The sequence below is a fragment of the Castor canadensis genome, chromosome 4, assembly GCF_047511655.1.
Source record: "Castor canadensis chromosome 4, mCasCan1.hap1v2, whole genome shotgun sequence".
Lineage (NCBI taxonomy): Eukaryota > Metazoa > Chordata > Mammalia > Rodentia > Castoridae > Castor > Castor canadensis.
This window is the reverse complement of record NC_133389.1, coordinates 17830171-17893844: the sequence shown is the minus strand read 5'-3', so window position 1 is coordinate 17893844 and position 63674 is coordinate 17830171. Positions and strand designations below refer to the sequence as shown.

Below are 63674 nucleotides of genomic sequence, written 5' to 3'. Positions count from 1 at the left end.
CTGTCCTTATGAGTCTTCCTGAGGTTGTCACCCCTGGGCATAAACACCAGCGTATGAAAGCAAAGTGAAGTACGGGGGAAGAGGGGAGAGAGTGAACAGCTAATGGTGAGTTGTTGGGCTCATTTGTAAATCAGGGAGCTTACAATTGCAGGAGGAAATAATAAAGTTGTTAGTCTTTTCACATGACAACTAATCAAGTGGTTTGTTTCAGTGATAGACTAATAAGGTAATTTTTAGTGGTATAGAATTCAAAATAACTTTGTTTTTCAGTAAGACTAAGAAGTTGCTCACAATTAAGTTTTTTTGCACTCAAATTCCTTCTAATTCTATTTATGTGATCAAAGTTTTCTGCTACACAAGAAAGTGAAACTAGAAATCAAATTGATATTAAAGTAGTCTGTTTGTCATTCACAGATGTATTAAATTATTTCAAAAGTAAACCACTGAGCAAAATAGTCTCATTTATCATAAATCAACTTCGTTCCCAACATTTTCCTTCGAACTTTATGATTTTCACTTTATAGTTAACTTTTATGTAATGACTTACAATATGTAATATTTTGGTGCTTTGATCAATTGTTCACTGATAACAATGGTAATGATAATTCAGTTCAGAATCTCGCTTCCCCTCACCAATGCTGGGAATCTAACCCAGGGCCTTGTGTATTCCAGGAAAGTGCTCTACCACTGAGTTACATCCCTAGCCTCTAGGGAAAACAATTCTTTTTAGATACAGAGTTTTATGGTCAAAGGAAATAATTTCTTTCTTTCCATTTCAGCTTGCACTCCTTTTTTTGTTGTAAAAATATGAGCAAGTCAATAAAAGCTTTTGGGTATAAAAATACTCTACATTAGGATCTAACTCTGTGGGGTAGATGGAAAGGTAGAAAGCCCAAGGCATGTGTGACTACGTGTGTGTGTGTGTGTGTGTGTGTGTGTGTGTGTGTGTGTGTGTGTCTGAGACTTCCTTCACAGTCATTCCAGCCCACAGCTGAGAGAGGCTCTGATTCTCTAACCGGCCTTTTTGTCTGTGCAGGCCTCTGCATCCCCCATTGCAGCTCGGAGAAGACATAGAAGAGCATCTGTGGGGGGTTTGGCCAAGTGAGGTCCAGAAGAAGAGGAATGTCACTTCTGCTCACATGCCATAAGTAGAACTTGTCAGTCTGGCCACAGTGTACAGTAGGGGACTGAGAATGGAGCTTTGCTGGGTATTCCAGAAAAGGATGGTGGCTGGCTACTTAGCTAGCTGTCTGTTCCTGCTCTGCTGAGGTAAAAGGTGCTAGAAAAACAGGCACTGGATCAGCTGACTGGGAAAAGATCAAGATCAAGGTACAATCTATAAGGGGTGGGGTTACCCCAGCAGCCTGCAATGTCAATAAGGTGGATACTTGGTGAAATATAGGTTGGCAATTTAATTTTTTTTTTATGGTGACACTAGGGTTTGAACTTAGGCCCTCATGCTTGCTAGGCAAGAGCTTTTACCATTTGAGCCACTCTGCCAGCCTTAGGTTGGAGATTTTAAAATCAGATGCAAAAGATGTTTCTCTATGTTGACTTCACCTTTGTTTATTTATTTTGGCAGTACTGAGTTTGAACTCAAGGCCTCGCACTTGCTAGGCAAGTACTCTATCACTTGAGTTACACCGCCAGCCAGTCCATTTTATTTTGATTATTTTTGAGATAGGATCTTGCTTTATGCTTGGAGCTGTCTGGACAACCATCCTTCTATTTATGCTCACCCATATAGGTGGGATGGCAGACATGCACCACTGTGTTCAGTCATTGATTGAGATGGGAATCTCACAAACTTTTTGCCAGGGCTAATCTCAAACCCTGATCCTCCCAATCTCTACCTCCCAAAGTAGCTAGAATTACAGGCTTGAGACACCAGCCCAGCTCTCTACATTAACTTTAAATAGTCAATTGTCATTTAAGCCACAAATAGAATGTAAGAAATTGACTGTTGAAAGTGTAGTGCTGTCACTATGAGATGTGTTACTTTGCTTTCTCAATCCTTCCCAGTATGTAATTGCTAGTCTTCAGTGAGAATTTGGAGCTGACCTAATCAAGATTCCCTTTCCATGACCTGAGTAAGGTGAGAATGTGGAGGATTGGGTGTGATTTATAATCTTCTCTTCTAGTTTTGGATGTGCATAAAATTAATGTCAAAATTAAGAAACTCACAAAATTTCCCATTTCATAGTAAATAATTTTTTTCCCTCAAGTCCAAATCCCCAATTCAAGTCATTCCAAAAAACCCCTGAAGAATGGATTTTTTTCTTCTCCTCTTATAAGCATCAGTGTCAATTCAATCTCTGAGCATAAGATGTCTGAGACATCCTTTCTCCTTATATAAAATCTTATAATAGAGTTCTTCAAATTTGTATTTTAATCACATGCTTTTTGTCTTAAAGTAATGAAGACTATCACGTGTTTTCTTCAGTATTTTTTGTTAACTAGAGCCCCCAACTATTGTGAGCTTGTTCATGGTGGGATAGAGGAGTACAAGGAAAAAATGAAATCCATTTTGTAACAAAAAATTTGGGTATAAAATGAGAGCTCCTGAGAAGAAGGAGAAGGTCATGTTTCAAAAAGATGGTGAGTGCTGCAATCTGTATCACTGTACCTGGAGCAAGAGAAGTTTTCTGACGGCTAGTCTGAACTTCAGTCATTTGAGGGTCAGGAAACATTTTTGTTGTTGTTCTTGGTATTGGAGTTTGAACTCAGGGCCTTGTATTTGCCCGACAGTGGCTCCACCACTTGAGCCATGCCACTAGCCCCAAGAAAATTTTTTAAAAATTTAATGGAATTTTAATTTTTTTTAGCAAATAAGCAATTCATGAGCTGGGCAACAGTCAGACTGAAAATGATGCAGTGCTCCCAAGAAACAAAGGATAATTCGGAATACTTGTATTTGGACTGCAAATACAGCCTATTTGTTTAGAATTGTGGATTGAGAAGACATTTCTCAATGATACTTTTATCATTGGTTAGTACAGTGAGTTGAATAGTGCCCTCAAATTCATGTCCACCTGGAACCTCAAAAAGGGACCTTATTTGGAAATGGAGTCATTGTAGATGTGCAATCAAGTTAAGATGAGATCATACCAGATTAAGGTGGGCCCTCCATCCAGTGACTAGTGTCATTCTAAGAAGGCCTTAGGAAGACACAGAGACACACTGAGAGAATGGCCAAAGGATGCTGGCCACTGCTAAAAGCTAGATGAGAGGCAATAAGGAGTGTCCTCTCAAGCCTTCAGCTGGAGCATGGGCCAGCCAGCACCTTGTTCCCAGTTGTGTGCTGTCCAGAAGAGCAAGAAGAACAGATTTCTGTCAATTTAAGCCATCAAGTTTATTACAGCAACTCTAGAGTTAGGTTGAGTAAACAATGGGGATCAAAGCACTGTAAGAGTTGACATTTCTATAAGTGTTATTGTGACAAGCCTGTAGTGGAGCCTGAATGAACCAAAGAGCTTCCCTCCCCCACCAAAACCCCATAAATAACACTGAGCTGGATGTGTGGCTCAAGTGGCAGAGGGACCCTGAGTTCAAGTGCAAACTCCAGTGCCATCAAAAAAAAAAATATATATATGGCTATGACCCCTTCTAATTTTTGTAGGCAAAGATAATATTTCTATATTTCAGTAACTATAATCAAAGTATAGAGATAATGATCTGTCATGTTAGAAATGTGAACAGAAACTTAATTCAGTATTTTACTAATGGTGAATTCGCCAGCCACAGTCATCAGCTTCCACTGCCCGGTTTGCCGTTATAAATGTAGTGTGCTGTTGAAGATACACTCTTCTGAGCATTAGTATCACAGGAAGTTGCTATGGCACCATTTGCACTCAGACCCAGCGTGGTAAGGATTGCTCAGGACTAATTTCCTGTCAGTGTGTAGGCTTTCTAGGTGGATTAATGTCCACTTTCCTCCTTTTCTCAGTTCAAATCTCACCTTTTGCACTTTCAATTTCCTTTTATATAAAGAATGAATTCCTTGTTCATACATGTATGCCTGAAATGGGAAGCTGACATTCCCTTTGAAATGGGTCCCCTTGAAGCCAACAGAGGGAAGTAAAACAGAATGGAAAGCGAGAAGGCCCTTGATTGACACTGCTTTGCAGCTACAGTTGAAACTGAAAACCACTGGCTTAGTGTGGCCATCAAGCTATGTAATCGTTAATACTAGGCATTTGTCCTTTGGTGGTATTTACCATGAAGCACGGTGAAGTGGTGAAGTTGAGTCTAACACCTGGCTTAATGTTTTGAGTTTTTTTGCTCCTATGGTGTGAACTTCAAAGAATAGGGTTGGTGTTTGTTTACCTGGATGACCACAAGATTTCAGAAAGCCTTTGACAGGAGAGGGAATTGTGTGAACTATGCTGTTGAGTTAGATGATCTGAAACTTTGCTGGCCTATGGAGTGAATGTCTGTGGTTGTCATGGTAGAGGAGGTGTGGATAGTTTCCATGCTGAAAAATTAAATATAGCATTTAAATTTACTGGCCAGCTAACACAGGACATGTATTAGATTTTATAAGCCAGGATTTTAGAATATGAAAGATTTAGGGTATCATGTACAAACTTTTGTTAATGACAGCTCCAACTGGTAGCTGTTAAAGATTATAAATCCAGGGAAAACAAGGAGGAAGAGAGCTGAGTTTTGAGTTTTGGAAGTGACGACTATGAATAGTGGCTTTAACCACTGGGGGACATGCTAGCGATTGTCTTGAGAAGAAGATGGTCTGTTAGGTCACCAACTCTATAGACAGTATGAAGGAGAACAGAGTGAATAGTTAAAATAAAGGTATGAAGAAGTGAAACAAACAACAGGACTGCAGAACTCTGGCTTATAAAATGTCACCCCACATTTCATTGGAACAGTTGTCACCTTTTCTCTACAAAGCACCTAGTTACATCTGTTGGAATTGTATGTTTTTCTTTCTTAACCGCTAACAAATTGCTTTTGTTAGAATTGGGAGGTGATATTTATGATTATAAGCCCTAAAGTTCTTAGACTTTTATGTCTCTTTATATAAGGTTAGACTTGTTTGCCATTGTGGTTTCAAAACATAAAAAATAAAAAAAGGTCCTGCAAAAAGTTGTAAGTAGGACGCCAAAACATGTATTTGTATCCCAATTTGTCATCTCATTGTGGGGAGGGGCATGTGAAGGAAATTTCTCATTGCCTGCCTAGGGGAAACACATTGCAGTCCAACTCAGAACAAATCTGAATAAAAACATTACTTCACCTCAGGTCTTTCTGTCATTTCAGGATCTCACTGAGTTGGCACATGTCACTGTGTTACAAAACTAAGAAGGAAATTGAATCAAAGGGACTATTTACTGCTAAAAATTACAAGACTGGTGTGTGGTCCATGCCTGTTTTCCCAGCACTTGGGAAGCTAAGATAAGAGGATTCTGACTTTGAGACTTTGAGGCTAGTCTGGGCTGCATAGTTAAGTCCCTGTCTCCAAAAACCAAGCAAGCAAGCAAAGAAGTAAGCAAGCAAGTAAGCAAACAAACAAAAGCCTAACACCACCCCCCCTAAAAAAACCCCAAAACCAAAACCCAAAACCCCAAAACAGCCAAAAGAAATATGAGAAATAGTGCTTTATTTTATGATTTCTAGGCTTTTTGAAAACTTTATATAGTCGTAACAGCAAGAATTTCATCTTCCCTTTCTTTGTGTTAGCTTTTTGGGCAGCCTCCACTGTGACTAACTATATACAACGGCTTAATAAGAAGAGAGATACCTAGACATTCACAGTATCTACCAAGGACTGTGAGTAGGCCATTCTTCACTATAGAACATAGTTTATTGTTATTTTTGTAGATTTGACCTAGAGATGTATCATTATTATTATTGTTATTTTTCTAGGTAGAGTCTTGCTATGCAGCCCAGGCTGGCCTGGAACTCAACATCCTCCTGCTTCTGCCTCCAGAGTTCTGGGATTGCAGGCATGTGCTACCACAGTTGGCTAAAATTGAGCTATATTGCTAAAAAAGCTATGTAGTTTTTTAAAGTTATATGCTGAATTTTGGGAGTTGATTATTAAATTTATAATTATTATTAAAATTTAAATAATTGAACTTTAAGTACAAAAATGTGATGAGTAAGCAAGTATCCCAGGGGAGTAAAGGTCAACAGCTACCCTAAGGCAGATTTATATACAGCTCTGTTAGATACTCACGTATGTGCACATAGGTGCATGCAGGTATGTGTGGGTGAATTTGCTACAGATGGGGTGTTTTAGCCAAAGAAATGTGTTTTCTCACAGTTCTGGAGGTAAGAAGTCAGATTAAGGTTTTGGAAGAGTTGGTTTCTTCTGGGGCCATTTTTCTTGTCCATATCTGGTCATTTTCTCCCAGTGTGTTTACTTGGTCATTTCTTTGTATCTATCTGTGTTCAAATCTTCTATAAGGATCCCAGTCATACTGGATTGGGGCCCACCCTAATGGCCTCATTGTAATACCATCCCCTCCTTAAACTCCAAATACACCGTCATATTCTGAGGCATTGGGGTTAGGACTTCAACATAAGTGAATTTGTGGTGGACCCAATTCCGCTTATACCTGTGGGCATTTGGCTCTAACACTTTTATTAATAAATAACATGTGAGCTATAAATCTTACCCATCTTAGGTTTGTTGAGTTTTAGTAATTTTATGTAGCTCTGCCATTGTCACCACAGTTCCATGTTCTCAAAGAACAAGGTGATGCAACCAGAGTTTTATATGCCAACTCAATTATTATATTCTCAAATTACTTACTGAAATCCATATTTTAATAATGAGTTAAATGATTGCTTATTAGCCTGAAAGTTTTCATAATCATTTATACATTTTTCGTATCAGTTGGTGTTAACATGCTTTATAGTGAGCAATCTTTTTGTCTATTTTATTTGGCCTTCGGCCTATTTTATTTTGTAAGAGTGAAGACACAGGTCCTAAACCAGCATCTTAGACAGGAAGAAGTTTTGTAAGCTTTCATATGAAGGGTTTTAGCTAACTTTGAGAATCAGTTTGATAGAATGGGAAGGTCACTGGACTAGGAGTTGGAAGACCTGGGTTTAGTCCTAGCTCTGTGCTTTCTAATCTGAGCCCAAGTCTCAACAAAACAAGACCCAGCTCACAATGCAAGATTGTTATGAGTCACATGAGGTTGTGTAGTATATAGGGCAAAATTCTTAAAAACTACAAATTGTAATGTAAGTGTAAGGTGGTATTACTTTTTGGAGAGAAATAAAATGTGGCCCCTGATTGGGTAATTAAAATTGCCTGTTCTGAGTTATTAACAGTTGACTCAGTTGACTCTGAATCATAGCTTTCTTGACAGAACCTCACACTTTAAATGGATTTATGATCTTATTACTAATGTACCAGATAAGGGAGGCCAAGGAAATTGGCTCAAACGAATTAGAGTTTATGCCAACTGTCACAAAATCAAATTTCATACTTTATAACTTTTACATACATCTCGTTAGACTGCACTTAAATACTTCAGGAACTCAGTTTTCCATTGGAACCTTCCTTTGCTTTGCTCACAGGGTCCTTCCCAGAAGTGTTATGCATTAGTTGAAAAATAGGATATGAAAAAGAAAAAAGAAAAAGTCACTCTCACCACTGGACCTGGAAGTCACTTACACCTGGATTCAGATCATCCTGACTGCAATCAAAACATTCCAACACTAAGATCAAATTTTGGCCTTAATTGAAATATATGTATATACTGCTGTAGTGCATGATTTTTCATTACATAAGTCCTCAACTTATGTAACTTTACATTAAAACTGAGGCGGGGATATGAATGTATAGAGTGGGTGTGAGTGTGTGAGCAGCCCTCAGGCAGATATTTCAGGAGTTGCTATTACTCCCACGAAACTCTCTATGTTTACTTACCTCTTTCTTGTGCAGTAGTTCCTTGAGGGCCATACATGTGAACCCCCATTTGTGGACCAATGGGGTAACATTTGCAACTTCAAGTAAGCTAAATACCAGTTAAGTATATTTGAAACTTATGATTGGCAATTCTTAGATTGAATCATTCAGGCTTCTAAAGAACTGAGTCATTTTTAACCGCGTTAGGTTTTCACATTGTTTTGTAGAACTTCTTTCTAAGTGAATTTGCATTTGTTCCAATGGAAATCATTAGCATGTGAAAAGAAGTCAGATAATCGAACATTTTGTTAGTTTTCCTCAGGATGTTGATTTTAAATACTCTTCTTGTAAACAGGTCCATCTCAGCATGCTTGCTTTTCCTTCACTGAAACTGAAGTCTAGCCTGACAGTAGTTTTTAATGTCTCCACACACACATATCTCTTTCAGGAAAGCCATGAAAAACAGCTGGGGTGAAAGAAGACTCCGGAGCCCAAGGTCACGGCTAAAATGCAAAAGCCAGGCAAGTGTCCAGCTGCAGGTTCCGCACTAGATGGCTATCTCAAAGGAGCAAAATGCCTCTCCTCCTGAACCCCACATTGTACTTTGCTCTGTAGGCAAAGCGGGAGGAAAGGGACCTTAGAATTGTCTGAGATGCAACCTTGAGAGCTTTGTGAGATTATACTCGTTAAAAACAACCTCGGTTGGAACTTCAGACACAGAAGATGCCAAGGGAGATTGTGGCCTTCTGGTTTCTAAGTTAATTACAAAATCTGGCACTAGAACTTGTCCAAGACATGGGATTGGTGAAACTGACGCAGGGTTCTAATCAGACACTCTCTTCCCCTTATTCCTCATGGTCTTTTAAAGTAGTTGTGAATAAAAACCTAATCGAGTCATTAGTTTTTCAGGCCTAAACTTCTGTTTCATCAAATGTTTTCAGGATAGTTATCTCTAAACCACTCTCTGATTTGTGAGATGGGGAAAATCAGAAAGTCGCCTGCTTCTAAGGAGATCTGGAATTATGTCAAGGGATCGTTTTAAACCCAGGTAGTGCAACATGAGCTTCCGGGTTTGTTAATTATTACTCTGAGTAGTGTTTCTGGTGGACACTGGCAACAGAACTTTGTTTGTTTTCTCTGACTGTAGGGACACCAGAGTGGTACATTCTTGTACTGTAAGAAGCTGCCCTATTTCTCCAGGTTTGAAGTGGTGTCACGATTCCATTCTCATTCTGAGGGCATCAGTCTTTCCCTTGTGCAAGATGGTTCCTGTTTAGCAGAGGACTGGGCCCATTTTCTCCTTCATAGATGACAAAATTTGTGCCATTGCTGCTGGTAGAAGGCTTTAAGGACATCTCTGTGAGTGCATTGGGCCACTGTAGAGAGAATGACACCTCCTTGGAGAATGGCCCTTGAGGAAGACCTTAGAGACCAGGAAAAAGGTAAGGAAACTCAAATCCACAGATGACCTTCAGCAGTAATGATAGGGGGGAGGGAAGAGGGAAAAATTATAAATCAATTCTAAATGAAATACATTGAAGGTCAAGTTTTTCAGATCAGCTTGGTGCTCAGTTTGTGCATGGCAATAACTTTTTTTTTTGCGGCACTGGGGCTTGAACTCAGGGCCTCTACTTTGTACTCCACAGCCCTTTTTTGTGAAGGGTTTTTTTTCGAGATCAGGTCTTGTGAACTATTTGCCCAGTATGGCTTTGAACTGTGCTCCTGATTTCTGCCTCCTGAGTAGCAAGGATTATAGGCATGAGCCACTGGCGCCCGCCTGGCAATAACTCTTGTATACTAAAGAGGGGGATGGATTTCTCATTACTACTTGCCAATGTCAATATATTTCATTCAGTAAATATTCATTATTGTCAAATGTATCCCAGGACCCTGTTGAATTTTAGTCTTGTTTTTTTCCAAGATAAGACTTAAATAAATAAAGGAAATTTTGGTAATTTCAAAAAAAGTGTTCTTGCCAGGTACCTGTGGCTCACGCCTGTAATCCTAGCTACTCAGGAGGCAGAGATCAGATCGTGGTTCGAAGCCAACCCAGGCAAATAGTTGGTGAGACCCTATCTCGAAAAATCCCTTTACAAAAAAGGGCTGGTAGAGTGTCTCAAGGTCTGTAGGTGCTGAGTTCAAACCCCAATACAGAAGGAAAAAAAAAAGTGTTCTCTTGGTTTTAAATAACCTCATAATAAGACATTAAGACAACTCCCCTACATATTTGGATTGCTGTTCAAGGTAATAATATTTATTTGTTACTCTACAGTACTATGATACTAGCTATGTATTAAATGAGCTCAGTTATATCAGTGAAGAGATCATATGTTTTCTATTTTATTTTATTTATTTATTTTTTTATTAATCATATGTGCATACAAGGTTTGGGTCATTTCTCCCCCCTGCCCCCACCCCCTCCCTTACCACCCACTCCACCCCCTTCCTCTCCCCCCCACCCCCTCACTACCCAGCAGAAACTATTTTGCCCTTATCTCTAATTTTGTTGTAGAGAGAATATAAGCAATAATAGGAAGGAACAAGGGTTTTTGCTGGTTGAGATAAGGATAGCTATACAGGGCATTGACTCACATTGATTTCCTGTGCGTGGGTGTTACCTTCTAGGTTAATTCTTTTTGTTCTAACCTTTTCTCTAGTTCCTGGTCCCCTTTTCCTATTGGCCTCAGTTGTTTTTAAGGTATCTGCTTTAGTTTTAGTTTTAGTTTTCTATTTTAATGGTAGCTGAAAAAAGCCTTATTATGACTCCTTGATTTGTGCTGGATGTATGAAAATGAACACTCAATTAAATATTAAGGCTTTTTGAGGAGAAAATCACTGAGAGAACTCTTTCATAGTACTTGGCTTCCACTCTGTGTCTCTCCTGTCTGTTTCGATGAATGCCACACACAAATATGCTTTGTAAATATTTACTTTCTCAAATAAAAGAGAAATAAAAAAATGACTCATTCTTGTACTAAGAACAAGGAAGTGCATCAACACAAATCATTTGGTAGCACCAACAATGGCAGACTGCAACTTTTGACATCAATCCTGAATGTTCCTGTTGTCCTGAGTGGCCACAGAAACACCACTGAGCCCTGAGTCCACCACCTAACAACCCCATGGCATTGCACAGTAGACTGAGTGTTCTGCTCTTTCGATGTCGAACCTGAGCCCAGGGGAGGGAAGGCCATCTTTACTGCTTTAGGGTGAGGACCAGTCCACAGAAATGACTAGAATTCTTGACTCTGTTCTGGCCCCTAGCTCTGGTTTTCCCCTAAATTAGATCATAGAACATAATTTTGGCTCAGAGAGAAATCTTATTCATTAATTTTAAAGTTTAGTCTCCACCCCTCAAATGCACAGTCAGTTTCTACAATATCAAAATACCACATGCCAAGGGAAGAAAATGCTTTTACATTTTCTCTAAATACTAAAATTATTGGACTTAAGGTACAGTGCAACAACTACCCATAGAGCTAAACATGTTGGATTTAAAAGTAAAATTTAATTTTTATTAGTTTCTGTTCAGTCTGAAAAACCTCTTAATGGTAATTTAAAATATGTTATAGAAGACTATACCAAGTCTCAAACTTTAATCCAGTCACTTGTTAGAGTAGACATTTTATAAATAAAAAGTATTTGTTCACTTCTGCTGAATGAGGCTCTCTGGAAACACACACTTGTTCATTTTTTGTGAGTAAGGCCAACGTTGACAAGTTTCCAAAGTATTTTACGAAGGATTATTTCAGAGTGTTTTCACTCTGAAAAAACAATTGGTGATGACACTTGTCTCCTGCTCTGGGGACAGGAAATGTAGATGCTGCACCAAAAATAACTACACCAGCACTATAAGCTTGCATTTCCTTTATTGTTTTAAGAAACACAGCGTGAACGTGTAATTCAGAGCGAAGGTATTTGATATTATAATTAGCCATAGAAAACTTTTACCCTGAAAATTGCTGCTGTCTAAAAATGTGTGTTCAGTTGTGCATGGTGGTAATCCCAGCACTCTGGAGGCTGAGGCAGGAGGATGGAGAGTTCCAGGCCTGTCTGGGCTACATAGCAAGACCCTATTTCAAAAAACAATAAAACCAACCAAACAAAAATGTGTATCCAGCTTTTAACTCATTGTATTCTGATGTTTCTGATTTTGTCTGTACTAAAACTACTTTCACATTTCTTGGGAGTAGAAATGCTTACCTGCTAGGTAAATTCAGTGGAGTCCAGAGGTGCAGGGGTCCAGAGACACTTGGCCATGGAAAAAGAGGGACAGACCTATTTCTGAAAGGATGTAGTAACATACAGATAACTTCTAGGAGGTGTAGCTTGGGTGTTGGAATATTGACACTTCTGAAACATTTAAATGGTTTATGGGAATAACAAGGCAGAATCTTTTATTTCAAATATTTTGGGCATTTAAATTCTGTTTGTATGTTCAAATATTTAATATTTAAAATATCAAAATATTTCAAAAATACAGAGAAAGAATGCATTCACTCATTTAATAAACATCTATTGAGAGTCCGAATGATCTCTAGGTTTAGGATATATTGGAGAATCTTATAGCAGAAATCTGTGGCTTTATGGAGAAAATATTCTAGCAGAAAAGTCAGGTGATGAAGAATTACTGTAGACAGTCTTGAGTAGGTGACAGATTAAGGCACCTTGTGCACAAACAATGGATTGGATTTCGATAGCCCCTCTATGGAAGTGGGCAGTGTCTGTATGTGGTAGAGACACTGGTGAGTGGGTGGATGGGGTGAGGTGAGGTGGGGGAATTCTGATGACATTGGTGTTCTCTGGGGATAAGAAGCAAGGTCCTCCTGGTAAGTGAGGATGGGGGAGGAGTGTTAGAGGGTTGAGGAAAGAACTAAAGGTGTGAAAATCTTAGTATGGAAAATGATATAACACTCACAAACAACCACTGAGATTAAGTGGGTAACATTTTGCCATATTTTGTTCAGATTTTTAAAAAAATGGTTACAGAAATCATCAAAGTAACCCTCTAGTAATGATTCAGTCTGCTGAAATTGGCGAGCACTCTCCTGAAGCGGGTGTGGCTTGTTTCTCTGAGAAACTGAATTTAGCAGGCCTTGCCACTCCCAACCCTCAGTGCTTTGACTGCTTTGCTTTTTCAGTGAGATAAAATATGCCTAGTACTGCCCCCGTCGTTTTACCCTCTGCAATTGTGTGACTACATCACGTGCTTTCCCGTAATGTTGTGTAGTCATCATCACTAGCTATATCCAGAACTCGTTTCTCTCATTTGGCAAATAAACCGTGTACTCAGTAGACCATGACTCCAGTGACTCCCCCACTCCACTCTCCTGTAATCTCCATTCCATTTTCTGTCTCTGTGAATTTTCGTATTCTACGTGTGTCCCATAACTAAAATCATGCAATATTTGTTCTTCTTATCCTGCTTATTTCACTTCGCATTATGTTTGCAAGGTCTGTGTTGATGCATATATAGAAATTTCATTCCTTTTTATGCCTTATTTGTCACAGGCTTACTAGCAGCCTGGAGACTTACTGCAACACCCATAGCTAAGGATTAAAAACACATGGTGATGTCGTCTGTCTTCCTCTTCGGTGTCTTCCATCATCCTTTCTACAACATCATTTGTCATGAGTTCTTTTTGAGCTATTTCATTAACATCATGTGTAAACCATGCTGAATGTCATTTGCTAAGGCAGGACCTTGTTCTCCATCAAGATATCGAGGCCTGGAAGGTTGCCCAGCTCCCAGCTCTGGGCCATACTTGCTGCCCATAGTCTCTGAGGGGCTGAGAGTGGCAGGTGTTGAGGAAAAGGCAACTGGATATCCCCAGCAGCTGCTGTTTGCTGACCGGAAATAGGACGAGCCCAATCTGGGGGCTGACAAGAAACATTTTGGGTAATGGGTTCCATAATTTCTCTCCTAGAGAAGAAATAGCCTTTGAAATGGCAGAGCCACATAAGAGAAAACACGATTACAGTGGTTGTACTTTGTATAGTTTTGTATTCTGCTGCATAATAGGATGACTTTTCGAAGTTTGAAAGACTTGAATTCCCTAATACCGAAACTTAAATTCGTTCGAACATTTACCTGAAATCAGTGACAATTAATGTTTTAGAAGAGATACTACTTCACTTTTTGGATTTCTGTCATCAGAAGAACTAACGCTTGAAAACATTTTCTGGAATTTTTCTAATGCAGAGTTTTCCTTCTGTTCTTATTCTTATAAATTATAGTTTTATGGGCTTCCTATATTACAGCCTGTCCTATTTCTTCTGCAGTGTCACTAATGTCACCAAAAGAAGGAAAACCTTTTTTGTGGGGAAGGCTTGGTGCATGCCCACATAAGCATTTTTATATACACTTTTGCTTAATATCTGCAACTGTTCTGTAAAGTGATTGGCATTGCCTTCATCATTCTCATTTTCTAGAAAGGGAAGCCGAGGGTTATCATAGGTGACAACATAAACAGCAAAGTCACGACTCAAGCCAGCATTGCCAAATGCCAGTCACCTTAGTCATAGCCACTGCACACATCAGATTATCAGGCAGGGTTCAACACAGATTGGCAAGTAAGTAGAAGAAGTCAGCTTGTTAAGCAATTGTCTTAAGAATCAGGAGCCCAAGGCCAGAACTGCTCTCAGGGCTGCTCTGAGCTCAGCGCTGCTCACTCAAGATTGAGCATGGCTTTTTGCAAATGGCTTCATATCCGACGGTTTCAAAAGAAAACTCTTATAGTGAGATCCCGCCTCAGCAAAACAAAACAAAAAACGGAAGAACATTTGTCAAAAAGGGGTTCCCATACTTGCTACTTGATAACCATGAAGACCCTGTGATATGTGAAATAAACCAGACACCTAAGGGAGAAAAAAATTAAACAAGTGGAGTTGGAAGGTGATATAGGCATGATTTCTAGAAAGTGAGAGAAAGGCATGATATTTCAGGGTGTTTGTTCATTGTGCAACCACATTCAGTCAGAAGGTCTTTCTTCTGCATTCCATCCTGTATGACTTTTCTCCCCATCTCGCCTCTCTTTTCTAGCTTTGAGGTTTCCCGTTAATAGTGAAAGATCCCATCCCAAAGGCAGTACTTGGCTTTGGATCATGGTGCTATCAATTAAAAAACTCCAAATGTTCATTATATCTGCTAGAAATAAATCGAAGTGAAATCCAAAGCCAGGAGCCCATGTTGGCAATAATCCTTGCTTGGGTGGCTGCTGTTTGAGCACTAAGACTGGTCCCCAGGTAACATTTATTTGTTCCATATTTAGTGTTACTGTCCAGTGCATTTTTCATTTATTTTTAGTCTCCATTTGCTTTTGTTGTTTTCTATGGCAGCCATCAGTTTATTTGCTGCTGTATTTTCGGGCCTTGGGGGTGGAGGGAATGGAACAGTAAGCATGTCCTTAGGTCTGATTCAGCTCATACGCTTCTGGCCAAGCACTCCTGTGAATTCACTGGTATACTCAAGAGTCCCATTTCTGCTAAGGAAACACGGAAGCTAAGCATCAGATGCTGGGGTGGCCGAGGCTGCTGTTGAAAACTAACAACATAAGCCCCTCCACCTCCCCTCAAAGCTGGGCCCTTTATGTCTTAGGAGAGAGTGCCTAGAACCAGACAAGATCTTGCAACTCACGAACCAAAAGGCCAAGGACTTCAGGACGCAGCAAGGGGTGCAGTGCTGTACAGAACCCACCTGGGAACTGGCTGTAGTGGTCGTTTCATCTGCAGAGCATAAACCTTACATAGCAAAACCTCAGCTTACAGGAAGTCACGACATGCAACGTTCTCATCAGCCAGTGATGCCTGCCACTTATCAGGCTTTGCAAACAATCGTACTTAATGTTCTTGCTGCTAAAAAACCCCACGGCTCAATTTTCAGAAAGTACATGGTGATTGGTGCATGGCTGTAATCCCAGCACTTGGTAGGCTGAGGCAGGAAGATTGAGAATTTGAGGCTAGGTTACATAGTGAGTCTGTATCCCCAAAAAGAGAAAACAAAAACAAAAAAGGGTATCACTTGGTATGCATTTCTATGTAGTACTCACATGTAGTACTTTTGACCTTTTTTGTTATTACTATACCTTTGTCTTAATCACATTCTCTATTTTTATCTTGTAGCATTTGTACTGTGCATTTTTACAAATGGCTTCAAATGCCTTTTTTTTTTTTCCCCAGTATTGAGATTTGAACTCAGGGTCTCATGCTTGCTAGGCAGGCACTCTACCATTTGAGCCATTCTGCCAGTCCTTTCTTTATGTTGAGTGCTTTTGAAATAGGGTCTGTGACCTATTTGCCTGGGCTGGCTTCAAACCATAACCCTCCTGATCTCTGCCTCCAGAATAGTTAGCATTTACAGTCATGAACCACTGGTGCCCAGCCAAATTCTTTTCTTTTTTTTAACAACAAAAAAAGTAAGGTAATTTAAAGTATACATTTCTGCAAAATATGGCCTCCTTAAATGGTTCAAAGAGGTGATTTCTTTTTCTGTGTGTGTATATCTGTGTAGGGCTGGAGACTGAACCCAGGGCCTGATGCATGCTAGGCAAGTGCTCTACCACTGAGCCACATCCCAGGCAGGTGGCAATTTCTGATAGCTGCTGGTCTCCATGGGCCACTGCAACTTCCCATAATTTTGTACAACAATACCACTGTCTTGTCCTGACATGTCTGAAACCTAGCTCTTTATCTGCAAGTGTATATCCTGTTTTCCTTTATTCCTATTTGCTATCTCAGCCTCATGGAGCTGTTGCCTTTGGGTCGAGGGCTTGAGGAATGTCCTCGCTGGTTTTATTTTATCTCAGATCTTCTAAATGCACCTTCTTGTAAATGATCTTGCAAATGCATCTGGGAAGTATTTCCAAAGCCAACCTTGTTCATTTATTTCCTTGGGTGCTGATTTTGTTCAGTTATGCTTTACCTCTCTGTCCATTGAAGGAAATAAGTCCTTTCCTTTATATTTTAAAGGGTACAGTTCTAAGTGGCTTTTAGTGTATTCACAAAATTGTGCTATCGTCACCACTGTCTAACTGCAGAGCATTACCCTCACCCATCAAGAAAACTCATTTTTATCAAGGGTTGCTCCTTGTTTTGTTTCCCCAGTCCTGCCAACCATCAATCTACTTCTCGCTAATATAGATTTGCTTATTCTAGTCCTAAAAACCGAATAATTGCTCACAATCTTTTGTGGTGAGCTTCTTTCACATAGCATGTTTTCCACATATATTCATGTTGTAAATGCATCCATTCTCCATTACTTTTTTTTTTTGGGGGGGGGCTTGACTCAAATTTATCATGTAGTCCATGCTAGCCTAGAATTTACAATCCTTCTGCCTTAGCCTCCCAAGTGTTGGGATTACGGTCATGTGCCACCATACCTGGTGTCATTCTTCATTACTTTTTATGGCCAAATAATATTCTATGTCTGGATGTACTGCAGCTGTTTATCCATTCATCAGTTAGAAAACTGGGAATTGTTTCTTTATTAATAAAATCTACTGCCCTCTTGACTTTCTTTCTTTTTTTTTTTTAAAACAGAACAAATCTAGTTTTAATATTTCCTAGTTGTTAGTGATTACACTTACTTTTGAAGTACCATTGGTAGCAATCAAATTAAAGACAATGTTACATTGCCTTACTTGGAGTTTGAACTTTTTAAAATTTGAGTGCTTTAATTAAAATCGAAGTGTTTCTCTTTTTTTTTAATTATGAAAAACTAATTCTATATTAGGAGACATTCCATTCATACTTAGTGCTAATTTCCCTCAATTGTGAAGATGTGGGTTAGGTAAATTTTTAAAACATGCACTATCTTTAAAAATCTAGCTCTGGATTATTTGTACGTGAAATTTACTGTGGAAAAAAATGTTTTCAATCCTAACCTTTTTTTTTAAATTTTATTATTCATATGTGCATACAAGGCTTGGTTCATTTCTCCCCCCTGCCCCCACCCCCTCCCTTACCACCCACTCCGCCCCCTCCCTCTCCCCCTTACCCTCTCAATACCCAGCAGAAACTATTTTGCCCTTATCTCTAATTTTGTTGTAGAGAGAGTATAAGCAATAATAGGAAGGAACAAGGGTTTTTGCTGGTTGAGATAAGGATAGCTATACAGGGCATTGACTCACATTGATTTCCTGTGCGTGGGTGTTACCTTCTAGGTTAATTCTTTTTGATCTAACCTTTTCTGTAGTCCCTGGTCCCCTTTTCCTATTGGCCTCAGTTGCTTTTAAGGTATCTGCTTTAGTTTCTCTGTGTTAAGGACAACAAATGCTAGCTAGTTTTTTAGGTGTCTTACCTATCCCCACCCCTCCCTTGTGTGCTTTCGCTTTTATCATGTGCTCAAAGTCCAATCCTATTGTGTTTGCCCTTGATCTAATGTCCACATATGAGGGAGAACATACGATTTTTGGTCTTTTGGGCCAGGCTAACCTCACTCAGAATGATGTTCTCCACTTCCATCCATTTACCAGCGAATGATAACATTTCGTTCTTCTTCATGGCTGCATAAAATTCCATTGTGTATAGATACCACATTTTCTTAATCCATTCGTCAGTGGTGGGGCATCTTGGCTGTTTCCATAACTTGGCTATTGTGAATAGTGCCACAATAAACATGGGTGTGCAAGTGCCTCTGGAGTAACCTGTGTCAGTCTTTTGGGTATATCCCCACCTCTTGACTTTCTTGTTCGAAGGAATAATCTGTTCATGTCCAGAATTTTCTTAAAGGTTGTTGACTTCAGCTGGGTTCCGGTGGCTTGTACTTATAAATCCTAGCTACTCAGGAGGCAGAGATCAGGAGGATCAAGGTACAAAGTCAACCTGGGAAAATAGTTTGAGAGACCCTATCTCAAAAAATACTCAACACGAAAAAGGGCTGGTGGAGTGGCTCAAGTGGTAGAGTGCCTGCCTAGCAAGTGTGAGGCCCTGAATTCAAACTCCAATACTATTAAAAAAAAAATTGCTGATTTCAACAACCTGTGAAGGTTCCTAGCAGCCCTGTTACAGAATGGGTTTTCTCTCTGGCTCCCATTTCAGGTTCACGATCTGTTCCACAAAAGAGGCCATGTGTGGACATGTGTGACATGCTCCTTCCCTGACCTGGGTCTCTGCTCTGATGAGGACATCCTTCTTCTTCCTCAAAAGTTGAATCCCTCTAGTATCCTCTTGGGAGCTTTCCCCAAGGACCACTGAAAGAAAACGATGCTTCTTCACTTCTACATTTTCCTTAGTTAAAATGCCATTGGTAGCTCACACCTGTAATCCTAACTTCTCAGGAAGCAGAGAGATGAGGAATACTGTGATTCAAAGCCAGCCTGAGAAATAGTTCATGAGACCCTATTTCAAAACCAAAACCAAAACCAAAACCAAAACAAAAACCCCATTACAAAAAAAGAACTGTGGAGTGGCTCAAGCAGTAAGAGCACCTACCTAGCAAGTGTGTAAGCCTTGAGTTCAAACCCCAGTGCCGCCAAAAAAACAAAACAAAGAAAAAAAAATACACTTCTGAGTTTGTATGGTAATTATTCAACCCTCAAATTGTAACTCTTTCATAGAGGGTGAATGTTGCTTACTTACCTTTCATTTCTCTGTCTTTTCTGTGACTGATTCCAAGAAGCTGCACAATCAGTGATTATTTAAAGAACACTCATACCTTAGCTTAGCCTTTACTTTGAACTTTCATGGAGTAATTCAAAGTTCCAGGCACTGAAATTTTCTGCTGGGAAGTGAAGCCAGCGACTTTGAGATTGGATCTTACCTCTCCCAGGAAAGCAAGCAAATGTGACTTAGTACTTGCTGTGACTGCTGCCTCTCCACCCATCCTTCAGACGATCGATGGTTCACATGTTTACACACTGTCCCTTTGGTTTAGCTATTGTTGTCTTCCTTTGAAAATAATTTGAAAGTGAGACCTGGGAACTTCAATGGCTTGCCCATTTAAGGTGATGTTCCCAGGTGGAATGACAGACTATACTCCTGCTTCATCCTGTCTCTCCTAAGCCACTTTGGTAAAGAAGGGAAAGACTTGATGGGGGTGGAGGAAGCAGAATCTCTGCCTTTGCTACATGACCGCCTGAGCATAAGTGGTACTGACCAAAACATTGTCTGTGTAAGTGTGTTTTCATCAAGGAGAGATCTTTTCCCCCACCCGTTTCTCCCTACAAAATGCACATTGATAGATAATTCTGGGGAGAAAGACCAGACAGTGTGCTTGGGCATTTTGAACTTGCTTACTGACTTTCCTGCAGAGGAAGCTTTGGCTTCTGGGCTTAAAAGCATGAAGGTTTGCGAGGCAGAGCTTATCAGGGAGTCAGAGTAAGGTCCAGTGCATCATGTACTGGACCCAGTGCAAAATGGCAACACAGTCTCCTTGTTCGCAAAGTCTGCAGCATTTCAAGGCAGTGACAGCAGAGCATTAAACCAAGCAGGTACCCTTCTGAGATGGGGATGGAGGTCCTTCCTGTACAGGTTACAAACCCACCAGGCTGGCCCTGGTCAGAGTTATATATCCAGATACACATCTGTTCTCAGGATGGTGAAGATGACAGCAGTAACAACCATCATGACCCCAACATATATTCTTTTCAGGAATGTGGGCTCCAAACCATTCCTTTTTCTCCTCTGAGGTAGCTTGTATAATGATTACACTTTCTATATGCCCAGCACGAACATAAATGCTTTACAAATACTCATATTTATTTTCTTGAAAAGGATAGGTAGATCCTGTTATTATAATGTCCATTTTATAGATAAAGAGACTGAGGCATGGGAGTTCAAATAAATTGAGTCAAAGTTTGCATCAGCCATGAGGATGAAAGACTGTGCCTCTGGAATAAACTCCAGACCTATTCACTCCTCTATACCACTCTGCTACCAATGTGTTTTGGAAGATGACAGTTTTGAAGTGTATCTTTTTTTTTTTTAATCCTAAAAGAGAGGGGATTTTAACTAATTGCAAATATCTGTCTAGAATTGCAGAGGGCATGAGGGTTCCTGTAATCCAGTCTGTCTGTGTCTGATCTTAGCCTCAGTGTCACACTATCTTCCTTTTCTTTGGCTGTTTTATTACTTCACAACTACTGAAAATCACATCTGAAAAACAACTGAATACACAAAAATTCATCTGTAAATAAACACCAATGACTCCTACTAGCCCTGCTTCTGTTTAGATACCAAAGTAGCTTTCAAGAAAAGCTGATAAGATCATAAGCAAATAGACAGTGTTTCACGTGAAACTACCTCTACCCTCACTGCTCAGGGAAACAGACATTTCTCTTTTGTAGTTAATTAATTAATTTTAACATCTTATTTGCATATATTAGTTGTACAGTGGGGTCTCATTGTGATATTTCTATATATGCTTACAATGTACCTTGGTGAGTTTCACCCTCACCATCATTCATCTCGTGCCCTTCCCCTACTTAAAAGGATTTCAATGGGTTTCATTGTTCTGTTTCATACAAGAATATAAACTATGTTGACTATATTCATCCTCCTTTGCCTTCTCCATTTACTCTCCTCTCACTAGTACCGATCTGCTCACAGGACCTGTTTTACATTCCTGTCCTTCATTTTTTTAAGTGTATATTAGCTGTTCAAAGCGATTTCACCATGGTTTTTCACCCATGAATATGTTATGCTTTAATCAGATTGAGTCTCCCTTCCTCTTTCTTCCTCCCCCTATTATTCAACAGCTTTCAATTGCCTTTCCTCGTGTCTTCTTCTTACACAGATGCGATGTATTTTGGTATTACTCACCATCATTCTCTTTTCCTTTCCTTTCCCTCCCCTCATTCCTCTCGAACAGTCCCACCATTACAAACATATCCTCTTTCTATATATATATATAGGATCATGTTTGTATTTATGTATATGTTTATCTTTTGGATCTATCTTCAAGGTATGAGAGAAAACATGTGACCTTTGTCTTTCTGAGCCTGGTTTGCTTCACTTAGCATGATGTCTTCCAGTTCCATCCATTTACCTGCAAATGACATAATTTCATTCTTTATGTCTGAATACTACTTCAGTGTGTACATATACCACATTTCATTTAATCCATTTTTCAGTTGTAAGGCATCTGGGCTGTTTTCACAGCTTGGCTATTACAAATTCTGCTGCAAAAGAAAAAAAAGAAAAAAACCCATGGGTGGGCAAGCGTCTATATTGTATCTTGACTTATGTTCCTTTGGATCTATATACAGAGTGGCACTGCTATATTGTCTGGTAGGTCTTTTTTAGTTTTTTTGTGGAACCTCCATATTGCTTTCCATAGTGGTTATCCTAATCTACATTCCCGCCAACAGTGTAAAGGGTCCCTCCATTCTGACTGGAGTTAGATGAAATCTCGGTGTGGCTTGGATTTGCATTTCCTTTATGTCTATGGATATCCAGCACTTCGTCATGTATTTATTGCCATGTGAACTTCTTCCTTTGAAAATTGTTCACTTCACGTGACCATTTCTTCATTGGATTGTTGATTCTTTGGGAGTTTAGTTTTTTGAGCACCCTGTAAATCCTGGTTATTAATCCCTTGTCAGATGTACGACTGACAAATATTTTTCTTCCATGCTGTAGGCTGTTTATTCAGTCTAGTGACTGTTTCCTTTGCTGTGCAGAAGCTTTGTAGTTTGATGCAGTCCCATTTGTCAGACCTTTCTCTTGTTTGCTGAGCTACTGGAGCTCTATTCAGGAAGTTATCACTCATGTCTATATGTTCCTATGTTTCCCTATTCTTTCCTGTAGTAGTTTCAAAGGGAAACAAGCATTTCTGAATGTGAAGAGTGGAAAAGGTTAAATCAGATCTTGTGCTATATGAGAGCAAAGCATAAAGGAATTGTAAAAGCATTTTATTCAAAATGTTGAAAATGAACCCAGATGGTATATCTGGATTAACTTTAATTATAGGGAAGCTTCATATACTCCTCCCCAGTTACCTTTTGTGAGAAGTTAGGTGAATGTATTGTTTCTGTCTTTTACTTTCATCTGTGAACACTTTAGCTTCCTGAATCAGAGATAGGGTTGTGGATTTCTGTACTTCATTCCTCTTGCATAGGACAAACCTGCTACCATAAGAATAGTTCCCTATTCATCTGTCACTGTCAACTTCTGGTTTGTAAATGACTTCCTAGTTTCCCAACACTGGTTTTCCGTGACTGTCTCATCCTTCCCCACCTCTCTCCAATGTGTGATGCCATTATCCATGTAATCTCATCAGAACTGCATTTTACAGAAGACTTTTTTCTAATAACAGGTGCAAAAAGAAAGAAACTCTCCCATGGACCAACTCCTAATCAGAATATCCATTCTGGTTTCTTATGACTTCACAAGTTTGAGACTCACAAACCAAAGATTGCCTCCTCTTCAGGTACTGGAGTTTGAACTCGGGGCCCTGTGCTTGCTGGGCAGGCGCTCTGCCACTTGAATCATGCCCCCCACAGGCTGCCTCAACTTGAATGTGTTCTGTCTTCTTTCCTTGGCTCAACAGACTTGATTGCAGGAAAGTCCAATGAGCCTTGGGAGTAATATCTATCTATCTTTTCTTTGAATTGTAAAGTTAAAAGAAAGGAAAATAATTCAACAAGCATTAGCACTCACAGAAAAATAAACTTTTGTCATTTTATTATAAAGTTAACAAATATTATTGATGCTGTTGAAGTCCCCTTGTTCTCCACTCTAGCCCCATTTCCCTTAATTCTTCCCCGGAGGCCGCCCCCATGAGAATTTGGGCGTGTTATGTCATTCCATACTTTTTGTTTTGCTACAAACACTTGCTTTTAAAAAATTTTATTGTTGTGCTGGATGGGGGCACACTGTGGCATTTATGTTCTTACAATATGTCAAGTACGACATACTTAAATTCACTCCCTCCACCATTCTCCTTCATCCTCCCTCCCTCTGTTCGAGAAATAGTTTCAACACGTATCTTTTTTCCATTTGCATTCATGTGTACACAGTATTTGCACCATATTCAGCTTCCTACACCCTTTCTCCTCTTCCTTCCCCCTCCCACTGGTATCAGCCACTCCAGGATGGACCTGTTCTGTCCTCTTGTTCTCCAATTTTGCAAAAGAAATGATGTTTTTGCTTGTTTAAGATAGTTACATAGGGGTTTTCTTGTGTCGCTTCCAAGTATGTATTCATTTTCTGTATTTTTTTTCTTTCTATTTTAGTCCCTTTCTTATGGTTATTTAACCAGTTTAACATTCTTTATTCATTCTTGTATAGAGAGTACACCAACCTTCTTCACCTTAACTTCCTTCTTTTATCCTCCCCCTCTTGTGTGTGACCTCCCCTTAGCATGTATCTGTTTTTTATAATATTGCTACATTTGTAATAGGTCTGTATTCCACATGTGAGGGAGAACATGCAGCTTTTGGCCTTCTGAACATGGCTAACTTCACTTAAGATAAAGTTCTCTAGTTTCATCCATTTACCTGCAGACAACAAAATTTCATTCTTCCTTGTGGCTGAATAGAATTCCATTGTATATAAGTACCACATTTTTTAATCCATTCGTCATACAAGTACCTACTTTTTATGAGTGGTATATGAGTATTGCTTGGGTGTGGCATTGTCTCTTGTCATGATCAGAGTGAACCAGTTTTACCTCTGGGAATGAGAGAGGATGGAATTTCCTTAAACGACAGTCCTGTTTTAGAAGCTGTTCCTTAAGCAAGTTTTAATCTCTGGAGTGATCAGAGCAGCAAATCTCCACTGCTGAGAAAAATTCTGGAGAGCAGTCCTTTTTGCCTTGGTGACTTTCAAAGATTGTGCTGATTGGGTGCTAGTGGTTCACACCTGTAATCCTAGGTACCTGGGAGGCTGAGATCAGGAGGATCACAGTTCATGGCCAGCAAAAAATTAGTGAGACCCCCATCTCAACCAATAGCGGGCTGCAGTAATGCATGTCACTATCATCCTAAGCTATGGGAGGCTGAAATCCAGAGGATCATGGTTCCAGGCCAGACCCTATCTCTAAAATAGCAAGAGCACAAAATGCTGGAGACGTGCCTCAAGCGGTAGAGCACCTGCCTATCAAGTGCAAAGCCCTGAGTTCAAACTCCAGTAATTCTGCTCCCCGACCCCCGCAAAAGAAGTTTTGCTAGAAAAAGACAGTGGCTTATGATTATCTCTTATCTAAGATTTGTAAAACTTGGGGAAACCTTGCTTTCTGAATGTTCACTTAATCTTTTTTTCTACATGAAAAATATTGTCAAAAGTACACGTGAGAAATGAAAATTCTTCAAAGATATGTACTATATGTCAGTCTTAAAGAAGACCAATGGTACTACGAAAAACAGGTGATTCAACAAAATCAGAGAAGAGGGCAGAACAGGTTCTGCCTGAAATTGGAGGGAGCGGGGAGGGGAGTGGGTGGGAGGTGGCACAATGTATACACATGCAAGTAAATGTAGAAACAATAAAATAAAAGGAGAAAGGAAAAAAAATACCGTGCTGATTTGAAAAGCTGTTAACTAAATTGAAAATAAAGCAATGACACTGAAAAAAAAAAAAAAAAGAAAAGAAAAACAAGTGACTACCCAAATAATTAGAAAGTAATGTCTCTTGACATTAAGGTGATTTTAAAAAACATTGTTTGATACATCTGGTAGTCTAGTGCCACCTAGTGACTGAAACACTCAACTACGTGATGTTAGAGTTCAGTGTAAAAACTTTATTTCTTGAAATGTGTAATCATTCAGTTTCCACTGTTTATTGTAATTGAATTGAGATGTCTACTCCTGGAATGATAAGATGTCCCAGTTTTCCTGGGACCGAGGGACCAACCAGGACAGGACACAGTCGTGGTCAAACAAGTATCTGTTGGTCACCTTACTGCCAGGAAAAAGCACTGGGGAGGCACTCAGGACACAGGATGAGTAAGTAGGTTAGATGGGGCACAGATCTCCTGGAGGGCATGCTACTGTGGGGCGGGAGGAGACGGGCCAGGTGTAAGCAATCATGTAGAATATCAGACAGCTGTAGATTACCGAGGGAACTAAAATAGGTTAATGTCATAGGAAGTGACTTGGTAGCTATTTCAGTTAGAATACTTGGTTATGTGGGAGGTGACATTTATGTGGAGAGAGGACTGGCATGTGAGGGCTGGGACAAGGAGGTAAAATGAAAATTATTTCATGCTGAAAATGTAGCTCTAAGCTCATATGAATGCATACATAGATTTATTTTTCTTTTCTAGGCAAATAAGTGGTCTCATGTTTAGACTTCCAGGTTAGGCCGAGGTCACAGAAACTCGGTTAAAAAAAATAACCTTTGTGATTAAAGGAGAGGCAAGCTTTTTTGTTATTGTTTATTTTACTTTTCGGTTTAGGTGGGTTAGAAAGGCCAGGAAATCCACAGGGCCTAGTCCACATGTCCTCTCTTACATTCCAGTCCATATTATTTCCCCAATCTCTCTCTCCTGCTGCTGTCCTTTTCTGGGCTGACCTCGGGGCTGTACGTAAGTGTGAGAATCAGCAGTCTCTTCAGAAGCCAATGCCCAAAGACATAACATGCCTTTTCTTTTCCATTCCCTCCAGAATGTGAGTCAACCACACAAGAGCATCAAGGAGATAAAAGCTTGGGGTCTTTCTTCTAGTGTGGAATCATTGCATAACATGGTGCCAATGAGCAGCTGTCTTTGGGCAACATTAGATGTTTTATTTTAAACAAAAGATTTTAATCAGTTTATTTTATCATTTACAAAGAGCAGAATTTTTTGCCACTACATGGATTCTGACAAATCTGTACAGAAGTGTAACCACTACCAAAAACATGACGTAGACCATGCCATTGTCCACCCCACTCAAAAAAATTCTGCCATGTTGTCTTTTTGTATATTGGATCTAAAGTAGATTGTATTTGTGTTTAATCTTGGCACTTGATCTATATCAAGTAGGTGAATCTGAAGGAAAATTAATTGGCCACTCTCTGTAATGCTAGTGGAAGAAATCCTTTTCACTCTGGGTCCACCAGTACCACAGCAGCCCCCTATAAAGTGACCACGGATGTTTTCTGTGCCCAGAAGGGATAGGGTTGCTCTTTTATTTAAGACCTTGCTGATATTCATGGGACTTCAGTTCTCTTTATGTTTCTTCTGTTCTTTGTCATAAAACGGTTTTTGGTTTCATCACTATTTTTACTTCTTTTTAAATGGGGTAAACAACTCTGGAAGTATGGAATCCACAATGACAACAAGATCACAGGAGTCAGTACTGTGTGCTGTGAGCTTAACACGCACACTTTCTTCCTCTTAGATTCTGTCTAAAACTGCAGTAACCTTTTCTTTTTTCACCCTCCCTTTTCTTTCTCCCCCCCATCCTTTTCCTCCTTTTTCTTTTTAACTCAATGCCTCATGTATGCTAAGCACCTGATTTGCACTGAGCTACATCCCAGCCCAGCCTTTTTTTTTTGTTTTGCTTTGTTTTTCAGATAGTCTCACCATGTAGCCCAAACTGGCCTTGAACTTGAGATCCTCCTGCCTCAGACTTTAAGTGCTGGAATTACAGATGTCCATCATCACCCTTGGCTTAGCCATTTTTTTTTATTAGTCATAATTTACTGTTTATTGACAATGAATACACTGGTTAATTAAACAAAATAAAAACATTTAACTCATGACTGCTAACTCATTAGTCCTTATTCTGTACCTGTGGCAGAGTATTTTTGAATCCAAATAAAGACTTTTAAATTTACCCTTATAATGATTTCAGAGTAAATCTGGCCTAGGTCCATTGTGTTAAGATAAATCTAGATTCTAGTTCTGTGACATCGTGTGTGTGCCTTCCTTGCTCGACTTTCCAGTGAGGATGGAAAGGAGACTAGCATTTCTTGCTCACTGACTTGTCTGCCTCTGTTTAATCAGGATTTTTCACCATTTTGTTATTTGCTCCTGTCTCTTCAAAAGTGGAAGGGACCACAGTGGAGTCACCTAAAAATGTAAACACAAAGGGGATCCATCCAAGGGGTACTGCAGGACCTGCAACTCTGTGAACAGAAGTGTTGGTAAAAAACCAGTTGTCTCACAGTTGAGACTATTGACTTCTCAAGATATATTAGGTATTTATAGAAGGAACAGGGCCTGGCCCAAAGGATAAAAGGTATAATCTCAGTACCAGCTACTAGTGATATTTCATCAGCACATACTTAGCGCCATTTAAAGGGGGACAGGCAGATTGGATTCAATCATAAGGAAACTTACACATATGCCACTCTTCCATGTGTGCTTTACTAAGAAAGCAGTGAACAATATTTTTTCCTTTTGTAGGCCCTGTTTCTAGGACATTCTTTAATTCTTTGCTATGACTCCTTTAACATCACCCCATTTTCCTCACTTCGTAGTGCCTGGCAAGCACCATTCTGCACTCTGTTTTGATGAGTTTGACTTTTTAGATTCCAAATGTAAGTGAGGTCATGCATTGTTTGTCTTTCAGTGTCTGTCTTATTTCACATAGCATACCAGCAGGCTGTCCTCCAGATTCTTCCATGAGATAGCAAATGGCTGGATTGCTATCTTGTGCTTTCATTTGCATTTCCCTAATGGTTAGTGATACTAAGCATTTTCATATTCACATTGGCCATTTGTATGTCCTTCTTTTGAGAAATGATCTATTCAGGTCTTTTGCCCATTTCAAATAAAATTAAGTCATTTGTTTTCTTGCTATTAAGTTGTTTGAGTTTCTTATCTACTTTGAATAAACCATCCCTTATCAGATGTTTGGTTTGCAAATATTTTTCTTCCATTCCATAGGTTGTCTCTTCACTATGTGGATTATTTCCTTTGCTGTGCAGAAGCTTTTTAGTTTGGTGCAATCTCATTTGTGTATTTTTGCTTTTGCTGCCTGTATTTTTAGGGTCAGATAAAAAAAAAATCATTGCCCAGGTCAATGTCATAAATCATTCCATTCTTTCAGTTTCAGGTCTTATATTGAAATCTTTAATCAATTTCAAGTTGATTTGTGTACACTGAATGAGATAAGGCTCCAGTTATGTTTTTTTGTAGGTTGAATTTCCTGGGCTGCACTGCCAGTAATACGTTTAGTAGGAATGGACATCCATGCTTTATTCCCAATATTACTTAGGAGAAAAATATTCAATTTTCACCATCAATTTTTATATAATTGTGGGTTTTTCATGTATCAGTTTTTCCCTTATCAGTTTGAGGCAGTTTTCTTCAATTCCTTCCTTGTTTGCTGAGACTTTGTATGAACATGTATTGAATTTTGCCAAATAAATGAATGTTTTACATTTATAGAAGTAATTATGTTTTTCTTTTATTTTTTCTCTTCCTCTTATTTTTGAAAATAGTGATTTTTTTTCTCTTTTGGTTTTAGATTGAATTTTGGATATTAAGCCAACCTTGAGCTTGTGGGATACATCTCAATTGGTTATGATATGTTATCTTTTTAATATATTTCTGGAATAAATTTGCTAGTATTTGGTTCAGGTTTGTGAGCCTATGTTCATGAAAGACGTTGGTCTTTAGTTTTCTTTTCTTACAATGTTTTGTTGGTTTTGTTATCAGAGTGATTACTTACCTCATAAAAGAGTTGGGAAGTTGTCCCTCTTCTAATTCTCTGTAGGTGTTTGTGTAGGATTAATGTACTTCCACATTTGATAGGATTCCCTGCTTACCTGAGTGAAGTAGTTTTATTGTGGGATGGTTTTAAATTTTCAGTTCATTTTTTGTAGATATAAGGTTCAAGAATATTTATTTCTTTTTTGTTTTATATTTTCAAGGAACACAAGATTTCATTTAACTAGTTGAATGTATTGTTTTAACATTATTTCTAATTCTATTTTTATGCTTTTCATGTAAGTAAACCTGTAATCATGTCTCTTCTTTTCAATCTTGATATGGCGATTTATACCTCCTCTCTCTCTCTGTCTCTCTTCTCTCTATGGCTTATCACTTTTACTGATATTTTCAAAGTACCTTATTTGTGTTACTGATATTCTCTGTTGTTTTTTTCTGTCTTAACATTACTGATTTTTGCTCTAATCTGTGGTATTTTCTTCTGTCTTACATTAGGCTTAATGTGTTCTTCATTTTCTAGTTTAAGTTGAAAGCATAGTTCATTAATTGGAAATATTACTTTATTGGCCGCATAAGCTTTTAATGCGATAATTTTCCTTGGTAATTTTGATAAATTACATTTAAATTTCATCCATTTACATTGCTTTATAATTTTTCTCAGGTTTATTTTTTGATACAGTGGTTATTCAGAAGAAAGTGTGTTGATAAAGCGAGAGCACATAAGGGAGGTATGAGGATAGGTAAGACACCCAAAAAACTAGATAGCATTTGTTGCCCTCAACGCAGAGAAACTAAAGCAGATACTTTAAAGTCTTCAATAGGAGAAGGGGACCAGGAACTAGAGAAAAAGTTAGTTCAAGAAGAATTAATTTAGAAGGTAACACACATGCACAGGAAATCAATGCGAGTCAACTCCCTGTATAGCTATCCTTATCTCAACCAGCAAAAACCCTTGGTCCTTCCTATTATTGCTTATACTCTTTCTTCAACAAAATTAGAGACAAGGGCAAAATAGTTTCTGCCTGATAGTGAGGGGGTAAGGGAGAAAGGGAGGGGGTGAGGGGGTGGGGAGGGAATGGGGGAGAAATGTCCCAAACATTGTATGCATATATGAATAAAAGAAAAAAAAAGAAAAAAGTGTGTTATTTGTCAAATATTTAGGCACGTTCTTGGTATCTATTATGGATTTCTAACTTAATTCCATTGTGCTGAGAGAATGTATTTTGTGCGAATTCAGTTCTTTAAATGTGTTAGGCTTGTTTTATGTCTCAGTATGCAGTGAGTTTCAGAAATGCACCTGGAAAGAATGTGCCTATTATTGTTGATGAGAGAGCATTTTTATCAGTGTAATTATATCAGGCTGATTGACAGTTTTATTTAAGTCTTCTGTATCCTAATATTCTGTCTACTTACTTATGTACATATTTTGTTGCTGCAGATTGAACCCAGGGCCTCACATATGCTCTACCTTGAGCAACACAACTAGCCCCTGTGTTGTTGTTGTGTTCACTAAGAGAGAAATATTGACCATTTTTTGCTAACATTGAAGATTTATCTATTTCTTATTTCAGTTCTAATTCTGCTTCATGTATTGTGAAGTTCTTTCATGCTTTCCCACATACTTGATTTTGCTGGTGTTATTTAGCCCATAGGTAGATCCAATTTCCACCTGGAATCATTTTCATTTTGCCTGAAGAGTTTTATCTTTTCTTGAAGTGGAGGTGATTTATCTCAGCACTTTTTTTCTAAAATAAGTCTTTATTTCTACTTCTTTTTTGCATTTTATTTTATTATTAGTGTATATTAATTGTCTAAAATAATGGGTTGCATTATGACATTTTCATAAGTTTATGTAATGTACTTTTATCATATTCACTCTTTCATTATCCTCTCTTAATCCCTGCCATCCACTTCCTCTTCCTTAATAGTCCCCATTTCACATTTTTAGATAATACATGTCAGAGAGAATATATAATTCTTGTCTTTCTGAGTCTGTTCATTTCACGTAACATGATGATCTCTAGTGCTATCCATTTTCCTTTCAAACGACATAAATTCCTTCTTCTTTATGACTGAATTGGACCCATGGTGTGTATACACCACATTTTCTTTATTCATTCGTCAGTCGATGGGCACCTAGGCTGATTCCATTGCTTGGATATTGTGAATAGTGCTGAGGTAAACATGGGTGTGCAGGTGTCTCTATTATATGTTGACTTTGATTTCTTTCTGATTTCTTCATCTGCATTTTGTTATTGAAATAGAAACCTACAGATTTTTATATGTTGAGTTCGTATCCTGCTACTTTGCTGAAAATGTTTATCAGATCTAAGAGTTTTTTTGTGCAGTCTTTATGGTCTTTTAATTTAGAATCATATTGTCTCCTTAATTTTAAAGGGTACCTTTGCTGGATATAGTAATCTTGGTTGGCAATTGTTTTATTTCAGGGCTTGAAAAACATCAGTCATATTCTTGGCCTTTAGGGTTTCTGCTGAATGTCTGCTGCTATTCTGACAGGTTTGTTTTGAAGGTAACTTGGTGCTTCTCTCTTGTAGCTTTCAGTATTTGTTTTTCATACTCAGGGCTGACAAAATGGCTCAAGCAGTATAGCACCTGCCTAGCAAGTGTGAAGCCCCAAGTTCAAACCCCAATACTTCCAAAAAAAAAGACCAAGGTGTTTTTCATACTCTCAGCATTTGAACTATGATATTTGGAGAAGTTCTTTTCTGGTCATGTCTATTTGAAGTTGGATGTCCCTTGCTTTCCCCAGATTGGGGAAATTTTTTGCTATTACTTCACTGATACTGCTATTACTTCATAATACCATAATACTGTATAATTAAATAATACTATCACCTTGAATATAAATAAAATTCTACATTTAACAAATTCATTTATTAGGTGATGGTTATTTGGGTTGTTTCTACCTCCTGGCTGTCATGACTCATGCTACAATGAACATTAGTTACAAGTTTTTGTTTGAATATTAAAAAAAAATCTTTTGGGTATAGAAGTCTTGGCTGACAAAGATTTCTTCATTGTTTTCTGGCTTAACTGATTTCTCATGAGAATTTTGTTGTTATATGTTTTCTTTTTGCTGCATTTAAAATTTTTCTTAATCACTGCTTTTGTTCAGTTTTATTCTGATAGATTATAATGTACCTTTAACAGTAAGACTTTATTGAGACAGGGTTTTCCTATGTAGCACAGGCTGACCTTGAACTTGTGATCATCCTACCTCAGCCTTTTGAGTGCTTGGATTACAGGTGCCATGGTGGGCATGGTTGGCTCCCTATAATGGCCTTTTAAAAAATAAATCTTTCTGGACCCCAGCAGCTCAGGCTTGTAATCCTAACTACTTGGGAGGCTAAAATAAGGAGGATCACAGTTCAAGGCTAGCCTAGGCAAATAGTTTGTGAGACCTCATATCCAAAATAACCAGAGAAAAATGGACTGGAGGTTTTGCTAAAGCAATAGAGCTCCTACTTTGTAAGTGCAAAGCCCTGAGTTCAAACCCCAATCCCACCAAAGGAAAAAAAAATCTTTACTCTGTGGTTCATTGAACTGCTTGGATCTATGGACATAACAGTTTTCTCTTCAAGGTGTAAAGATCATAGTATTAATCAAAGAAATTAACCTTACCCCTTCATTAAAATTAACCTTCACACTCCAGTATCACACGTGCTTGACTATTTAATGTCTCACAGGTCACCTAGGCTCTGTTCATTTTTCAGTCATTTTTGGTTCTTTCTGGGTTTTGTTTTGAGTTTCTATTGCCTGTCTGCAAGTTCTCTGATCTTTCTTCTGCTGCTGATCTCAACCAGTTTCTTCTTCACTTCAGATTCTGTATTTTGCATCTCTAGAAGTTCTATTTGGGTCTTTTGTACATCCTTCTCCCCCTCACTACATTCATGTTTTTGTTTTCCTTCTTAAACACATGAAGGATATTAAGATCATTCTTATAATATCCTTGCTTGCTTCTTCCATCACCTCTGTTACTTTTGGGTTTATTTCTAGTTTTGATTTTTCTTTTGGTTATGGTCATATTTTTTGGTTTATTTGTATGTCTAATGAATTTTATTTTTATTTTGGACATAATTCATATTATGTTGCTGAGGGTTAGGTGTTTGTTCAGGTCTTTGTGGCAGGCAGTTGAGTTACTAGGATGATGCTTTTGAGACCATTTCTAGCATGATACTTTATTCTAGAGCTATTTTCGTTCCACTTTTGAGGTATGGCCTTTCTGAGGTTTTCTGCGGAATGCCTGTGTATGCAAGAAGGTCCCCTGACTATGGGAGGTGGGAGAGGTAAAGAAAACGTTAGAGAATGAAAAATATTGAAACAACCCATCTATATATGAATCTAATGTAATGCAGTGTGCCATAATCTGTTGAATATTAGGGGAGCATGTGGTAGACAGTAGGTAGTGGAAGGGTTTAATTTTATTAAAACATGATATATACAGGCCTGAAGTACCAAGGCAAAACCCCCTTGGACTATCAATATACACTTAAAAATGAAGGGCAGGAGGGAAAAATTGTTCTTTTCTGGAGGTGGGTACTAATGGGAGATGGGTAGGCACAAGGAAAGGGGGCATGAGGGTGAATATGGATGTGCTTTGTATCCATATATGAAAATAGAAGAATGAAACCTGTTGAAATTGTTCTAAGGAGGGGGTGGGGAACAGGTAGAACTATGGAGGGGGTAAATCTAACTAAGATACATTGTAAGCACATATGTAAATACCACAATGTATACCCTGTACAACTATTATATGCTAATAAAATAAAAAGAATTCAAGAAAAAGAAGGTCCCCTTGCCCCAAACTCTGCCTGGGGGTAGCCAATTCCTGTCAGTCTATGGGCTTTGGAAATTGTTCATCTTTCAGTTCCCTGTTTTTCTTTCTTTTTTTCCTCCCTCCTTTCCTTTCATGGTGCTGGGCACAGCCTTATGCATCCTAGGCAAGCACTCCACCAGTGAACTACATGCTCGACACTCGCAACTGTGGTTTTCCTTGGTAGTTGTTCCCTGACCTTGTGATGTTTCACCTCATATAGGTGCAGATCGGGTTTCAGTTAAGGACTAAGGACATCATTGCTTCATGGTCTGATAGCAGAACTCTCTTCCTTGCAGGGCTCCCTGTCTAGTTAGCATGTCTGCAGGGACACTGGTGTGCAGATCTGACAGAGGCAGGTGAAGCAGCAGCTTGTTCTTTTCATGCTCACAAGGAGCTGTTGCGTCATGCATGTGCCTCGCTCCAGCTACTGCAGCTCCAATGCGAGGAGTGGTTAGACTGTGCTGAGGGCAGCCAGCTTCGCCCAGGTCACCTTCTCACTGAAGGTGGGAGAGGTGAGGTACTGGTGCAGGCTTTCGCCTGATCATATCTGTCTGCCTCATGCTAACCGTTTCTAGTTTTTCCTTGCTATTTCCCACTTAGCTCACCTGTCCTCCCTGTGCACCACTGCAGGTCCAGTACAGAAACAAAAGCTTACACAAATAGCGTGGTCAGTTCCAGTCCCTCAGGTCAAGTTACTTTGAATATAGGGTCCTCCTGCTTCGGCCTCTTAATGCTGGGATTAAAGGTGTGCACCACTAAGTCTGGGTATAGGTTTTGATTTATGTTATACTAGATATTCAGTTTTACAATACACAGCAGAAGAAAAAAAAATAGGTGCTTAATTATGGGCTGTCAGATAACTTTAGTCACTATCACAAGATTCATAGAAATCTGCAATGCCCCACTGCCTTGTGGGGAGTGACCACAACGATTTATATCCAGCCCTGGAGCTATTCAATTTTCCTGACTTTCAGGTTGTGTTTCTTGTGTTCTGTGAATAATTACAATCAGCATCTTTTCTTAAAAATTATAAAGTACAAAGCATCATTCTGCGCAGAGCAATTGTTTTTACATCTGAAAATTACTTTCTAGTTCTTTTCACGTAAGCATGTCTTTGTTAGGGAAATTAAATGATAATTTACATAGTAGCTGAAAAAGATATCGGGACAAGTTACTGTCGCTGCTCGGTAGATGGCGCCAGACACCAGTTACAATTAGCCCATCTTCACACTTAGAAATCGCTGAGTGAAGTTTGTTAAGTTTGATAATGTCTTATTCATTACTTTTAGGAACAGAAAATTGCCTTAGATTTCATTTTTCTTTTTGGCTTCTTATTTAAAAAGGTTTATTTTTTAAAGTTTTTTTTTTATTAAAAAAACACTTCACACTTAAAAAGTGCTGTCTATTTTAGGGGGCATTAAAAATTATTTAATTAGCATATCATAGTTGTACAGTGGGATAGATTGTGATGTTTGCATATGTGCTTACAATATATCTTAATTAGATTTACCCCTCCATTGTTCTCCCTCCTGCCCTCCCTTCTTCTTAGAACAATTTCAATAGGTTTCATTCCTCTATTTTTATATTTGAATACAAAATACATTCATCCTATTTACTCTCATTCCCCTTTCCTTGTGCTCTCCACCCAAGTAGTACCTCCCCCAGAAAAGATTTTTCACTCCTGACCTTCATTCTTTTAAAAAAATTAAGCATATATTGACAGTGCAAGGGGTTTTGCCTTGGTACTTCAGGATTGTATATATCTTGTTTTAATAAAATTAAACCCCTGGGGCTTTTTTTTTTTTTCCCCGGTACCGGGGTTTGAATTCAGGGCCTACACCTTGAGCCACTCCACCAGCCCTTTTTTGTGATGGGTTTTTTTGAGGTAGGGTCTCATGAGCTATTTTCTGGCTTTGAACCTCAATCTTCCTGATCTCTGCCTCCTGGTAGTTAGGATTACAGGCGTGAGTCGCCAGCGCCTGACTTGGGGGGCATTTTTTTCAAAAAAGTTTTTATCATACTATACTTGTGGAAATTCTACAAACAAAATCATGCCTATGATAATTATTTTATGTGATGAAGGAAAAAGAGTGCATTTGTAAAGTTTGAAATACTTTTTGAATTACAACAGTAACATATTACTTGTGATCTGTATATTGATTGATGGTGAGCAATAGATTTTGAGTGCTTTTCATCTTTCAGTACTAATCCTATGAAATCTGCACTTGTTACTGTTGTGTGTAAAGATGTTATATGTCTTAAACAGATGATAGCAACTTACCTTGTAGGTGAAACAATATTTTGTAGCAACAATTCAGAGTGGGAAGTTTCTATCTAAATACCCATCTTTGGCAAGTGGACAGAACCAGTCTAAGTAACTACTTTAAATATCAGCTTAGCATTTTAATGAGGAAAATGCTAGATTAACAACATTTTTCAGTTTTTAAAAAAATTATATATTTTGAGACAGGGTCTCACATGCAGCCCAGGCTAGTTTTGGAGACACAATCCTGCCTCAGCCTCCCAAGTGCTGGGATTACAGGTGTGTACCTCTATACCCTGATAAAATGTATTTTTGAACAGTGTTTTAGGTTATGTATGAATTATTTTGAGTATCTTTAAAATGTGATTTTATATGTGAGCATAGTTTTGATCTATACATAATGGGTATATTTATATTTGGGAGGAAAGGTAGAATAACTAAAACAAAAAGTCACTCTGCCTTTACATATAGATACTTGACTGATACTTGACTCCTTTATATCTGTTAGAATATTTGGTTTGAAGTAGCTGCTCTTTACTTAGCTTTGGATAAGTATCCATTTTATCGTAGTGTTCATTTAGTATTCTACATGAAGATAGCCAGGTGAGTTATCATGCGGGATTTATAGTTAGTTGTTTGTTTCTTAGTACATACTGTCATTTATATCATACAGAAATTCATTGTGATATATAACTAAATTTTCCAGAAAACTGAAGCTTCTTCTTAGCCAAATACATAGACTTAAAAATATTTTACTCAAAAGTCCTTAGATATGTTCCTATTTTTGAAGTATGCTAAATATTTATTAATATCTTTCTTTGATAGGATGCTTAGCTTTAAAATATTAGTCATTTTATTTTTTTGTACATGTTTCTAAATTGAATATACCAATGCTGAGGCTGTAATTCATAGCTTCCTATATTTTATTACCTAAAAAGTCTAAATATGAAAAATATTAATTGGTATAGCATGGATATAGAAATCAGAACAGTAGGCAAGCACTTTATCACTGAGCTACATCTCCAATCATGGAATCGATGCTGTCTAAAAACACATGCCCAGTGATGGTCATACCAGCATCTGCCTGCTAAGCAAATTCCTCAATTTGTTTCCTCCAGTCTGATTCCTTGTTCAACAAATGGCTGATGATTTTTCTGAGTCTAGGTAGTTGGATTGCTGGAAGAATGTGCTCTGGAGATTGAATAAAGGTATTCTGGGAACCACTGTAAGGAGGTATGTCTCTCCTCCTGACATTAAATGAATGAGTTGGCATTCAATCCATTGGTGTCATGGGAGTTCAGTAGCTGGTCTGGAAAGTGAAGGGTCAACTACATTATGGCCAAGTCTCTAAGCTGGAAGACCTTCCAGAGAAACCGTCACACCCTGCCCTGCTCTGTCCTGTCCTGCTGTATCTCTTGCATTTCTCCCCTCCACTTCAGCACTGTTATCAGCAGAGTGTGAGGACTTGTAAGTCACGCTTGATGAGAATTTCTTACCAGGGACCACAGAAAGAAGCCTTGTGTGGGTCTTTTTGGATAAGACCAATTGCAAAATGAAGAAATTTGGTGATTTAAACACAGACCAGCATGGTTGCAGTTAGAATGAATACTGCAAATAAACTTTGTGAATTCCAGTTCTAGACTCATGAGTCCTATAAAACAGGGATCATAAAAGCTCCCCAGACAAGGGTTTTAGGAGTGATAATGGACACTTTCAAGGTCCCTCTCTCCATTTCCATCCCCTTTACTGACAGCATTGCATCTTTCTTCACAGGCGAAATACAGTCCCCACCTATAGATCTATTTGCTACGTCCTTTCAACCAAAACGTTGTTTCTCAAAGTATGGTTGCCAACCAATGTCACTGTCATTACACAGGATCTTGGTCAAAAATGCAAATTCTGAAGCCTCACCTCAGACCTTCTTAATAAGATTCCAGGAGGTAGAATCAGCAACCTATGATTCAACAGCCCCTCCTGGTGAATGCTGATGTTTGAGATCACTGCTATGAAGTTTGGGGATCTGACACCCAAGGTCCCCTTGACCCATGCATTCTTTCTCTGGAGACAGATAGACCTGCTACAGAAATGAAGTAATTTCTTTAAGATGTTTGGTGTGCCAGAAAACACATGAAAAAATGCTCACCATCTCTAGCAATAAAGGAAATGCAAATTAAAACCATGCTAAGATTCCACCTCACCCCTGTTAGAATAGCCATCATCAGCAACACCGCCAACAACAGGTGTTGGCGAGGATGCGGGGAAAAAGGAACCCTCTTACACTGTTGGTGGGAATGTAAACTAGTACAACCACTCTGGAAAAAAATTTGGAGGCTACTTAAAAAGCTGGACATCGATCTACCATTTGATCCAGTAATACCACTCTTGGGGATATACCCAAAAGACTGTTACTCCAGAGGCACCTGCACATCCATGTTTATTGCGGCACTATTCACAATAGCCAAGTTATGGAAACAGCCAAGATGCCCCAGCACAGACGAATGGATTAAGAAAATGTGGTATCTATACACAATGGAATTCTATGCAGCCATGAAGAAGAACGAAATGTTATCATTCGCTGGTAAATGGATGGAACTGGAGAACATCATTCTGAGTGAGGTTAGCCTGGCTCAAAAGACCAAAAATCGTATGTTCTCCCTCATATGTGGACATTAGATCAAGGGCAAACACAACAAGGGGATTGGACTATGAGCACATGATAAACACGAGAGCACACAAGGGAGGGGTGAGGATAGGTAAGACACCTAAAAAACTAGCTAGCATTTGTTGCCCTTAATGCAGAGAAACTAAAGCAGATACCTTAAAAGCAACTGAGGCCAATAGGAAAAGGGGAACAGGTACTAGAGAAAAGGTTAGATCAAAAAGAATTAACCTAGAAGGTAACACCCACGCACAGGAAATCAATGTGAGTCAATGCCCTGTATAGCTATCCTTATCTCAACCAGCAAAACCCCTTGTTCCTTCCTATTAATGCTTATACTGTCTCTACAACAAAATTAGAGATAAGGGGAAAATAGTTTCTGCTGGGTATTGAGGGGGGGGGAGCGGGAGGGGGTGGAGTGGGTGGTAAGGGAGGGGGTGGGGGCAGGGGGGAGAAATGAACCAAGCCTTGTATGCACATATGAATAATAAAAGAAACAAAAAAAAAGATGTTTGGTGTGAACTAAGGGGATTTGGAGGTGTCAAATGGTGAAAGACTGACATAGCTTGATTCATCTTTGCCCAGAGAACTAGGACGCCAGTGGATATAACTCATGGCTGAAAGATTTTTCTTTGAGAGTACTTGGGCACATTTTGTCAATGTTGGCTTCTGTATCTCTTATTAATGCTTCCCTGTTTTTAAAATGATATCTCTTTTTCTTTTTTTTTTGGGCAACACTGGGGTTTGAACTTAGGACCTTGCACTTGCTAAGGAGGTGCTCTACTACTTGAGCCATGCCCAGCCCTTTTTCCTCTAGTTATTTTTTCAAATCAGGTTTCACACTTTTTCTCAGGGTCAAGCATCAGACCATGATCCTCCCATGAGCTGGGACGAGCTAGGATTAGAGACACTCACCACCAATCCAACTTGTTCTTTGAAATAGGAGTTTGGTAATTGTTGCCTGGGCTGGCCTTGAACTGTGATATTTTTGTAGCTGGAATTGCAGGTGGAACAATTGTGCCTGTGTTTATGTACATATTTATTCTACATAAATATTAATTCATTCAATCAGATCCCCACTAGAAGGAAATGTTCTTTATTATAAAGGAAGAACCTGCATTCTATCCCCCACTGTTATGAGTTTGGAAATCATTTCCTCTTTGTATTGACTTGAGAGTTTATTTATTTATTTTTTTTCATTTTTCTTTTATTATTCATATGTGCATACAAGGCTTGGTTTGTTTCTCCCCCCTGCCCCCACCCCCTCCCTTACCACCCACTCCACCCCCTCCCGCTCCCCCCCTCAATACCCAGCAGAAACTATTTTCCCCTTATCTCTAATTTTGTTGTAGAGAGAGTATAAGCAATAATAGGAAGGAACAAGGGGTTTTGCTGGTTGAGATAAGGATAGCTATACAGGGCATTGACTCACATTGATTTCCTGTGCGTGGGTGTTACCTTCTAGGTTAATTCTTTTTAATCTAACCTTTTCTCTAGTTCCTGGTCTCCTTTTCCTATTGGCCTCAGTTGCTTTAAGGTATCTGCTTTAGTTTCTCTGCATTAAGGGCAACAAATGCTAGCTAGTTTTTTAGGTGTCTTACCTCTCCTCACCCCTCCCTTGTGTGCTCTCGCTTTTATCATGTGCTCATAGTCCAATCCCCTTGTTGTGTTTGCCCTTGATCTAATGTCCACATATGAGGGAGAACATACGATTTTTGGTCTTTTGAGCCAGGCTAACCTCACTCAGAATGATGTTCTCCAATTCCATCCATTTACCAGCAAATGATAACATTTCGTTCTTCTTCATGGCTGCATAAAATTCCATTGTGTATAGATACCACATTTTCTTAATCCATTCGTCAGTGCTGGGGCATCTTGGCTGTTTCCATAACTTGGCTATTGTGAATAGTGCCGCAATAAACATGGATGTGCAGGTGCCTCTGGAGTAACAGTCTTTTGGGTATATCCCCAAGAGTGGTATTGCTGGATCAAATGGTAGATCGATGTCCAGCTTTTTAAGTAGCCTCCAAATTTTTTTCCAGAGTGGTTGTACTAGTCTACATTCCCACCGACAGTGTAAGAGGGTTCCTTTTTCCCCGCATCCTCGCCAACACCTGTTGTTGGCGGTGTTGCTGATGATGGCTATTCTAACAGGGGTGAGGTGGAATCTTAGCGTGGTTTTAATTTGCATTTCCTTTATTGCTAGAGATGGTGAGCATTTTTTCATGTGTTTTCTGGCCATTTGAATTTCTTCTTTTGAGAAAGTTCTGTTTAGTTCACCTGCCCATTTCTTTATTGGTTCATTAGTTTTGGGAGAATTTAGTTTTTTAAGTTCCCTGTATATTCTGGTTATCAGTCCTTTGTCTGATGTATAATTGGCAAATATTTTCTCCCACTCTGTGGGTATTCTCTTCAGTTTAGAGACCATTTCTTTTGATGAACAGAAGCTTTTTAGTTTTATGAGGTCCCATTTATCTATGCTATCTCTTAGTTGCTGTGCTGCTGGGGTTTCATTGAGAAAGTTCTTACCTATACCTACTAACTCCAGAGTATTTCCTACTCTTTCTTGTATCAACTTAAGAGTTTGGGGTCTGATATTAAGATCCTTGATCCATTTTGAGTTAATCTTGGTATAGGGTGATATACATGGATCTAGTTTCAGTTTTTTGCAGACTGCTAACCAGTTTTCCCAGCAGTTTTTGTTGAAGAGGCTGCTATTTCTCCATCGTATATTTTTAGCTCCTTTGTCAAAGATAAGTTGCTTATAGTTGTGTGGCTTCATATCTGGATCCTCTATTCTGTTCCACTGGTCTTCATGTCTGTTTTTGTGCCAGTACCATGCTGTTTTTATTATTATTGCTTTGTAATATAGTTTGAAGTCAGGTATTGTGATACCTCCTGCATTGTTCTTTTGACTGAGTATTGCCTTGGCTATTCGTGGCCTCTTGTGTTTCCATATAAATTTAACAGTAGATTTTTCAATCTCTTTGATGAATGTCATTGGAATTTTGATGGGAATTGCATTAAACATGTAGATTACTTTTGGGAGTATAGACATTTTTACTATGTTGATTCTACCAATCCATGAGCATGGGAGATCTCTCCACTTTCTATAGTCTTCCTCCATCTCTTTCTTCAGAAGTGTATAGTTTTCCTTGTAGAGGTCTTTCACATCTTTTGTTAGGTTTACACCTAGGTATTTGATTTTTTTTGAGGCTATTGTAAATGGAATTGTTTTCATACATTCTTTTTCCGTTTGCTCATTGTTAGTGTATAGAAATGCTAATGATTTTTCTATGTTGATTTTATATCCTGCTACCTTGCTATAGCTATTGATGATGTCTAGAAGCTTCTGAGTAGAGTTTTTTGGGTCTTTAAGGTATAGGATCATGTCGTCTGCAAATAGGGATATTTTGACAGTTTCTTTACCTATTTGTATTCCTTTTATTCCTTCTTCTTGCCTAATTGCTCTGGCTAGGAATTCCAGTACTATGTTGAATAGGAGTGGAGATAGTGGGCATCCTTGTCTGGTTCCTGATTTTAGAGGGAATGGTTTTAATTTTTCTCCGTTAAGTATAATGCTGGCTGTAGGTTTGTCATATATAGCTTTTATAATGTTGAGGAACTTTCCTTCTATTCCTAGTTTTCTTAGAGCTTTTATCATGAAATGATGTTGGATCTTATCAAAGGCTTTTTCTGCATCTATTGAGATGATCAAGTGGTTTTTGTCTTTGCTTCTGTTAATGTGGTTTATTACGTTTATTGATTTTCGTATGTTGAACCACCCCTGCATCCCTGGGATGAACCCTACCTGGTCGTGGTGAATAATCTTTTTGATGTGTTGCTGAATTCGATTTGCCATTATTTTGTTGAGGATTTTTGCATCAATGTTCATTAAGGAGATTGGCCTATAGTTCTCCTTTTTGGAGGTGTCTTTGCCTGGCTTTGGGATAAGTGTAATAGTGGCTTCATAAAATGTGTTTGGCAGTTTTCCTTCCCTTTCTATTTCATGGAACAGTTTAAGGAGGGTTGGTATCAGTTCTTCTTTAAAGGTCTGATAGAATTCAGCAGAGAATCCATCAGGTCCTGGACTTTTCTTTTTGGGGAGACTCTTGATTGCTGCTTCAATTTCATTTTGTGTTATAGGTCTATTCAGGTGATTAATTTCCTCTTGGTTCAGTTTTGGATGATCATATGTATCTAGAAATCTGTCCATTTCTTTTAGATTTTCAAATTTATTTGAATATAGGTTCTCAAAGTAGTCTCTGATGATTTCCTGGACTTCCATGGTGTTTGTTGTTATCTCCCCTTTTGCATTCCTGATTCTACTAATTTGGGTTTTTTCTCTCCTCATTTTAGTCAGGTTTGCCAGGGGTCTATCGATCTTGTTTATTTTTTCAAAGAACCAACTTTTTGTTTCATTAATTCTTTGTATGGTTTTTTTGGTTTCTATTTCGTTGATTTCAGCTCTTATTTTTATTATTTCTCTCCTTCTATTTGCTTTGGGATTTGCTTGTTCTTGTTTTTCTAGGAGTTTGAGATGTATCATTAGGTCATTGATTTGGGATCTTTCAATCTTTTTAATATATGCACTCATGGCTATAAACTTTCCTCTCAAGACTGCCTTAGCTGTGTCCCATAGGTTCTGGTAGGTTGTGTTTTCATTTTCATTGACTTCTAGGAACTTTTTAATTTCCTCTTTTATTGCATCAATGATCCATTCTTCATTAAGTAATGAGTTATTTAGTTTCCAGCTGTTTGCATGTTTTTTGTCTTTACTTTTGTTGTTGAGTTCTACTTTTACTGCATTGTGGTCAGATAGTATGCATGGTATTATTTCTATTTTCTTATATTTGCTGAGGCTTGCTTTGTGCCCTAGGATATGATCTATTTTGGAGAAGGTTCCATGGGCTGCTGAGAAGAATGTATATTGTGTAGAGGTTGGATGAAATGTTCTGTAGACATCTACTAGGTCCACTTGATCTATTGCATATTTTAGATCTTGGATTTCTTTATTGAGTTTTTGTTTGGATGACCTATCTATTGATGATAATGGAGTGTTAAAGTCTCCCACAACCACTGTGTTGGCGTTTATATATGCTTTTAGGTCTTTCAGGGTATGTTTGATGAAATTGGGTACGTTGACATTGGGTGCGTACAGATTGATGATTATTATTTCCTTTTGGTCTATTTCCCCTTTTATTAGTATGGAATGTCCTTCTTTATCTCGTTTGATCAATGTAGGTTTGAAGTCTACTTTGTCAGAGATAAGTATTGCTACTCCTGCTTGTTTTCGGGGGCCATTGGCTTGGTAAATCTTCTTCCAGCCTTTCATCCTAAGCATATGCTTATTTCTGTCGGTGAGATGAGTCTCCTGTAAGCAACAAATTGTTGGATCTTCTTTTTTAATCCATTTTGTCAAACGGTGTCTTTTGATGGGTGAATTAAGTCCATTAACATTAAGTGTTAGTACTGATAGGTATGTGGTGATTCCTGCCATTTAGTTATCTTAGTTGTTTGAAGGTTTGATTGTGTGTACCTAACTTGATGTTACTCTCTACTGTCTTGCTTTTTCTTATCCTGTGGTTTGGTGCTGCCTGCCTTTTCATGGTTAAGTTGGGTGTCACTTTCTGTGTGCAGGATCCCTTGCAGAATCTTTTGTAATGGTGGCTTTGTGGTCACATATTGTTTTAGTTTCTGCTTATCATGGAAGACTTTTATTGCTCCATCTATTTTGAATGATAGCTTTGCTGGGTAGAGTATCCTGGGGTTGAAGTTATTTTCATTCAGTGCCCGGAAGATCTCACCCCACGCTCTTCTTGCTTTTAATGTTTCTGTTGAGAAGTCTGCTGTGATTTTGATGGGTTTACCTTTGTATGTTACTTGTTTTTTCTCTCTTGCAGCCTTCAATATTCTTTCCTTAGTTTCTGAACTTGTTGTTTTAATGATGATATGTCGTGGAGTAGTTCTATTTTGATCTGGTCTGTTTGGTGTCCTGGAGGCCTCTTGCATTTGTATGGGAATATCTTTCTCTAGATTTGGGAAATTTTCCGTTATTATTTTGTTGAATATATTACGCATTCCCTTGGCTTGCACCTCTTCTCCTTCTTCGATGCCCATGATTCTCAAGTTTGGTCTTTTGATGGAGTCAGTGAGTTCTTGCATTTTCTTTTCACAGGTCTTGAGTTGTTTAATTAGTAGTTCTTCAGTTTTTCCTTTAATTACCATTTCATCTTCAAGTTCTGAGATTCTGTCTTCTGTTTGTTCTATTCTGCTGGATTGGCCTTCCGTTTTGTTTTGCAGTTCTGTTTCGTTCTTTTTTCTGAGGTTTTCCATATCCTGGCTGTTTTCTTCTTTATTGTTGTCTATTTTTGTCCTGAGTTCATTTATCCATTTATTCATTGTGTTCTCTCTTTCATTTTGGTGTTTATACAGTGCTTCTATGGTTTCCTTTATTTCTTCTTTTGCTTTTTCAAATTCTCTATTTTTATTGTCTTGGAATTTCTTGAGTGTCTCCTGTACATTTTGGTTGACCCTATCCAGTATCATCTCTATAAAATTCTCATTGAGTACTTGTAGTATGTCTTCTTTTAAATTATTCTTGTGGGCTTCATTGGGTCCTTTGGCATAGTTTATCTTCATTTTGTTGGAGTCTGGCTCTGAGTTTCTGTTCTCTTCATTCCCCTCTGGTTCCTGTACTAATTTTTTGCTGTGGGGAAACTGGTTTCCTTGTTTTTTCTGTCTTCCTGTCATTGTCCTTGGTGTTGTTACTGTCCCTGTACTGTGTGTAATTAAGTATTTTCTAGCTTGTAATAATAACAATGGTAATATTGAGAATGGAAGAGTGAGCTGAGATGGAAAGCAAGAACTTAAAGAAAAGGGGAAAACAAATATACAGACAAGAGGGAGAAAGCAGAACAAGGTATCAGACAAGAGAGTTTCAAAGGTATAAACAGGGAGTGTTAGTGTACTAATCGACAGTAAGCTGAACAGACAATAGAGTGACAGAGAGAGGATTGAAAATCAAAGATAAAAAAAAATAAGTATATGAAAGTAATATCTATTTATAAAAATGAATTAAAATAAAATGGAAAATAGAAAATTAAAAAAAACCAAAAAAACCAAAACAAAAAACTTCCAAGTTTATATGCAATGCAGTTTCAGTCTTAATAATTTGGGTGTCCGTCTCAATCTCCAGTCCTGGAGTTGGTGCCTCAGATGTTGTTCTGTAGTTGTCTCATCAAAGGGGATGCATAAAGTAGAACAAAACTACACTCACACACACACAGAAGAAAAAAAAAAAGCCCCACCAAGTGTCCCCAGTTCAAATGCAATACAGTTTCAGTAAGTTTTTCGGCTTGCAGGTGTAATTCGGTTGTTCTCTCATCAAAGGTAGGGAGAAAAAGAAAAAAAAAGCATCTGGAGGCAGTTCTGAGAGTGGTATCTGCAACTGTGGCTTGCCTGCCTGCTGCTCTCAGCCTGTAGCTGGCGGCGTTATTTATGCAGATCTCTGGGGTGAGCTAGCACTCACCTGGTCCCACAGGCTTTGTTTGCTCAGAGTTCTCCTGTGCGGGGGAGGGGGGCCTCTGCTACAGGCTTTTCCCTTTCCAAGCACTGGGAAAGGCGACACTGCCCCGCGTTGTCAGGCCTGCGTGTTTATTTACAGTTCACGTGGGAAGTGGGTCTTCCCTCCTCTCACAAGCGTCCCCGCTCCTGGTTGCTGGTGCGCCCCGCTCCCGCCAGAGCCTCTCCGGCCCGCCCGGCTCGTTTATTTACAGTCCCAGCGCTCAGGGCGCCCCACCCTCTTTCCAGCGTGTCTTAACTGTTCTTATTGCTTATTACTCAGTTTCTCTTTTTTTCCCGGGTGGAGGTCAGTCTGTCCAGGGGCCTATGCTGCTCTGGCCCAGGCTTGTCTGTGGGGGAACCGCGGTACCGCGAAGCTCACCTGGTCCGCGTCTTCCCAAGCCGTATGGGCGCCGGCCACTGGCGGCCCGGGGGCCTCCTCGGTTCTCCGTTTAACGTGAAGTGGAGATTCTCTGCGCCGGCTGGAGATGTGGAGGAGTCAAAGTTATGCCTTTTCTCAGTGATTATGCCTGCAAAGTGTGTCTCCAGCGTCTCTCCAAGATTTCACTATAGGAGGGTCGCTTTCTGCTTCCTACCTCTAGCCGCCATCTTGGAATCCCCTCGACTTGAGAGTTTAATAGCTACAGCATGATCTTCCTTTTCACATTTCTAAGCACTTAAGACAATGTTGATGATAACAAGAGATGAAGATGGTTCAAATAGGTAGGGAAAGAAGTACATAAAAATAATTCACTCTTCTTCAAGTTGCAGAAAATAAGGATACCTTACTGTCTTATGCTTCTATGACCAAATTAATCTGCACTGCCAGGAATATGAAAATGTAATTTTCTGTTCATATTTTGAGTAATTAACCCACTTGTTTTCTATTGTCTCCAAGATAGAGAGAACAAATTCTACAACTATTTTAAAATCATCTCAAAGAGAAAAGAAAATAGAAAAGGGAATTGAAAATGGTTTATGAACTGCAAAGAGTTCATTTTTTGACAGAAATGTTCAGAATGAATCAAAGTGGAAGAAAGAGATTTTTTATTTGCATATAAAAGTTGTGTGTAGGGATACACTGTGATATTTACATGTGTACTTATAATATGTCTTAATTAGACTCACCCCCTTCATTATTCTCCCTCATACCTTATCCCTCCTCCTTAGAACAATTGCAACAAGTTAAGTTGCTCTATTTTCATCCATGAATACAAAATACATCCACCATATTCTCCCTCCTTCATCCTCTCTGTTTACCGTCCCTTCCCCCAGACTCCTGGACAGCACCTGTTTCACCTTCCTGTCCTGCATTTTTTAGGTGTGTATTGATTGTTCAAGAGGGCTTCCCCTTGGCATTTCAGACATGTATATATAGTGCTATAATCAGATTAATACCTTCTATTACTTTGTCTCCTACCTTGCTCCCTACTATTCAACAGCTTACAGTGTATTAGATGTGCTATTTCCATACACAGATGCATCATGCTTCAATACTATTTAGTATCATTCAAAGAAAGGGATTTTAATGAGTTTTCAAAAGTCTGACAACCAATCTATGGTTAAGTTGTATTTGTTTTGCAGTAAGGAACACATTCTGGGGAAGTCCATTTACCTTTACTTCTATATCATATCCCATATTCCCTGAAGTTTGGCTGACATGTTCCTGCTTATGACACAGACTGTGGTTGGTTTCCTTATTACCCATTCCAACTTCCTTCCCTTGTGTTCTTCTGGTTTTAGAATCAAGAAAGTTGAAATCTCATTTCAGTCTGTCCTGTAACTAGGTGGTCACATGACACATCTGGCCTTCAGAGATAGGCAGAAGTCTACCTGGCATGTCTGGGAAAGTTTTTGCTAATGGGCCTTCTTTTCTGATTTAGTTCTTCATCTCCTGTGGGGAGATGGTCTCAATTGCTGGGGCTTTAGAGGCCATTTGCAGCCATTAGGAAGAGGCCAAATGGCCTCAGAGTCTCCATTCTGATGTCTTCCAGCTGCTGAGGCAAAGTCATTAACTGTCTACCCCATGGGAATAAGCTTGAGAGAAAAAAAATCACTATGCATGTGAACTCTTTATTAGTTAGCTTTTCTGTTACTTGCAGCCTAATGCAACCTCTACTTGAAGAGTGTCTACTTCAAGGGAGCAAGGTAGAAAGGAATTTTTGATAAATGAGCCAGCAATGGAAGAGAAAGACTCAAGAAAAAAGGATGAGTTTTGAGGTGGGGAATTGAGGAAAGATGGGGACAAATTATCAAAAGATTCCTCTGAGATGATACTTCATCTGTTCCCATTTGCTAGTTGAATAGATGATAATTTTTTAATGGATGTGAATTCCTATGGAGGCTCCAAGAAGTCATTCAAAAGCTGATGGTAGAATTACTGCCAGACCTCTTGAATACCTTCTCAGTGGGGTCTATGCTGAACAGACATTATTTTTTTGGAGAAAATATTGTACAAATTGTTGGATGTGTGTTGTACTGAGCCTGCCTCTGTTCACTAAATAAGTATAGTGACCCCTGCTGTTTTGACAAAAATTGTATTTCCACATTTTCCTAGCAGGATGGCTATGTGCCTGGCCAAGAAATGCCTTTTCAGAGCATCTACTGCACAGACCTCATATGGATGATATTTGATTAAATGGCTCATATTCAGTAGCATGCTGGTAAATTAGCTTTCTGAACAAAAGCCTTAATTTTTAGCCTTAGCTAATTTCTATATTATAGGTATTCTAAACACAAAAATTTATGCTATCGATGGTTGAACCACTGGCTTGTAAAATTTCTAAATGTTTAATAATTCTTTCTTAAGGAGTGACAGAGCTAGCTCGGTCTACTGCTTGCTCTTAAAAGTTCGGAGTTGGAAGAAACTGAGGGAGAACCTAAAACTCCCTGTTTTGTGAAGGAAGTAAAATGAAGGTTTTCAGATAAAGTGTATATTTTTGCTATGATCCATCAGTTTTCAAATAAACAGTACTATTAAAAATTGTCCAGGGAACTTAAGGTGTGCAGTGAGTTTGCCACTAAGAGATGGTGATGGAAGAAAGTGACTCAGGTCACAGACCACTGGTCTTAAGCACTTTGCTTTTGGACTTATATAATGTCAATAATGTGTACAATACCTTCGTGCTACCTAGGTTGAACAAAGTTGGCATTTATTTTGCTGCTTCCCATGACCTTGAGGTGTAGAGGGGAGAGATGGAGCGTCCTATCCTGAGGGGTTGCTCTTCCACATGACCTTGTCTGCTGTAACTAACCAAGCCCACTGGAGAGGGGAGGAGAGACTTCTTATGGCACCTCCATTCCTCTAAGATGCCACATCTTTTTTTTTCTTTCTGTCTTTTCTTTTTGAGATAGGGCCTTGTTCCGCAGTCCAGGCTTGCCTTGAACTCTCAAGATCCTGTGTCAGCCTTTCAAGAGCTTGGATTACAGGTGTGTGATCATGACAGGCCCTTACTTATATTTTTATCTAGTACATATTTGCAGGATACAGTATAATAATTTGATACATTTATGTAACATAATATTAAGTCAGAGCGATTAACATTTCCATCTCCTCAGCTGTTTATCATTTCTGTTTTGGGATGAATTGTTGTCTACAGAGCAGAACTAATTCCTCACACCTAACTGTACCTTGGCACTCTTTATCCATCCTCTCTCCCCTTGCTTGATACCCTTCCAGCCTCTAGTGACACTATTCTATATTTACTTCTATGCAATCTAAGTGTCAATTCCACAGAGTCAGAACATGTGGTGACCATGCCCAACTAGTTGGCGCTGCTACGATTGTCATTTGTTTCAGTCCCTTGTGCCTGCCTCTTTCACCCCTGGAGCTCTCCTTGCTTCTTATACACTTTGTCGAAAACCCTCATGTTCATATGCAAAGTTTCAATTTTAGACCTAGGACAATATTTGGTTCTCTGAATCCAGGGGTTCTGCCAACCACAGATCAAAAACATTTAATTTAATTAATTTATTTTTACTGTAACTTAAGATTTATTTTATTTAATTGAAAATGTTTTGGTTTCAATTAGTAATTTCTATAATGAATCATTCCTTAAATAAGATCCTAAAAGTAATGATATTGGAACATTTGTCATTATACTTACTCTTGTCTAAAAAAATATACTAAAGCTGTCATGATTTAAGCAAAAAGGGTACAAAATTTCTCGCTATTCTAGTCCTAAACTTTTCTAAAATTTTAACAATTTTCTTTTTTCCCTTTTTATTATCATGTTATTATTGTACTAGGGGTACATTGTGACATTTACAGAGGTTCTTACAATACATCATACTTGAATTCACCCCCTTCGTCATGTTCTTTTATCCCCTCTCTTCCCATTCCTAGAATAGTTTCAACAGATCTCATTTTTCCATTTTCATACATGAGTACACAGTATTTCCACCATATTCACCCTCCTTCACCCTTTCCTTATCTCCTCCTACTGGTGCCAATCTCCAGACAGGACCTGTTTAGCCTTCTTGTTCTCCAGTTTCAGATCAAAAATACTTTAAATATTGAGTCTGTACTGAACATCTACAGACTTGAGTTTTTTATGTCATTATTTCCTAAACAATAGTGTAAATAAGTTCTTATATAGCATTTACATTGCATCAGGTGTAATGAGTAATGTAGAGATACGATTTGAAGTAGGTGGGAGGAGTTGTGTAACTTACATACAGATGCTCTTCCATTTTCTATAAGGGATGTGAACATTTATGAAATTTGTTGTCTGTAGGTGGTTCTGGGACCAATCCTCTTCAAGTATCAATGGAGACTGTACTTAATTTAGAGGGCAGTCTAGACATTACCTATAGGAACCTTCATTGCTGGGCATAGCACCACAGGGTTTTCATGAGATTACATATAGCCTTAGTGTCAGAGCTAGGACTGGAAATGAGGCCTGCTGGTTTCTAGGCATTAATATGACCAAGGTAATTCATACAGCTAATAAATAACAGAGTCAGAATTCAAACATGCATTTGCTTACCCACTGTTCATGCTGCCTCTCTTTAGAGAAAAGAAGGTAGCTGCTGCTAGCTTTGGTTTAAGAAACTTGGTCATTTTCCAACATGTACGAGACAAAGACCAAATCTAGCATCCAGTTGGGTTGTCTCTGAGAAGTCAGACTATCAGAGCTAAGCTAATCTTGCTGTAGGATGTCCATCTTTTATAAGAAATTATCCTGATCACAGAAATTATCCCTATAACATCATGAACCTCTTCACTGTGATTTGCTCAGGTGGAACAGGGTTGACCTATTTCTAAGTGACCCACACAGTTGTCAATAGGACGGGATTCAGGTAATCTTGGGTTTGAATTTGACAGGAAAATTTATTAGCTGGCTGCCATGGGAAAGTTATATTTAAAATGTTTTAGTCTTATCACTTTCACTTGACTGCTCTAGTCTCTTGTGTCATTGTCTTTAATACTTTTCATTCTTGTATCTGTTTGCATGCCTTCCTCACTGGACTATGAGTTTCTGAATGGCATTTTTACTCATTAATGTTAGAATTCTTAGTAATAATCACAATGCCTGTTATGAAAATAGGGGCTTAGTTTTGGATAAGTCATTAAGTAGTAAGACATGATATGTCCAATGAATATAATAGAGCACCTAAATAGAGCAAAGAGCAAAATCACATGATTGCCTCAAAAAGTTTAGAGAAAGCCTCTGACAAAATTCAGTATCTTTTCATGGTAGAAGTCCTGATGAAACTAGGAATAGAAGGAATGTACCTCAACATATGAAGGCTACATATGATAAACCAACATCCAGCATTATACTAAACTGGGAAAAATTGAAAGCATTTCCTCTGAAGTCAGGAACAAGATAAGGCATCTACTCTCTTCATTCTCATTCAATATAGTGCTTGAATTCTTAGCCAGAGCTGTAAGACAAGAGAAAGAAATATAAGGAATACAAATAGAAAAGAAAGAAGTCAGATTATTCCTGTTTGCAGATGACATGATTTTATATGTTAAAAGGATCCCAGAGACTCCACCAAAGAATTCTTAGATCTGGTAAACAGTGTTAGCAAAGTACTAAGATACAAAATCAATATATAAAAATCAGCTTTTCCATATACCAACACTTGTCGGAAGGAGAAAGAAACTAGGAAAATAATCCCATTCATGATAGTCTCAAAAATACCTAAGAATTAATTTAACTAAGGAGGCAAAAGATATTTACAATGAAATCTATAAAACATCAAAGAAAGAAATTGAAGAAGAAACTAGAAGTTTTTAAAAATTATTATTGTTGTAGTGGGGGTACATTGTGACATTTACAGAAGTTCTTATAATATATCATAGTTGAATTCACCCTTCCATCATTCTTCTTTATCCTCCCACCTACTTCTGGGATAGTTTCAACAGGTCTCATTGTTTCCATTTTCATACGTGAGTACAGAATATGTCCACATTCACCCTCCTAACCCTTTTCTTATATCCTCCCCCTTCACACTGGTGCCAACCCCCAGTTGGGACCTCTTTTACCTTCCTGTTCTCAGTCTTTGAAAAAAGACACTTTGTTTGTTTAAGACAGTTTTACAGGGAGTTTCCTTGAGACATTTCCATGTATATATGGAAATGAGAAGTTTGAAACACTCTTCATGGATTGGCAGAACTAATATTTTGGAAATGTCCATACTGTTGAAAGTAATCTATAGATTCAATGACATGCTCACTAAAATTCCAATGTCATTCTTCACAGAAATGGAAAAATCAATCATAAGATTCATACGGAAGAATAGAAGACCACAAATAGCCAAAGCTATCCTGAGCAAAATGAGCAATGCTGGAGGTTATTATAATACCAGACTTCAAGTTATACTGTGGAACCATAGCAACAAAACCAGGATGGTACTGGCACAAAAACAGGTGTGTAGACCAATGGAATAGAACAGAAGAATCAGAGACAACCCCACACAGTTACAGCCACTTAGCTACTGACAGAGGCACCAAAAATACACTTTGGAGAAAAGAAAGCCTCTTCAACAAAGGTTGTTGGAAAAACTGGATATAATCGTGTAGAAACTGAAACTAGATCCCCGTCCTTTAGCCTGTACAAAATAATTAAAAAATGAATCAAAGGCCTTAATGTCAGCCCTGAAACTTTCTTTTTGTTGTGATACTGGGGTTTGAACTCATGGCCTACACCTTGAGCCACTCCACCAGTCCTTTTTTTTTTGTGATAGATTTTTTTTGACATAGGGTCTTGAGAATGTTTGCCCCAGGTGGCTTCGAACCTCAATTCTCCTGATCTCTGCCTCCTGAATAACTACGATTATAGTTGTGAGTTCCTGGCCAAGATCTGAAACTTTGACCAGGGATGGTGGCTCATTCCTGTAATCTCAGCTACTTGGGAAGTGGAGATGGGAGGATTGAGGATTGAGGCCAGCCCAGGTGAAAATTAGTGAGAATCTATTTCAGAGAACAAGCCAGGTGTGGTGGTGCACACCTGTAATCTCAGTTACATGAGAGGTAGAGGTATGATGATCACGGTCTAGGACCGTCCAGGAAAAAAACACAAGATCCTATCTGAAAAAGAACTAAAAGCGCAAAGGACTGGGAGCCTCCCCTTGGTTCCAGGTGTAAGCTCGTGCTTTCTCTCCTGCATTGGGTGCTCTGAACTGAAGATATTAAAGCCCAGAATAGCAATAATCACAGAGCCTATGTTGTGCCAATCAGACTGCGAACCTCCTAGACTGTAAGCTAAATAAACTAAATGAACTCTTTTTTCTTATAAGTGCTCCTTGTTAGGTATTTTGTGAAACTGAAAGAAAGTTGAATAATATAGTTAGGAATTTTCTTTCTGTAAGCCAAAATTTCATGAATTTCCTGAGGTGTTCAGTACTCAAAATATTTATTTGCAATTACAGAAAATAGGATGCTGTAAGACAATCAGTCTTCTGAGTTCAAACCCCAGTACCACTCCCTCCGCCCCAAAAAAAGAGGAAGAAAAAAAAAAATCAGTCTTTATTTTTCCTTGCAGCTATTTCTGAGAACCCTGAGATAACATGCTAGGCTTGATATGGCCACCAGGTGGAGCACTTGACCTAAGGTCAACGCCTATTCAAACCCACTGAGGCTGTAAACTTAGGCACAGCTGGGAATGGTGGAGCACCTGTAGCTCCAGCTGAGGCAGGAGGAGCCCTGGAATCCAGGAGTTTGAGGTGAGACCCCCATCTCAAAACAAAACCAAAAACCTCTTAGATACAAATGTCTTACGTTGCAGAATGGTCACTTTCTCACGTACAATAGCCCCACAGCTGGGATTTATATTGTCTATTTAATTTATTCTGACCCTTCAGGTATTATCTATGCCACATTCTACTCAGGAAGTAAGGCAGAGGAACAGAATCACTTTTTTTGTTGTCTTTGGTTGATGATAAGGGAAAGACCCGATGGTAAAGGGAGAGAGAACTTCAAAACTAGATCATTTATTAGAATTCACACCAGCCAATGTGTTAAACAAACTTGAAACAAAAATTCTGATGAGTATTATTTATGTTTTGTTCATCTTGCAGTCATGTGTTTTTCTTTGTTATAAAATATCCATTTTCAGAATTCAGCTTTGTACTTTAAGATGGCAATTTTATAATAGTTGAGAGAACTTTATTTTTGAAAGTTGTTTCTGAAAATGTAAACTGAAAACCAAAAGAAAGGAAGAGAAAGAAAGAACAAGTAATAGCACACTTAGGGCTCATGATGAAATTCAAGACTTCAAAAGAATATTTGAAGTATGTGACAACTATATGACTTTGGTGGCGAGAAGAATGAAGGGAACATTTTCTACTTGTGTTGGTTAGTTTTACTTGGGACAACATTTTTGGGATTCAGAACTCTTCCTTTCATTTTTTATGAGAACACACTCAAAGTTTGTGTGATGAATGTACAAAGTCCACACTCACAAATACAGGCTCATTGCAAAGCAGCTTGCTATTTATTGAGTAAGGGAAATGGTCTCAGACATGTGGCTCTCCTCTGAGGCCATAATTTCACACGCTGAGGGGAGAACACATACAGGAGGAATAGAGAAAGGTAGGGAACCTAAAACTTGAAAGTGTTTGATATGCCCACTGTAGAGGAGCTAAAATAGTAACCTTAAAGTGACAGTGGTCAATATGGGAAGCTGAGCGGGAAGTAGTGAAGAGGTCAGGTAGAGATGAACCAATGTGGGTTGCAATACACATGTGCATGGAAGCAATGCTAGGAATCTCTCTGTATAGCTATCCTTATCTCAGACTAGCAAAAACGCTATGTCTTTCTTGTTATTGCTTATGTCTTCTCTTCAACAAAATTGGACAAGAGGGCTTAGCAGGTTCTGCCAGGAAGCAAGAGGGGTGGGGGAGAGAGGGAGGGGGTGGGGGACATGGGGGAGAAATGACCCAAAGAATGTATGCACAAATGAATAAATGAATAAAAAAAATCCTTAGGACAATTTGTTTCACAAGTGTTGTCTTTGTTTAGCACATTGAGGCAGCTGTGCAATTATTAAAGACATTTGAAATAAAAAAATACAAAAGAAAGATGTGAATTATAACAGAAAGAACCTTTGGAGACAGCATTCCTTGGTTTGCCAGTTGCTCTGTGAATGGGCACAATCTCAAGGAAGAAAGTATGATGGAGAAGGTGACTTCAACTGTGATAACTTTTGTAAATGCCACAATGTACCCCAAGCACAACAATAAAAGATAAAAAAAATAAAAAAAAGAAAGTTCACTTTTTCAAAAGAAGATATTCCAAAAAAGCACATGAAAAAATGCTCACCATCTCTAGCCATAAAGGAAATGCAAATCAAAACCACACTAAGATTCCACCTCACCCCTGTTAGAATAGCCATCATCAAAAACACCACCAACAACATGTGTTGGTGAGGATGTGGGGAAAAAGGAATCCACTGCTGGTGGGAATGCAAGCTGATGCAACCACTCTGGAAAAAAATTTGGAGACTTCTTAAAAATCTAAACATAGATCTGCCATATGATCCAGCAATCCCATTCCTGAGGATATACCCAAAAGACTGTGACACAGGTTACTCCAGAAGCACCTGCACACCCATGTTTATTGTGGCATTATTCACAATAGCCAAGTTATGGAAACAACCAGGATGCCCCACTACTGATGAATGGATCAAGAAAATGTGGTATTTATATACAATGGAATTTTACTCAGACATGAAGAAGAATAAAATCTATCATTTGTAGGTAAATGGATGGAACTAGAGAACATCATTCTGAGCGAGGTCAGCCAGGCTCAGAAGACCAAAAATCATATGTTCTCCCTCATATGTGGACTTTAGATCTAGGGTAAATGCAGCAATGTGGTTGGACTGGGACCACATGACAAGGGGAGAGCACATTTGGGTAATATAGAAATAGGTAGAAAACCCAAAACATGAAAGTGTTTGATGTCCCCACTCCAGAGGAACTAATACAGAAACCTTAAAGCAACAGAGTTTATCATGAGAAGGGGATCAGTAAGCAGGGTAAAGATCAGTTAGAGATGAATCAACATGGGTCATAACACATGTACACGAAAGCAATGCTAAGAATATTTCTGTATAGCTATCCTCAACTCAGCTAACAAAAACACTTTGTCTTCCTTGTTATGCTTATGTCTTTTCTTCAACAAAACTAGTGATAAAGGTAGAACAGGACCTGCCTGGAACTGAGGGGGAAGGGGAGAGAGGGTGGGGGAGGGGGCAGGGGGGAGAAATGACCCAAACAATGTATGCACATGTGAATAAAAGAATAATAATAAAAATAAAAGAAAGTTCACAGTGGAGCTTCCATTGTGATGGAGATTTCAGACACACCCAGATGGAGGTAACGAGAGTCAATGCATAACATATAAATCATGCAGTCAGACGAGAGTTAATATTAAAATCTATAAGCAGAATGCACGTAAGAGTGGGTAATATTCTAGGGTTATGTAGGGTTGATTACTTGGGCTGCAGTGGCATCAGAAAATTTCCAATCATTAGTAGAATTTTGAAAAGGATGGAAGAAGGAGCTATTTCTGTTATGGCGAACAGTGTGAGCAAAATATTGGAGCACTATTTACCTAACAACAATAAAATGTAACCTTGACCAAAGTGGGTTCAGAGAGTGGAGGAAAATTGAGGCTGAACAATGCGAAAAGTGTCAATGCCTGGAGGTGGTACATTTAGAGAGAATGACAATCAAAATGACCTTCCAGACTGCTGCTACTTAAGAAGATTTAGATTGGGTTCGTTTTCATCCCCGCATATCTATTTTTCTTTTTTGGGTGGTACTAGGGTTTGAACTCAGGGCCTTGCACTTGCTAGGCAGTTGCTCTCACACTTGAGCTGTGCCATTAGACCTTTGTGCTTTTGGTTATTTTTGGGACAGGCTCTTGCTTTATGCCTGGGCTGGCCTGGACCTTGATCCTCCTATTTATGCTTCCTGCATAACTGGGATGACAGGCGTGTGGTATGATGCCCAGATTTTATTGGTTGAAAGGCCTGCTCGGCTGGCCTTGCACCACAATTCTGGTCTCTGCTTCCCAAGAACTAGGATTGCAGGATTGAACCACCATACCCATCCCACAATCTGTTTTTTATATTTATAGTCTTGTCTTTTCTAGAATGTTATACAGTCCCTGAGTCTGGCCACTTTCACTTACCATAATGTATTTATAGTTGATAAATAAGATTGGATACTTACTCTGTCCTTTCTCTTGCTGTATTGGGAACAGGTCCTGAAATAGAAGCTGCATCAACTGAGGAGTTGGAGATCGGAGTCTCAAAGTCAAACAGAAGAAGGGCTGATGGGCCTAAAGATGACTCAGTAGTGACTGCATTCATGAAGATATTCTCTCCTACACCAGAGAACTTAGAAAGGAACTCATAGCAAGAACAGAGTCAATTCTGTCTGCTACAGAAAATTCTAACCGAGTGGCTGACCTCAAGTTCAAGGTCATAGATTGCAAGATAGACAAACTATAAGTTGATGTCTCCTTTATGTATTCCAGATACATGCAAGGAATACCACTTATTGGAAAATTTCAGCCAAATCTTGTTCAATCTGTTTCAGCCCTTGCCCACTCATGATGGTGATGGCAACACTGGCCAGTACACCTAGACTACTAATATAATATGAGATGACCAGTAGAAGAGAGCATTTGGCTAAGTAATGAATGACAGTCTTCAAGATGGACAGAAAATCTATATGCCCCCTCCCACTGAGACTCAGTGCACTCCACATACCTCCACCATGAACAATCAACAGGGATACAACAGTAGCTCCCTCCCACCTACACCTTCTTCCCTGCCATAGACTCTGATCATGGCAACCCATCAAGCATGGCCCCTGTCCAGCCCACAAGCTCTGGGCTTTTTTAATGACTTTTTAAATGTCAGGATTGATAAAAAAAAAAAAAGGAGGCAAATAGTTTCTTAGGTAGCCAAGCAAACAAAACCCAAGAAACTTTATTCATATTGTTATGTCTTCATTTTTAGTGCTGAGTAATATTTCATTTATGGATATACCACCATGGGTTTGTCTATTTACTACCTGGAAAAATTTAGATTGTTTTCAGGGTTTGGAGACAATGAATGAACATTTGTGTAAAGGTTTGGCATTTCTTTTAATACCTGGGAATGGGCTTGATTGGTTGGCCATATGGTATGTTTACTTTTATAAGAAGCAGCTTGGGGATATAGCTCATTAATGGAGCATTTGCCTAGCATGAGTGAAGCCCTGGGCTCAGTCCCCAGTATTGCAAAAAAGAAATGACCAAATTGTTTTCTCATATGACAGTAATCTTTTTTAGGGATGGTAGCAGGGTCTCTTTACGTAGCCCAGGCTGATCTGGAACTCATGATGTAGCCCCAGTTGAAGCCTAAGCTTCCCAAGTGCTGGAATTACAGGTGTGCACCACCATGCCTGGTGACGGCGGAAACATTTTGAATCCCATTTTATGGAGAACTCACTCCACAAAATTTTATTTATTTTAAAAATTTAATTTTACTTTTTAGAACAGTTTTAGATTTACAGAAAAAAATTTGACGATAGGTCCAGTGTAGTGGTACATTGTTATAATCCCAGCACGCGGGAGGCTGAGTTAGAAGGATCACGAATTTGAGGCCAGCTTGTGAATTCCAATCCAACCTGGGCAACAAGGTGAGACCTTGTCTTAAAAAAGCAGTAAAAAAATTTTTTTTTGAAGATATTAGAGTTCCTGTGTGTCTCACACCACTTCCCTTTCTGCGAAGGTCTTTAACATGATGCAGCTGTTACAAATAATGAGCCAATGCTGATGCATTATTAGAAGTTTACTATTTACTCAGATTTCCTTAGTTTTTGCCTCATGTTCTTTTGTTGTTCCAAAATGCTATTGAGGAATTCATACTGCATTTAGTCATTGTGTTTCCATAGACCTCTCTTCACTGTGCCAGTTCCTCAGGCTTTGTTTTTGATAATCTCAATTTCTCTGAGAAATGCTAGTCAGGATTTTTAGAATGTCACTCCAAATCCAAAGATGGATTTGCAGAATGTTTTCCTCAGTATTAGACTGGGAGGAGGATTGCAGACATAAAGTTCTGCTTTTATATGGCGACCATGGTGCAAACTTTCAATGTGAGTTATCACTGTTCATGCTGACCTTGGTCACCTGGCTGAGGCTCCTCCCTTCTAAAGTTACTTTTCTCCCCTTATTGTCATATGTGGTTTAAAAATATTTTTAATTAGCAAACAGCAGACAGAGAATTAACATATATTTGCCTCACTCTTTTTTTGTGGTGAGGTATTTAGAATTTACACTCTTGGTGATTTTGAAATTACATTATTACTAACTATATTTTATCATGCTGTACAATACATCTCAAAAACTTATTCCTCCTGCATAACTACCACTTCGTATTCCTTTGATCTACATCTCCCCTTCCCTCTCCCTCACCTTTAGCCTCTCTCACTACCATACTACTTTCCACTTAGAATTTTGACTTTTTAGATGCCACATGTAAGCAAGATCATGCAGTATTTGTCTCTCTGCACGTGGCTTATTTTGCTTGGCAATAATGCCTTTCATGTTCAGCCAGGTTGCAGTGACAGAATTTCCTTCTGTGTTAGGCTAGCTAGTATTTTATCGTGTGCATATTGTGTCTTTTCCACCCACACTTCAGTTGATTCCAACCTTGACCAATTATCAACATGGGAGGACAGGTCTCTCTTTGACACACAGATTTCATTTCCTTTGATATATATCCAGACATGGGATAGCTGGGTCACATGGCAGTTCTATTTTTTAGTTGTTTTTTTAGGAATCTCCACACTGTATAATAGCTATCATAAATTGATGTTCCCACCAACAGTGTACAAGAACTCTTTTTCTTTTTTTTTTTTCATTTTTCTTTTATTATTCATATGTGCATACAAGGCTTGGTTCATTTCTCCCCCCTGCCCCCACCCCCTCCCTTACCACCCACTCTGCCCCCTCCCTCTCCCCGCCTCAATACCCAGCAGAAACTATTTTGCCCTTATTTCTAATTTTGTTGTAGAGAGAGTATAAGCAATAATAGGAAGGAACAAGGGTTTTTGCTGGTTGAGATAAGGATAGCTATACAGGGCATTGACTCACATTGATTTCCTGTGCGTGTGTGTTATCTTCTAGGTTAATTCTTTTTTATCTAATCTTTTCTCTAGTTCCTGGTCCCCTTCTCCTATTGGCCTCAGTTGCCTTAAGGTATCTGCTTTAGTTTCTCTGCGTTAAGGGCAAGAAATGCTAGCTAGTTTTTTAGGTGTCTTACCTATCCTCACCCCTCCCTTGTGTGCTCTCGCTTTTATCATGTGCTCAAAGTCCAATCCCCTTGTTGTGTCCACATATGAGGGAGAACATACAATTTTTGGTCTTTTGGGCCAGGCTAACCTCACTCAGAATGATGTTCTCCAATTCCATCATTTACCAGCAAATGATAACATTTAGAACGAGGAGTCTTAATGGGACAGGAAAACATGCTTTGGAGTTGGTTCTTAGCAACTCAGTTGCTCTGTCAAGTTAATGAATGTGAGCCTTCACACATCCCCTCACAAGGCTCTGTGTATTCTACTGATAAAATATTAAAGATAGCTAAGGGAAGTAGGTGCTCTCAAAATGCTTTTAATTCTAGAGAAAACTTGACATTTGAAATAGACAGAGTGGGTCCTCAGTCTATAAATGCTGGTTCTTTCTCTTCCCATTCCTTTAAAATTTATTTCAGTTAGTAAATATTTCCTTAGAATCCATTCCATAGATGCTTTGACAATTCAAATGTGTGTAAATATTTTCTTTTTAGGCGGACTTCATAGTGGAAGAGAAGGACTGAGAAATAATCAGGCACTTGTAGAATAGTAGGAATGGTCCTGCCTTAGGGGGAGTATACAAGGTCAAGTGCTTTCTTGGGGGTGGGGGAATTACCATAGCCAGAAAGCCCAGGCAATGGGAGGAGACTCCCTCTGTGTTTTCTTTTCTCAGGGATCACAGATTTGTGCTACTTGCTATCCAATGCCTGATGATAGCTCTTTCTTACATTTTTGTCTAATTTTTTTATTTGTTTTTAGTGTGGAGTAATTAAGAACTGTCTGGATGCCCAGAAGAAGTAATTTAAATAAATAAATTGTTAAAAATCTTTGAACGATTAATTTTGCTCTATGATATTTTCTCAAAAATAGGTAACTAGGAAGTTTCAGAAATAGACCTTACAGAATGTAAAGCTCACATAGATTATTCCATTTGTTCAAAGTGAGTAGGTGATTCACTTAGGCAGTGCCAGTTCTCTGGACACAGAGCACAGGGTGCACCAAATATATATACTTCTTAAGGGCCAGGTGGTCTCAGTTTTATTCCTCAACCAACATCCCTTTGCAGACACATCCTTCTTTTTGGAATTATTTAATTAACTATTTCCTTAATGGGCAGATTCTTGATAGATCAAGAGTCTATGTTATGTTTTAAACAATACTGTCATCTTTACTTACCTAACATACTGTGGGAAGAGAAAGTTAAAAATGCTTTTTCTAACTTTAAGAGACTCTTTAATATTCTTACACTGACTGAAAAATTCATTTCACAGTAATGAACTCAGAGTCAGTGGGAAAAGAGTAAATTTAACAACCACTTATTGAACAACTATTGTAATCTGTGTAATTTGCTGTGGTTGAGATTGGGAATATTAGTAACAGGAGCACCAATAAAGAATAACAAAGATTCCTGTCTGAGGATCCAGGGCAGGTGTCTGTGTTTACAGAAATAGACAGTAAACATAATCAGTTATATTAATTAAGTAAAGCCATGGTATTTTACTAGGCAATAAGTGATAGTGAAATGCTATAGAAAAGAAAACAAAAGGTCAGGTGAGGAGAGAGGACGGTGGATGGGTAAACAGGTTACAGTTTTAAAGATGGTGGTTAGAGGTAGTAGACCTGTTGTGAAAGTGATCTTTTGGCAAACACTTGAAGGAGGTGAGGCAATTAACCATCTGATGTCACAACAGAGTGTTCCAGGGAGAAGGGCTCTGATAAGAACATTTCTCAAGTGTTCTGGGAAAGGCTGAGAAATCAGGGTGACTGGAGAGGCATAAGACTGACAGTACAAAGAAATGAAGTTGGGAGGGGAACAAGGCAGAGAGACAACATAGGGACTTACAGATCACATAATTTAGCAAACGTTAATGGCTAACTTCATCTTTATGCTTTCAAAAGTATGTGATGTGTACAAATAGCTTCTTAAAGATTGCTTAAATGCTACTTAACATACATACTTCAAAAAAGAATTTCACCTTGACTTAACAGAAGAATTTAGGTTTTATAGTTATTTGGTACATTTCCTGACTTTTCGTCAAACATGAAGGAGGATGCAGGAAAAGACCACAGAAAAAATAACAGAAACCACCCTTCCTGGCATAAAAAGACCAAATGTATCATCTGTAG

The 63674-nt window shown here is 38.7% G+C and overlaps 1 long non-coding RNA gene across 1 annotated transcript; it reads left to right on the top strand.

Annotated features, from left to right (window-relative positions):
• Positions 1-9006: 9006 nt before the first annotated feature.
• Positions 9007-59257, top strand: LOC141422459 (uncharacterized). Its single transcript, XR_012447012.1, has 3 exons — positions 9007-9324; positions 53456-53622; positions 58465-59257. It is a non-coding gene; the product is annotated as an uncharacterized lncRNA (long non-coding RNA).
• Positions 59258-63674: the final 4417 nt, after the last annotated feature.